Source organism: Bombina bombina, chromosome 1, assembly GCF_027579735.1.
Source record: "Bombina bombina isolate aBomBom1 chromosome 1, aBomBom1.pri, whole genome shotgun sequence".
Lineage (NCBI taxonomy): Eukaryota > Metazoa > Chordata > Amphibia > Anura > Bombinatoridae > Bombina > Bombina bombina.
The window spans coordinates 927,502,970-927,575,058 of NC_069499.1; positions in this window are offsets into that span (position 1 = coordinate 927,502,970).

The window sequence follows — 72,089 nt, forward strand, 5'->3', positions numbered from 1 at the left end:
CGCAATACCCCATTCTCTGATTACAGAGAGTAGGGCACCGAGAACCTTTGAAAAGATTCTTGGAGCTGTCGCTAGGCCAAATGGAAGAGCGACAAATTGGTAATGCTTGTCTAGAAAAGAGAATCTCAGAAACTGATAGTGGTCTGGATGAATTGGAATATGAAGGTATGCATCCTGTAAGTCTATTGTGGACATATAATGCCCTTGCTGAACAAAAGGCAGAATAGTCCTTATATCCTTATAGTCATCATTTTGAAAGTTGGCACTCTTACATAACGATTCGAAATTTTCAGATCCAGAACTGGCCTGAATGAATTTTCTTTCTTTGGGACAATGAATAGATTTGAATAAAACCCCAGACCCTGTTCCTGAAACGGAACTGGTATGATTACCCCTGAAAGCTCCAGGTCTGAAACACACTTTAGAAAAGCCTGAGCCTTTACTGGATTTGCTGGGATGCGTGAGAGAAAAAAAAATCTTCTCACAGGAGGTCTTATTCTGAATCTTATTTGGTACCCTTGAGAGACAATACTCTGAATCTATTGATTTTGGACAGAATCTGCCCAAATGTTTTGGAAGAATTTTAATCTGCCCCCTACCAGCTGAGCTGGAATGAGGGCCGCACCTTCATGCAGACTTGGGGGCTGGCTTTGGTTTCCTAAACGGTTTGGATTTACTCCAACTTGAAGAAGGTTTCCAATTGGAACCAGATTCTTTGGGGAAAGGATTAGGTTTCTGTTCCTTATTTTGATGAAAGGAACCAAAATGGTTAGAAGCTTTAGATTTACCCTTAGGTCTTTTATCCTGAGTCTTTTATCCTTCCCCCCAGTAACAGTTGAAATAATCGAATCCAACTGAGAACCAAATAACTTATTACCTTGGAAAGAAAGAGATAGTAATCTAGACTTAGATACCATGTCAGCATTCCAATATTTGAGCCACAAAGCTCTTCTAGATAAAGACATAGATTTAACATCAATTTTGATGATTAAAAAATGGCATCACAGATAAAATGATTAGCATGTTGAAGCAAGCGAACAATGCTAGACAAATCAGGATCTATTTCCTGTTGCGCTAGACTTTCCAACCAAAAAGTTGATGCAGCTGCAACATCAGCCATAGAAATGGCAGGCCTGAGAAGATAGCCAGAATATAAATAAGTTTACCTTAGATAAGATGCAAGTTTCCTATCTAAAGGGTCTTTGAAAGAAGTACTATTTTCCATAGGAATAGTAGTACGTTTTGCAAGAGTAGAAATAGCCCCATAAACTTTGGGGATCTTTTCCCAAAACTCCAATCTAACTGCTGGCAAAGGATACGATTTATTAAACCTTGAAGAAGGAATAAAATAAATACCAGGCCTATTCCATTCCTTAGAAATCATATCAGAAATAGCATCAGGAACTGGAAAAACCTCTGGAGTAACCACAGGAGGTTTATAAACAGAATTTAAACGTTTACTAGTTTTCTTTTTTTGGGTTTCCTCAATATCCAATGTAATCAACACCTCTTTTAACAAGGAACGAATATACTCCATTTTAAATAAATAAGTAGATTTATCATTGTCAATATCTAAGGAAGGATCTTCTGAATCAGATAGATCCTCATCAGAGGAGGATAATTCATTATGTTGTTGGTCATTTGAAATTTAATCAACTTTATGAGAAGACTTTTTAAGTTTATTAGAAGGCGGGATGGCAGACAAAGCCTTCTGAATCGCATCAGCAATAAAATCTTTTATATTCACAGGTATATCATGTACATTAGATGTTGAATGAACAGCAGGCATTGTACTATTACTGATGGACACATTCTCTGCATGTAAAAGCTTATCATGACAACTATTACATACCACAGCTGGAGATATAATCTCCACAAATTTACAACAGATGCACTTAGCTTTGGTAGAACTGTTATCAGGCAGCAGGGTTCCAAGGGTGGTTTCTGAGACAGGATCAGATTGAGACATCTTGCAAATGTAAGAGAAAAAACAACATATAAAGCAAAATTATCAATTTCCTTATATGGCAGTTTCAGGAATGGGAAAAAAATGCAAACAGCATAGCCCTCTGACATAGAAAAAGGCAAGAGGCATATAGGAATGGGGTTTTAAATAATGAAATTATTTGGCGCCAAGTATGACGCACAACGCAAACTGACATTTTTTTGGTGCTAACAACATCCTGAAATGACACACTCGCGTCGTAGACGCAACCTTGTGCAAGGAACTCTGCGTCAACTAAGACGCTGGAAATGACAAATTTGCGCCATCGGACGTACCTTCGCGCCAAAAAAATTCTCGCGCCAAGAATGACGCAATAAACTTTGGCATTTTGCGCCCTCGCAAGCCTAAATTTCCCAGTGAAATTTAATGAAAAAGCAGTCAATTAAAAAAAGACTATACCCCAGGTAAGAAAAATATTTTCCTAAATATGTTTTTTCCCAAATATGAAACTGATAGTCTGCAAAAGGAAATATGCATAAACCTGACTCATGGCAAATATAAGTAAAATACATATATTTAGAACTTTATATTAACGCATAAAGTGCCAAACCATAGCTGAGAGTGTCTTAAGTAATGAAAACATACTTACCGAAAGACACCCATCCACATTTAGCAGATAGCCAAACCAGTACTGAAACAGTTATCAGTATAGGTAATAGAATATGAGAGTATTTCGTCGATCTGAATAAGGGAGGTAGGAGATAAATCTCTACGACCGATAACATAGAACCTTTGAAATAGATTTCCCACGAGGAAAACCATTGCATTCAATAGGTGATACTCCCTTCACATACCTCTGACATTCACTGTACTCTGAGAGGACTTCAAAATGCTGAGAAGCGCATATCAACGTAGAAATCTTAGCACAAACTTACTTCACCACTTTTATAGGAGGCAAAGTTTGTAAAACTGAATTGTGGGTGTGGTGAGGAGTGTATTCATAGGCATTTTGAGGTTTGGGAAACTTTGCCCCTCCTGGTAGGATTGTATATCCCATACGTCACTAGCTCATGGACTCTTGCCAATTACATGAAAGAAATTTATGCTTACCCGATGATACATTTCTTTCTTTCCTGGCATGGAGAGTCCACAAATCCATTCTAATTACTAATGGGAATTCAACTTCTGGCCACCAGGAGGAGGCAAAGCAGAGCAGAGCTGTTAAGTATAACTCATACTTCCCATAAGCCCCCAGTCATTCAGCCAAAGGAATATGGAAAGAGAAGATGACAGAAATGTATAGAGGTGCCTGAGGTTTATACAAAAAAGCCATCTTAAATCAAATTAAGGGCGGGTCGTTGACTTTCCATGCCAGGAACGTAAGAAATTTATCAGGTAAGCATACATTTTATTTTCTTTCTAATGGCATGGAGAGTCCACAAATCCATTCTAATTACTAGTGGGAACCAATACCCAAGCTAGAGGACACAGAATGGAAGTGTGGGAGAACAAGACAGGCGGGCCTAAATAAAAGGCACCACCGCTTGAAGAACTTTTCTCCTAAAGGAAGCCTCAGCCGAGGCAAAAGTATCGAATTTGTAGAATTTTGAAAAAGTATGCAACGAGGACCAGGTGGCCGCCTTGCAGATTTGTTCTAGAGAAGCTTCATTTTTGAAAGCCTAGGAAGAAGAAATAGCCCTAGTGGAATGAGCCATAATTATATCAGGAGGCTTTTGTCCAGCTGTCTCATAAGCCAACCGGATAACACTTCTCAACCAAAGAGAGAGTAGAAGAAGTGGCCTTCAGGCCCTTACGCTTACCAGAGAAAACAACGAACAGATTGCCGAAAATCCTTAGTTGCCTGTAAGTAAAATTTAAGAGCACGCACAACATCCAGGTTGTGCAACAAACGCTCCTTCTGAGAAGAAGGATTAGGACAAAATGAAGGGACAACAATTTCCTGATTGATGTTACGATCCGACACTACCTTGGGAAGAAATCCCAACCTAGTACAGAGGACCACCTTGTCCGCATGAAAAATAAGGTAAGGAGAATCGCTTTGCGGAGTTGAAAGTTCCAAACCTCTATAAACAGACGAAATGGTGAGGAAAAACAAAACTTTCCAAGATAACAATTTAATATCAACCAAATGCATAGGCTCAAATCAAGCCTGCTGCAAAACTTTAAGAACAAGATTAAGGCTCCAAGAAGGAGCAACAGGTTTAAACACAGGCCTGATTCTGACCAAGGCCTGGACATAAGATTGAACATCTGGCAGATCTGCCAGACGTTTATGCAAATGAATAGACATAGCAGAGATCTGACCCTTCAGAGTACTGACTGACAAGCCTTTCTCCAGGCCAAAAAATGACATAATGCGGGGAACCCCTTGGATTTGCACCAATAAAAAGGTATTTACTCCATAACTTATGGTAAATTTTGCGAGTAACCGGCTTATGAGCATGAAGCATGGTATCAATGACCTTCTCTGAAAATCCACATCTAGACAAAACTAAGCGTTCAATCTCCAAGCAGTCAGCTTCAGAGAATCTAGATTTGGGTGGAGGAAGGGACCCTGAAGTAGAAGGTCCTTCCTCAGAGGCAACCTCCAAGGTGGAAGAGATGAATGACCAGATCCGCAAACCAGATCCTGCGAGGCCACGCAGGGGCTATAAGAATAACCAATAACTCGAGGAAGGAGAGCAAACGGAGGAAACGGTTACACTTGAAAAAGTTCCAAGGAACCAACAGAGCATCAATCAGAGTTGCTTGTGGATCTCTTGATCTTGACCTGTACCTTGGAAGTTTGGCGTTTAGACGAGATGCCATCAGATCCAACTTCGGAACCACCCACCTAAGGGTTATCATTGTGAATACTTCCGGATGGAGGGCCCACTCCCCAGGATGAAAGGTCTGCCTGCTCAGATAATCCACCTCCCAGTTGTCCACCCCTGGGATGTGGATGTCAGAGAGGTGACAATCTTGAGACTGCGCCCACTGGAGAATGCAAGTTACCTCCTTTATAGCTAAGGAAGTCCGAGTTCCTCCCTGGTGGTTGATATACACCACTGAGGTGATGTTGTCCGACTAAAACCTGATAAACCAGACCAAACACAGTTGAGGCCAAGCTGTTAGGGCATTGAAGATTGCTCTCAACTCTAGGATATTTATTGGGAGAGAACACTCCTCTCGAGTCCAAAGACCCTGAGCCTTTAAAGAACCCCAAACTGCTCCACAGCCTGACAAGCTGGCATATGTGGTCACAATCACCCAAGATGGTCTCAGGAAGCATGTTCCCTGAGACAGATGGTCGTGGGAAATCCACCAGGATAGAGATTCTCTCATCAGGGAATCCAGAACTATCCTCTGAGAGAGGTCCAAGTAATCTCCGTTCCATTGTCTGAGCATGCATACCTGTAGAGGTCTCAGATGGAAACGAGCAAAAGCAATAATGTCCATGGAAGCAACCATTAGACCAATTACTTCCATACACTGAGCCACTGATGGACGGATAGAGGACTGAAGTGAAAGACAAGTGGCAATAAGTTTGGATTTTCTGACATCCGTCAGAAAAATCTTCATGGACAGAGAGTCTATGATCGTTCCCAAAAAGCATACCCTGGTGTCTGGCACTAGGGAACTCTTTTCCAGACTTACTTTCCACCCTGTGGGAACGTAGAGTAGACAATAGAGTATGGGAATTTGCTAAAAGAAAAGATGGTGCCTGAACCAAGATGTCATCCAGGTATGGCACCACAGCTATCCCCTGAGATCTGACTACCACCAAAAGGTCCCCTAGAACCTTTGTAAAGATCTGAGGAGCCGTAGCAAGGCCGAAAGGAAGGGCAACAAATTGGAAGTAAATAAAAAGAGAGAAGCGCTCAACCTGGAAATGAACTATAGCATAATAGCTTGTTCCATGGCTAGTTACCACCCAAGAATCAGCCTCTTTTTGCTCAACATGTGCCTTTCACAGAGAAGAACTTTCCTGAAGCATATGAGTCTGATCCTGACTTCACAGTACAGTCCAGCTCCGAAATACCAGGCAATCCCTCTCTGAACAAAAGAAACAGCAAAATCCCAGACGTACATTTCGGCCTATTGTGGGCCTCGTCAGTGAGGTGCAGCCATATCCCTCTAGGCACACTGAGCAACGGGTCCACGTCTGGATTCCCGCATCACACTTAGGGAGACTTCCCTAAGTGTCATAATTTGCATAAATAAAAAGGAGAGAAGCGCTCAACCTGGAAATGAACAATAGCATAATAGCTTGTTCCATGGCTAGTTACCACCCAAGAAGCAGCCTCTTTTTGCTTAACATGTGCCTTTCACAGAGAAGAACTTTCCTGAAGCATATCAGTCTGATCCTGACTTCACAGTACAGTCCAGCCCCGAAATACCAGGCAATCCCTCTCTGAACGAAAGAAACAGCAAAACCCCAGACGTACGTTTCGGTCTATTGTTGGGCCTTGTCAGTGAGGTGCAGCCATATCCCTCTTGGCACACTGAGCAACAGGTCCACGTCTGGATTCCCACAATAGGCCGAAACGTACGTCTGCAGCGACACTCCGCTTTCCAAGCCGGTAGTGAGAAGATAAGCTGAAACGGAAGAGTGGAGAACGATAACGTGATCGCAACAGAGGAAAAACTTGCTGTGCCATAACAAAAAGCATCTGAGTTCTGCAACAAAGGTACTAGCCTAAAGATTTCATTCCTCACATGGAATAAAGATGCGGCCCCAATAAACAGTATAACACGCACAGGTAACACACATTTTTCAAACGACATAGCAGCATAAGATATGAATCCTATAAACTCTAGCCTCAAAAATTTAACCTATCCCTCTCATGGCCAGTCTCAGATAAAAAGGGAAATTAACATTAACCCCTTAAGCTTCATAAAAAGCCATCTCAGTGAACTGACATATCCCCATGTAAGAGGATAAATGTCTCCCATATGCTGTCCACAGATGGTTAACCTCTAAAATGCTGGGTCCTTCCAACTCTAGAAGGCAAAAGCACTTAACTGGATCGAGCTGCAGGGCAGGAACAGCTCCTCAGATATGACAGATTCAGCCGACCTCTGACAGGGACCTGTAGGAAAAGAAAAGCAGAGTAACCAACCCTGATTTTCTATAGAGGGCTAGCATACACTGTTAGAAGGTAAGCAAGGACTACCTCGTCGTCTTCTAACTGCTAACAGCCACCATTACTCTTACTAAAGAGGATTACATGGACACAGCTTGACCCCAATCTTTGCTTGCAGGGAAAAGTACCCATTAAAGGATTAAAATCTTCAGACACCATCTTCGCACATCCTCCAGGTGTACAAGGCAAAGAATGACTGGAGGCTTATGGGAAGTAGGAGTGATACTTAAAGGGACAGTTCACCCCCCAAAAATTCTCCCCTTTAAATTGTTCCCAATAATTCATTTTACCTGCTGCAGTGTTTTAAATTGTCTACAGGTAGCTCCTTTACCCCTATTTTGGCATTTGAAATAGCTAATTTAGCCTGTGGTATCCCAACCTATACTTAAAGTTTCTATACTGGAGTATATTCTATTGAATAGCCTAAGTAAACACAGCCAGCAGAAGAGATTACACTCTCAGTGGGGGGCATGATAGTTAAGTAATAAAATGATAATTTTCCATTGTTCTCTCTAAGTATTGAGGTTTGGTTTTCTAGACAAATATAAGATAAGGAAGCAAGTCTGTCTACATAAAAGTGATAACATAATGAGGTCTGATATTACCTGAAGCTCAACCCATTGTAATAGGCTGTGGTTTAAAAGCACAAAACCAGCTACTTCATATACACAAATAAACCCAAAAATGCAATTTCTCATAAATTTTATTCTATGCAGCTGGTATAACAAGTCATTGAAAATACAAACAATTTTACAGTGTACTTTCCCTTTAACAGCTCTGCTGGGGTGTTTGTTGTCTCCTCTTAGTGGCCAGGAGTTGAATTCCAACTAGTAATTAGAATGGATTTGTGGACTCTCCATGCAATTGGAAAGAAATAAACACTAATCTTGGATCCTTAAGTACATTCATTATGTCATTTCCTCTTTCTATTCAGGCTTTATTAACTTTCTGTTGCCCTGTGGTAACATTCTACAGACATTGTACCTTTATCATATTAAAAAATGTGATTTAAATCTATTTCTGCATTTAACCCTTTAGGGTTCAATGTTTGAAATTCAAAAATAAGTTGTGCTTCCTTATATATTTTCCTCTACATGTTTCCTCTTCTCTCATTTTTTTTAAATTTGTATATAGCCCAAAATGTTAATCCCCATGTCTAATGTTAAATAGATGTTGTCTGATTCTCTCTCTAACTGGTTGAGTCGTTTCCCCTAAATATGTTAGGAGAAATTGTTTGGATATCACTACTTTGGAACAGTCCTTCTAGCAAATACATTTAAAGATAAAGGTTTTGGTGATAAAATCATCACAACTGCAATATCAGAGGCTAAAATAACTTTTAGAAGATTAACATTGATGAGAAAGTAAAGAAAAACATAATTTATATCTTACCTGATAAATTAATTTCTTTCATGGTGGGGAGAGTCCACGACCTGTTACATATGGGATATACATTCCTACTAGGAATAGGCAAAGTTTCCCAAACCCCAAAAGTCTATAAAACCCCTCCAACCTCACACATACCTTAGTTTAACGTATAGCCAAGCGGTGAGGTGTAAGGAGTAAGAGACAAAAATTAGGAGCAGGGGAAAAAAATATGTACTTAAAACAAAGGAACCCCAAACGGGTGGGGGGTTGTGGACTCCTGCCACCATGAAAGAAATTAATTTATCAGGTAAGATATAAATACTTTTTCTTTCATACAGGTGGCGAGAGTCCACGACCTGTTACATATGGGATCTAATACCCATGCTGTGGAAGTCCACGAGTAACATTAAAGGGAGGGATAGAAAAAACAGAATTTATGCTTACCTGATAAATTACTTTCTCCAACGGTGTGTCCGGTCCACGGCGTCATCCTTACTTGTGGGATATTCTCTTCCCCAACAGGAAATGGCAAAGAGTCCCAGCAAAGCTGGTCACATGATCCCTCCTAGGCTCCGCCCACCCCAGTCATTCGACCGACGGACAGGAGGAAATATATATAGGAGAAACCATATGATACCGTGGTGACTGTAGTTAGAGAAAATAATTCATCAGACCTGATTAAAAAAAACCAGGGCGGGCCGTGGACCGGACACACCGTTGGAGAAAGTAATTTATCAGGTAAGCATAAATTCTGTTTTCTCCAACATAGGTGTGTCCGGTCCACGGCGTCATCCTTACTTGTGGGAACCAATACCAAAGCTTTAGGACACGGATGAAGGGAGGGAGCAAATCAGGTCACCTAAATGGAAGGCACCACGGCTTGCAAAACCTTTCTCCCAAAAATAGCCTCCGAAGAAGCAAAAGTATCAAATTTGTAAAATTTGGCAAAAGTGTGCAGTGAAGACCAAGTCGCTGCCTTACATATCTGGTCAACAGAAGCCTCGTTCTTGAAGGCCCATGTGGAAGCCACAGCCCTAGTGGAGTGAGCTGTGATTCTTTCAGGAGGCTGCCGTCCGGCAGTCTCATAAGCCAATCGGATAATGCTTTTAAGCCAAAAGGAAAGAGGTAGAAGTCGCTTTTTGACCTCTCCTTTTACCAGAATAAACAACAAACAAGGAAGATGTTTGTCTGAAATCTTTGGTAGCCTCTAAATAGAATTTTAGAGCACGCACTACGTCCAAATTGTGTAACAAACGTTCCTTCTTTGAAACTGGATTCGGACACAAAGAAGGTACAACTATCTCCTGGTTAATATTTTTGTTGGAAACAACTTTAGGAAGAAAACCAGGCTTAGTACGCAAAACAACCTTATCTGCATGGAACACCAGATAGGGCGGAGAACACTGCAGAGCAGATAACTCTGAAACTCTTCTAGCAGAAGAAATTGCAACCAAGAACAAAACTTTCCAAGATAATAACTTAATATCTACGGAATGTAAGGGTTCAAACGGAACCCCTTGAAGAACTGAAAGAACTAGATTTAAACTCCAGGGAGGAGTCAAAGGTCTATAAACAGGCGTGATCCTAACCAGAGCCTGAACAAATGCTTGAACATCTGGCATAGCTGCCAGTCGTTTGTGTAGTAAGACAGATAAAGCAGAAATCTGTCCCTTAAGAGAACTTGCAGATAATCCTTTCTCCAAACCTTCTTGTAGAAAGGATAGAATCTTAGGAATCTTTATCTTGTTCCATGGCAATCCTTTGGATTCACACCAACAGATATATTTTTTCCATATTTTATGGTAAATTTTTCTAGTTACAGGCTTCCTAGCCTGAATCAGAGTATCTATTACAGAATCTGAAAATCCACGCTTTGATAAAATCAAGCGTTCAATCTCCAAGCCGTCAGCTGGAGGGAAACCAGATTCGGATGTTCGAATGGACCTTGAACAAGAAGGTCCTGTCTCAAAGGTAGCTTCCATGGTGGAGCCGATGACATATTCACCAGGTCTGCATACCAAGTCCTGCGTGGCCACGCAGGAGCTATCAAGATCACCGAAGCCCTCTCCTGAATGATCCTGGCTACCAGCCTGGGAATGAGAGGAAACGGTGGGAATACATAAGCTAGGTTGAAGGTCCAAGGTGCTACTAGTGCATCCACTAGAGTCGCCTTTGGATCCCTGGATCTGGACCCGTAGCAAGGAACCTTGAAGTTCTGACGAGACGCCATCAGATCCATGTCTGGAATGCCCCATAATTGAGTTATGTGGGCAAAGATTTCCGGATGGAGTTCCCACTCCCCCGGATGGAATGTCTGACGACTCAGAAAATCCGCTTCCCAATTTTCCACTCCTGGGATGTGGATTGCAGACAAGTGGCAGGAGTGATCCTCTGCCCATTGAATTATTTTGGTCACTTCTTCCATCTCCTTGTTCCCCCCTGATGATTGATATATGCGACAGTCGTCATGTTGTCTGATTGAAACCTTATGAATTTGGCCTTTGCTAGTTGAGGCCAAGCTTTGAGAGCACTGAATATCGCTCTCAGTTCCAGAATGTTTATCGGGAGAAGAGATTCTTCCCGAGACCATAGACCCTGAGCTTTCAGGGGTTCCCAGACCGCGCCCCAGCCCACCAGGCTGGCGTCGGTCGTGACAATGACCCACTCCGGTCTGCGGAAGCTCATTCCCTGTGACAGATTGTCCAGGGTCAGCCACCAACGGAGTGAATCTCTGGTCTTTTGATCTACTTGAATCGTCGGAGACAAGTCTGTATAATCCCCATTCCACTGTCTGAGCATGCACAGTTGTAATGGTCTTAGATGAATTCGTGCAAAAGGAACTATGTCCATTGCTGCAACCATCAATCCTATTACTTCCATGCACTGCGCTATGGAAGGACGAAGAACAGAATGAAGTACTTGACAAGAGCTTAGAATTTTTGATTTTCTGACCTCTGTCAGAAAAATCCTCATTTCTAAGGAATCTATTATTGTTCCCAAGAAGGGAACTCTTGTTGACGGGGACAGAGAACTCTTTTCTTTGTTCACCTTCCATCCGTGAGATCTGAGAAAGGCTAGGACGATGTCCGTATGAGCCTTTGCTTTTGACAGAGAGGAATCAGGATGTTGTCCAAGTAAGGTACTACTGCAATGCCCCTTGGTCTTAGAACCGCTAGAAGGGACCCTAGTACCTTTGTGAAAATCCTTGGAGCAGTGGCTAATCCGAATGGAAGTGCCACAAACTGGTAATGCTTGTCCAGAAAGGCGAACCTTAGGAACTGATGATGTTCCTTGTGGATAGGAATATGTAGGTACGCATCCTTTAAATCCACGGTAGTCATAAATTGATTTTCCTGGATAGTAGGTAGGATCGTTCGAATAGTTTCCATTTTGAACGATGGAACCTTGAGAAATTTGTTTAGGATTTTGAGATCCAAAATTGGTCTGAATGTTCCCTCTTTTTTGGGAACTATGAACAGGTTGGAATAAAAACCCATCCCTTGTTCTCTTATTGGAACTGGATGAATCACTCCCATTTTTAACAGGTCTTCTACACAATGTAAGAATGCCTGTCTTTTTATTTGGTTTGAAGATAATTGAGACCTGTGGAACCTCCCCCTCGGGGGTAGTTCCTTAAATTCCAGGAGATAACCTTGAGAAACTATTTCTAGCGCCCAAGGATCCTGAACATCTCTTGCCCAAGCCTGAGCAAAGAGAGAAAGTCTGCCCCCCACCAGATCCGGTCCCGGATCGGGGGCCATCCCTTCATGCTGTTTTGGTAGCAGTGGTAGGCTTCTTGGCCTGCTTACCCTTGTTCCAGCCTTGCATTGGTCTCCAGGCTGGTTTGGGTTGTGAAGAATTACCCTCTTGCTTAGAGGATGTAGAATTAGAGGCTGGTCCGTTTCTGCGAAAGGGACGAAAATTAGGCTTATTTTTAGCCTTAAAAGACCTATCCTGTGGGAGGGCGTGGCCCTTTCCCCCAGTGATGTCTGAAATAATCTCTTTCAAATCAGGTCCAAATAATGTTTTACCCTTGAAAGGAATGTTAAGCAATTTTGTCTTGGAAGACACATCCGCTGACCAAGACTTTAGCCAAAGCGCTCTGCGCGCCACGATAGCAAACCCTGAATTTTTCGCCGCTAATCTAGCTAATTGCAAAGCGGCATCTAAAATAAAAGAGTTAGCCAATTTAAGTGCTTGAACTCTGTCCATAACCTCCTCATACGAAGATTCTTTATTGAGCGACTTTTCTAGTTCCTCGAACCAGAAACACGCTGCCGTAGTGACAGGAACAATGCATGAAATTGGTTGTAGAAGGTAACCTTGCTGAACAAAAATCTTTTTAAGCAAACCCTCTAATTTTTTATCCATAGGATCTTTGAAAGCACAACTATCTTTGATAGGAATAGTAGTGCGTTTGTTTAGAGTAGAAACCGCCCCCTCGACCTTGGGGACTGTCTGCCATAAGTCCTTTCTGGGGTCGACTATAGGAAATAATTTCTTAAATATAGGGGGGGGAACAAAAGGTATGCCGGGACTTTCCCACTCCTTATTTACTATGTCCGCCACCCGCTTGGGTATAGGAAAAGCGTCGGGGGGCACCGGAACCTCTAGGAACTTGTCCATCTTACATAACTTCTCTGGAATGACCAAATTGTCAGAGTAGATAATACCTCCTTAAGCAGTGCGCGGAGATGTTCTAATTTAAATTTAAATGTCACAACATCAGGTTCAGCTTGTTGAGAAATCTTTCCTGAATCTGAAATTTCTCCCTCAGACAAAACCTCCCTCATGGCCCCTTCAGATTGGTGTGAGGGTATGACAGAACAATTATCATCAGCGTCCTCTTGCTCTTCAGTGTTTAAAACAGAGCAATCGCGCTTTCTTTGATAAGTAGGCATTTTGAATAAAATATTTGCTATAGAGTTATCCATTACAGCCGTTAATTGTTGCATGGTAATAAGAAATGGCGCACTAGATGTACTAGGGGCCTCTTGTGTGGGCAAAACTGGTGTAGACACAGAAGGGGATGATGTAGTATCATGTTTACTCCCCTCATTTGAGGAATCATCTTGGGCAATATCATTATCTGTGGCATTACTGTCCTTACCTTGTTTGGACACTATGGCACAATTATCACGTAAATTTAAATGGGGAGACACCTTGGCTTTCATTGTCAACAAAGCACAAAAAACGTTTTAAAATAAAACCGTTACTGTCACTTTAAATTTCAAACTGAAAACACTTTATTACTGAATATGTGAAAAAGTATGAAGGAATTGTTCAAAATTCACCAAAATTTCACCACAGTGTCTTAAAGCATTAAAAGTATTGCACACCAAATTTCAGAGCTTTAACCCTTAAATTAACGGAACCGGAGCCGTTTTTACATTTAACCCCTATACAGTCCCAGCTATATGCTTTGCTGAGACCCAACCAAGCCCAGAGGGGAATACGATACCAAATGATGCCTTCTATAAGCTTTTTCAGTGATTCTTAGCTCCTCACACATGCATCTGCATGCCTTGCTCTCCAAAAACAACTGCGCATTAGTGGCGCGAAAATGAGGCTCTGTCTATAACTAGAAAAGGCCCCCATCTGAAAAAGGTGTCCAACACAGTGCCTGCCGTTTTTCTAAACAATCCCCAAGATTATAATAACCATTAATAGTTAGAATCTGCATAATATGCCTAGTAAAGCAATCGTTTTAGCCCAGAAAAATGTCTACCAGTTTTTTAAGCCCTTTTGAAGCCCTTTATTCTTTTATTTAACTAAGAAAATGGCTTACCGGTCCCCATGAGGGGAAATGACAGCCTTCCAGCATTACAAGGTCTTGTTAGAAATATGGCCAGTCATACCTTAAGCAGAAAAGTCTGCTAACTGTTTCCCCCAACTGAAGTTACTTCATCTCAACAGTCCTGTGTGGAAACAGCAATCGATTTTAGTAACTTCTGCTAAAATCATCTTCCTCTTACAAACAGAAATCTTCATCTTTTTTCTGTTTCAGAGTAAATAGTACATACCAGCACTATTTTAAAATAACAAACACTTGATAGAAGAATAAAAACTACATTTAAACACCAAAAAACTCTTAACTATCTCCGTGGAGATGTTGCCTGTGCAACGGCAAAGAGAATGACTGGGGTGGGCGGAGCCTAGGAGGGATCATGTGACCAGCTTTGCTGGGACTCTTTGCCATTTCCTGTTGGGGAAGAGAATATCCCACAAGTAAGGATGACGCCGTGGACCGGACACACCTATGTTGGAGAAAACAGCCTTTTTTGCTGAGAAATGAAATCCACAACCCAAAAGAAAATATGTATCTTACGACAAAAAACTCAAAATATAGGCACAATCATCAAACTGAGAAAACTGCCTGAAGAACCTTTCTACTAAAGACTGCTTCTGACATGGTAAAATTTAGTAAAGGTATGCAAATTAGACCAAGTGGCTGCTTTGCAAATTTGATCAACAGAAACCTCATTCTTGAAAGCCCAAGATGTGGCACCTGATCTAGTAGTATGAGCTGTGAGACGTACACAGAGTTCCAAAATATTGATTGGAAACCTCGCCTCCTGAGGATTCCAAACCCCCTGTGCTGTCAGAGACCCCCAAACAGCTCCCCAACCTGAAAGACTTGCATCTGTGGTGATCACAGACCAGGTAGGACGAGCAAAAGAAGCCCCCCGAATAATAGACTGGTGATTCAGCCACCAAGTCAGAGATAGGTGCGTGTGGGATCTAAGAATATCAATTGGGATATCTGAGTATAATCCTTGTACCATTGACACAGCATACAAAGCGGAAGAGGCCTTATATGAAATTGAGCAAATGGAATTGCATCCAAAGCTGCAATCAGAGTCACTGAAGGGAATGAGAGAGACTGAAGGTTCAGACAAGCTGACATCAATTTTATTCATCTCTGTTCTGTGAGGGAAAGAGTCATGAACACTGAATCTATTTGGAAACCCAAAAAGGTGACCTTTGTCTGAGGAATCAAATAACTCTTTCATAAATGGATTCTCCAACCATGTCTTCGAAGAGACAACAATAGTTGTTCCGTGTAAAATTCTGCTAAATGAAAAGATTGAGCTAGTACCAAGATATTGTCCAGGTATGGAAATGCTGCAATACCCTGAGCTCTCATAAACTGGTAATGTTCTGAGTGAATTGGGATGTGAAGGTAAGCATCCTTTAAATCTATTGTGGATATAAAGTGATCTTGTTGAATAAAAGTCAGAATAGTCCTGATAGCTTCCATCTTGAAAGATGGTATTCTTACATTTTTTTTTTTTTAAAGTTTTCAGATCCAAGATTGGTCTAAAATAGCCTTCCTTCTTTGGTACATGAAGAGATTTCAATAAAATCCCGTCCCCTATTCCTGCAAAGGAACTGGAATAACTACTCCCATATTTTCTAGATCTGAGACAGATTGAAGAAAAGCTTGAGCTTTTATTGGATGTTTTGGAATATGGGACAGAAAAAAACTTTCCAGTGGGAGGTCTTGTTCTGAATCCTATTCGATATCCCTGAGAAATAATGTTCTGAACCAAGGGATCTGGGACAGATTTGTAACCAAACTACCTGAAAGAGGTTTAATCTGCCCCCTACCAGGAGTACTTAATTTGGGGGCATATCTGCATGCGGTCTTGGAGGCTGGAACAGATTTAAAATTCTGTTTGGATTTGTTCCAATTTAAATTGGTTCTCCAGACCGAGCCATAGGGGCTATTTTTATCTGAGGAGGCAGTTTTCCATTCTCTATTCTGACGAAAGGAACGGAAATGATGAAGAGCTTTAAATTTCCCTTTTGACTTTATTATCTTCAGGAAGAAAAGCACCTTTAACTCCAGTAATAGTTAAAATAATATAATCCAGTTCAGACCCAAATAATTTCATTCCTTGAAAGGAAAGAGAAAGTAATCTAGATTTAGACACCATGTCAGCATTTTGGGATTTAAGCCACAGGGCCCTCGTGGTGAGAATAGCTAAAGACATGCTTTTGATATTGATTTTCATAATATCAAATACTGCATCACAAATAAAATTATTTGCTTTCTGAAACAAATTCAATAGATTAGCATTTTCAGGGTCAGTAGAAAACTGCTCTGCAAGACTGGCTAACCAAAAAGTGGAAGCAGCAGCTACGCCAGCAATAGATATGGCTGGTCCGAGTATATATCCAGAATGAAGAAATGCCCTTCTTAGGAAAGATTCCAATTTCCTGTCTAAAGGGTCTTACAATGAAGTACTGTCTTCTAAAGGAATAGTAGTATGTTTAGCTAGAGTGGGAATGGCCCCATCGATTTTGGGAACCGTTTCCCATAATTCTAAGTTAGCAGCAGGTAAAGGGTACAATTACTTAAACCTTGTAGAAGGACTAAAGGACACACCTGGCTTACACCATTACTTAGCAGTCATATCAGAGACAGCATCAGGAATAGGGAAAATCTCTGGAAGATTAACGTTTTATATACTGAATTTAAACAATTACGACACCTATCATCAGAAGGTTTAGAATTGTCAATCCCTAAAGTGACCAAGACCTTCTTTAAATGAGAATGGCTGTGTTCAATTTTAAATAAAAAGGAGGAATTATCAGGTTGTAGGTCAGATGAGGGCGCCTCACTCTCAGATGAAGCCTCATCATTGGAAGATACTTCAGTATTCTTAGGATGATGACATAGATTAATAGTAGAAGGTAAAACATGAACTGACCCTTTTCGCTTATTTGAAGGCAGTAGAGCAGCCAATGCCTTTGAGATAGCGATAGTGATGGAATTTTCATTGCTTATCTGAGTGTGTTGAGATATAAAAGTAGTCATTATGCCACCAAAAAAACATAATTTATGTAAGAACTTACCTGATAAATTAATTTCTTTCATATTGGCAAGAGTCCATGAGCTAGTGACGTATGGGATATACATTCCTACCAGGAGGGGCAAAGTTTCCCAAACCTCAAAATGCCTATAAATACACCCCTCACCACACCCACAATTCAGTTTAACGAATAGCCAAGAAGTGGGGTGAAAAGAAAGGAGTGAAAGCATCAAACAAGGAATTGGAATAATTGTGCTTTATACAAAAAATCATAACCACCACAAAAAAGGGTGGGCCTCATGGACTCTTGTCAATATGAAAGAAATGAATTTATCAGGTAAATTCTTACATAAATGATGTTTTCTTTCATGTAATTGGCAAGAGTCCATGAGCTAGTGACGTATGGGATAGCAGATACCCAAGATGTGGAACTTCCACGCAAGAGTCACTAGAGAGGGAAGGATAAAATAAAGACAGCCAATTCCGCTGAAAAAATAATCCACAACCCAAATCAAAAAGTTTTAATATTATAATGAAAAAAACTGAAATTATAAGCAGAAGAATCAAACTGAAACAGCTGCCTGAAGTACTTTTCTAACAAAAACTGCTTCAGAAGAAGAAAAAACATCAAAATGGTAGAATTTAGTAAAAGTATGCAAAGAAGACCAAGTTGCTGCTTTGCAAATCTGATCAACAGAAGCTTCATTCTTAAAAGCTCAGGAAGTAGAAACTGACCTAGTAGAATGAGCTGTAATCCTTTGAGGCGGGGATTTACCCGACTCCACATAAGCATGATGAATCAAAGACTTTAACCAAGAAGCCAAAAGAAATGGCAGAAGCCTTCTGACCTTTCCTAGAACCAGAAAAGACAATAAATAGACTAGAAGTCTTCCTGAAATCTTTAGTAGCTTTAACATAATATTTCAAAGCTCTAACTACATCCAAAGAATGTAAAGATCTCTCCAGAGTATTCTTAGAATTAGGACACAAAGAAGGGACAACAATTTCTCTACTAATGTTGTTAGAATTCACAACTTTAGGTAAAAAATTAAATGAAGTCCGCAACACTGCCTTATCCTGATGAAAAATCAGAAAAGGAGATTCACAAGAAAGAGCAGATAGCTCAGAAACTCTTCTAGCAGAAGAGATGGCCAAAAGGAATAAAACTTTCCAAGAAAGTAATTTAATATCCAGAGAATGCATAGGTTCAAACGGAGGAGCCTGTAAAGCCCTCAGAACCAAATTAAGACTCCAAGGAGGAGAAATTGACTTAATGACAGGCTTAATACGAACCAAAGCCTGTACAAAACAATGAATATCAGGATGATTAGCAATCTTTCTGTGAAAAAGTACAGAAAGAGCAGAGATTTGTCCTTTCAAGGAACTTGCGGACAAACCTTTTTCCAAACCATCCTGAAGAAACTGTAAAATTCTAGGAATTCTAAAAGAATGCCAAGAGAATTTATGTGAAGAACACCAAGAAATGTAAGTCTTCCAGACTTGGTAATAGATCTTTCTAGACACAGATTTAAGAGTCTGTAACATAGTATTAATCACTGAGTCAGAGAAACCTCTATGACTAAGTATTAAGCGTTCAATCTCCATACCTTCAAATTTAATGATTTGAGATCCTGATGGAAAAAAGGGCCTTGAGATAGAAGGTCTGGCCTTAACAGAAGTGTCCAACTGGCCATCCGAACGAGATCCCCATACCAAAACCTGTGTGGCCATGCTCGAGCCACCAGCAGTACAAACGAACGCTCCATTAGGATTTTGGAAATCACTTTTGGAAGAAGAACTAGAGGCGGAAAGATATAAGCAGGTTGATAATTCCAAGGAAGTGACAACGCGTCCACCGCTTCCGCCTGAGGATCCCTGGATCTGGACAGATACCTTGGAAGTTTCTTGTTTAGATGAGAGGCCATCAGATCTATTTCTGGAAGTCCCCAGATTTGAACAATCTGAAGAAATACCTCTGGGTGAAGAGACCATTCGCCAGGATGTAACGTCTGACGACTGAGATAATCCGCTTCCCAATTGTCTATACCCGGGATGTGAACCACAGAAATTACACAGGAGCTGGATTCCGCCCATACAATTATCCGAGATACTTCTTTCATAGCCTGAGGACTGTGAGTCCACCCTTGATAATTGACATATGCCACAGTTGTGACATTGTCTGTCTGAAAACAAATAAAACAATTCTCTATTCAGAAGAGGCCAGAACTGAAGAGCTCTGAAAATCACACGGAGTTCCAAAATGTTGATTGGTAATCTCGCCTCCTGAGATTCCCAAACCCCCTGCGCTGTCAGAGATCCCCATACAGCTCCCCAACCTGAAAGACATCTGTTGAGTTCACAGTCCAGGTTGGACAAACAAAAGAACTAAAACGAACCCCTTGAACTAAATGATGGTGATCCAACCACCAAGTCAGAGAAGATCGAACATTAGGATTTAAGGATATTAATTGTGATATCTTTGTATAATCCCTGCACCATTGGTTCAGCATACAAAGCTGGAGAGGTCTCATGTGAAAATGAGCAAAAGGGATCGCGTACGATGCAGCAGTCATGAGACCTAGAATTTCCATGCACAAAGCTACCGAAGGGAATGATTGAGACTGAAGGTTTCGACAAGCTGAAACCAATTTCAGGCATTTCTTTTCTGTTAGAGACAAAGTCATGGACACTGAATCTATTTGGAAACCCAAAAAGGTTACCCTTGTCTGAGGAATCAAGGAACTCTTTGCTAAATTGATCCTCCAACCATGTCTTTGAAGAAACAACACAAGTTGATACATGTGAAATTCTGCAGAATGTAAAGACTGAGCAAGTACCAAGATATCGTCCAAATAAGGAAATACCTCAATACCCTGCTCCCTGATTACAGAGAGAAGGGCACGAGAACCTTTGAAAAGATCCTTGGAGCTGTTGCTAGGCCAAAAGGAAGAGCATCAAACTGGTAATGCTTGTCTAGAAAAGAGAATCTCAGGAACTGATAGTGGTCCGGATGAATTGGAAGATGAAGATATGCATCCTGTAAGTCTATTGTGGACATATAATGCCCTTGCTGAACAAAAGGCAGAATAGTCCTTATAGTCACCATTTTGAATGTTGGTATCCTTACATAACGATTCAATATTTTTAGATCCAGAACTGGTCTGAAAGAATTCTCTTTCTTTGGTACAATGAATAGATTTGAATAAAACCCCAGACCCCGTTCCAGAACTGGAACTGGCACAATTACCCCAGCTGACTCCAGGTCTGAAACACATTTCAGAAACGCTTGAGCCTTTACTGGGTTTACTGGAATGCGTGAGAGAAAAAAATGTTCTCACAGGCGGTCTTTACCTTGAAACCTATTCTGTACCCTTGTGAAACAATGTTCTGAATCCAAAGACTTTGAATCGAATTGATCCAAACATCTTTGAAAAATCGTAACCTGCCCCCTACCAGCTGTGCTGGAATGAGGGCCGCACCTTCATGCGGATTTGGGAGCTGGTTTTGACTTTCTAAAAGGCTTTGATTTATTCCAGACTGGAGAAGGTTTCCAAACGGAAACTGTTCCTTTAGGGGAAGGATCAGGCTTTTGTTCCTTATTGTGACGAAAGGAACGAAAACGATTAGCAGCCCTATATTTACCTTTAGATTTTTTGTCCTGAGGCAAAAAGGCTCCCTTCCCCCCAGTAACAGTTGAAATTATTGAATCTAACTGAGAACCAAATAATTTATTACCTTGGAAAGAAAGAGAAAGCAACGTTGACTTAGAAGTCATATCTGCATTCCAAGACTTAAGCCATAAAGCTCTTCTGGCTAAAATAGCTAAAGACATATACCTGACATCAATTCTAATGATATCGAAAATGGCATCACAAACAAAGTTATTAGCATGTTGAAGAAGTTTAACAATGCTATAAGCATTATGGTCTGATACTTGTTGCGCTAAAGCCTCCAACCAGAAAGTTGAAGCTGCAGCAACATCAGCCAAAGAAATAGCAGGTCTAAGAAGATTACCTGAACATAAATAAGCCTTCCTTAGAAAGGATTCAAGTTTCCTATCTAAAGGATCTTTAAAAGAAGTACTATCTGCCGTAGGAATAGTAGTACGTTTAGCAAGAGTAGAGATAGCCCCATCAACTTTGGGGATTTTCTCCCAAAACTCTAATCTATCAGATGGCAAAGGGTACAATTTCTTAAACCTTGGAGAAGGAGTAAATGAAGTACCCAGACTATTCCATTCCCTAGAAATTACTTCTGAAATAGCATCAGGAACTGGAAAAACTTCTGGAATAACTACATGAGGTTTAAAAACTGAATTTAAACGCTTATTAGTTTTAATATCAAGAGGACTAGACTCCTCCATATCTAAAGCAATCAACACTTCTTTAAGTAAAGAACAAATAAACTCCATTTTAAACAAATATGAAGATTTATCAGTGTCAATATCTGAGGCAGAATCTTCTGAACCAGATAGATCCTCATCACAAATAGATAAGTCAGAATGATGGCGGTCATTTAAAAATTCATCTGAAATATGAGAAGTTTTAAAAGACCTCTTACGTTTACTAGAAGGAGGAATAACAGACAGAGCCTTCCGAATAGAATTAGAAACAAATTATTTTACATTAACAGGAACATCCTGAACATTAGATGTCGAAGGAACAACAACAGGTAATGGATTATTACTAATGGAAATATTATCTGCGTTTGATAGGTTATCATGACAACTAACACAAACTACAGCCGGAGGAACAGTTACCAAAAGTTTACAACAAATGCACTTAGCTTTGGTAGAACCGACATCAGGCAGCGTCTTTCCAGAAGTAGATTCTGATCCATGGTCAGGTAGTGACATCTTGCAATATGTAATAGAAAAAACAACATATAAAACAAAATTATCAAATTCCTTAAATGGCAGTTTCAGGAATGGGAAAAAATGCAAAGCAAAACAAGCCTCTAGAAACCAGAAGCAACTAAAAAGTGAGACTGAAATAATGTGAAAAAAACTGGCGCCAAGTATGATGCCCACATTTTTGGCGCCAAGAATAACGCCCATATTTTTTGGCGCCAAAAAAAACACAAAAAAAAAAAACGTCTGCAACACACATACGTCAAAAATGACGCAATCACGTGAAAACTTCCGGCGCCAACTATGACGCAGGAAATGACGAAATTTTTGCGCCAAAAAAGTCTCGCGCCAAGAATGGCGCAATAAATAGGCTTGCGGGTGCAGAAAATGCTTCTAACAGCCCGCAATTTTGAAAAAAAGTCAATTGAAATTTGAAATTTTTAAGGTAAGAAAAAATATAATTCATATGCATTTTCCCCAAAAAATGAAACTGACAGTCTAAAAGAAGGAATACTGGTTATCCTGAATCAAGGCAAATATAAGTTTTAACACATATATTTAGAACTTTACATATAAAGTGCCCAACCATAGCTTTGAGTGTCATGAATAGAAATAAGACTTACTTACCCTAAGACACTCATCTACATAAAGTAGACAGCCAAACCAGTACTGAAACGAGAATCAGTAGAGGTAATGGTATATATAAGAGTATATCGTCGATCTGAAAAGGGAGGTAGGAGAAGACCGATAACAGAGAACCTATGAAATAGATCCCCTAGAGGAAGACCATGGTATTCAAATAGGCAATACTCTCTTCACATCCTTCTGACATTCACTGCCCTCTGAGAGGAAAACCGGGCTTCAGCCTGCTGCAAAGCGCATATCAACGTAGAATCTAGCACAAACTTACTTCACCACCTCCATGGGAGGCAAAGTTTGTAAAACTGAATTGTGGGTGTGGTGAGGGATTATTTATAGGCATTTTGAGGTTTGGGAAACTGTGCCCCTCCTAGTAGGAATGTATATCCCATACGTCACTAGCTCATGGACTCTTGCCAATTACACGAAAGAAAGCAGTACATATTGGTGAATTTCTAAGAGTTAAGATAAATTGCTCATAACTCAATGATTTTAAATTTAGAGCGAAGGAATTCAAAATTAGAATAAATGAGAGAGGATTCCTGAGAAAATTGATTAAGAAGGCATATTATAGAGCTCTTCATACTCCTAGGAATACTCTTCTGGTATCGTAAATTAAAGAAAGTGTTCTCAAAAAGATGTGATACGCTTTATAAGCACATATGACTCAAACAACAAAGACATTGAGAATATTTTAAATAAACATTTGGGAGTACTACAAACGGACTTGACTTTTGCAAAAGATGTAGGTAAGAAGATTCAAAACTAGTTGGCGCAGAATAAATTGGTTGATAGCTACTTTACCCAAAATAAATGCTTATTCATTTAGAGGAAAATGTGTAATTGTGAAAAATCCTTCCATGGTATTAAAGTAATGGATTGTTTACAATAGGATCATAATAAACACATAAGATAAAATTCAACATCTATTTTGTACTATTGTGTAATAATCAGGTAGTTAGGATAAGGAGGAGTATTTGTAAAATCTGATTGTAATAACAGAACAGTGGAACTTATTCACAAATTGCTATTTCTTACCTGGATTTAAAAGAATGTTTTTCACTTTTCTTGATACAAGGCATACAGTACAAGTGCAAGGGGATAGCAACTATTGTCTTTTGCACCATTTTTTATAAAATCAACAATCACTGCTAGATATTTTCTTTATGAATACATCAATGGAGATGTTCAGATAAAATAATTATCAAACTATCACTAATAAATTGACTCTATCGGTCCCTAGCTGCCGTTTATATGCTTTGAGAGCATAACTATTGCTTTATTTCGGCAATATATATATGCCCAAATTGTTGCATTACTTTTCATGGACTAAAAGAGATGGTGTCAATACAGGGATAATATTTATGTAGAATGAATATCCCTAATATTTATGTGTATAGAATAATTCTTATTGGTTTCCGGATATGGTGACATCAGATTTAAACACTCCCATTTTTGTTTGAAAGATAGATATACGTGATACACACCTATAATTATGGAATGCATTTGGATCTAATTGTAGTTAGATCTTTAAATGCCGCATAATTGGTATTTATTCTTATAAGGCATGGGGGGCTTACAATAGGAGGATTGATAAATGTTTAAAACCCCAAGGAACTTTAGCAATTTTACTTGGATTCATAACCATGTTACTTATTCTCCTGATACAGGGCAAATAGCACGAGTGTAAGGGAAGCATGTAAGCAGAGACTATGGTTTGTTGCACTATTTCCAATGAAAGGAACAATTATTAATGGGTATATGCCGCATGAGTACATCAATGGTGATTTCTAGACATAATAACTATGATCAGTGTCAGAAAGAGAATAACTAACTACCGTTCCCTAGGTGTTTTAAAGAATGTGTAAAACATAATTTATGCTTACCTGATAAATGTATTTCTCATGTGATGTATCGAGTCCACGGATTCATCCTTACTTGTGGGATATTCTCCTCCCCTACAGGAAGTGGCAGAGAGAGCACCCACAGCAGAGCTGCCTATATAGCTCCCCCCTTAGCTCCACCCCCCAGTCATTTGACCGAAGGCTAGGAAGAAAAAGGAGAAACTATAGGGTGCAGTGGTGACTGAAAGTTTAAAAATAAAAATATATATGCCTGTCTTAATTAAAAGGGTGGGCCGTGGACTCGATACATCACAAGAGAAATAAATTTATCAGGTAAGCATAAATTATGTTTTCTCTTGTAAGATGCATCGAGTCCACGGATTCATCCTTACTTGTGGGATACCAATACCAAAGCTTTAGGACACGGATGAAGGGAGGGACAAGACAGGGACCTTAAACGGAAGGCACCACTGCTTGTAGAACCTTTCTCCCAAAAATAGCCTCCGAAGAAGCAAAAGTATCAAATTTGGAAAATTTGGAAAAAGTATGAAACAAAGACCAAGTCGCCACATTACAAATCTGTTTAACAGAAGCCTCATTTTTAAAAGCCATGTGGAAGCCACAGCTCTAGTGGAATGAGCAGTAATTCTTTCAGGAGACTGTTGGCCAGCAGTCTCATAAGCCAAACAGATGATGCTTTTCAGCCAAAAGGAAAGAGGTAGCCGTAGCCTTCTGACCTCTCCACTTACCAGAATAAACAACAAACAATGAAGATGTTTGACGGAAATCTTTAGTTGCTTGTAAGTAGAACTTTAAAGCATGAACCACATCAAGATTGTGCAACAGACGTTCCTTCTTTGAAGAAGGATTAGGACACAGTGAAGGAACAACAATCTCTTGATTGATATTCTTATAAGAAACAACCTTAGGAAGAAACCCAGGTTTGGTACGCAAAACCACCTTATCTGCATGGAAAATAAGATAAGGGGAATCACACTGTAAAGCATATAGCTCAGAAACTCTTCGAGTCGAAGAGATAGCTACTAAAAACAAAACTTTCCAAGATAGAAGCTTAATATCCATGGAATGCATAGGTTCAAACGGAACCCCTTGAAGAACTTTAAAGGGCCATTATACACTCATTTTTTCTTTGCATAAATGTTTTGTAGATGATCTATTTATAAAGCCCATAAAGTTTGTTTTTTTTAAAAATGGATAATTTTGCTTATTTTTAAATAACATTGCTCTGATTTTCAGACTCCTAACCAAGCCCCAAAGTTTTATTTGAATACCGTCAGCTACCTTCTCCAGCTTGCTCCTGTTTGTGTAAAGGGTCTTTTCATATGCAAAAGAAGGGGGAGGGGGGGAGTGTCTTATTTACCACTTGCAGTGGGCTTTCCAACTACCTTTTCAACAGAGCTAAACTGAAAGCTTCTAAGTAAGTTTTTAAAACATTGTATACTGTATTTTTATATCAGTATGTGTGCATCTTATTCTTTATAGTAGTGTCTATTACAAGCAGTTATATGAAAATGAGTGTATACTGTCCCTTTAAGAACTAAATTTAGGCTCCATTGCGGAGCAACAGGTTTAAATACAGGCTTGATTCTGACCAAAGCCTGACTAAATGCTCGAACATCTGGGACATCTGCCAGACGTTTGTGTAGAAGAATAGACAAAGCAGATATTTGTCCTTATAAGGAACTAGCCGATAATCCCTTCTCCAAACCTTCTTGGAGAAAAGACAATATTCTAGGAATCCTAATCTTACTCCACAAGTAACCTTTGGATTCACACCAATAAAGATATTTGCGCCAAATCTTATGATCTTCCTGGTGACAGGCTTTCTAGCCTGAATCAGGGTATCAATGACCGACTCAGAGAATCCACGCTTTGATAGAATCAGGCGTTAATCTCCAAGCAGTCAGACGCAGAGAAATTAGATTTGGATGCGTGAACAGACCTTGGATTAGAAGGTCCTGCCTCATTGGCAGAGTCCATGGTAGAACCGAGGACATGTCCACTAGGTCTGCATACCAAGTCTTGCGTGGCCATGCAGGTGCTATCAGAATCACCGAAGCTCTCTCCTGCTTTATTCTGGCAACCAGACGTAGAAGGAGAAGAAATACATAGGCCAGATTGAAGGACCAAGGCACTGCTAGAGCATCTATCAGTACTGCCTTGGGATCCTGGGACCTGGACCCGTAACGAGAAAGTTTGGCATTCTGACGGGACGCCATCAGATCCAATTCTGGTGTGCCCCACAGCTGAATCACCTGGGCAAATACCTTTGGATGGAGTTCCCACTCCCCCAGATGAAAAGTCTAAAGACTTAGGAAATCCGCCTCCCAGTTCTCTACTCCTGGGATGTGGATTGCTGAGAGATGGCAAGTGATCCTCTGCCCATCGGATTATTTTGGTTACCTCCATCATCGCTAGAGAACTCCTTGTTTCTCCTTGATGATTGATATAAGCTACAGTCGTGATGTTGTCCGACTGAAACCTGATGAATTTGGCCGCAGCAAGCTGAGGCCACGCCTGAAGCACATTGAATATCGCTCTCAGTTCTAGAATATTTATCGGGAGAAGAGATTCCTCCCGAGACCATAAGCCTTGTGCTTTCAGGGAGTTCCAGACTGCATCCCAGCCTAGCAGGCTGGTATCTGTCGTTACAATGAGCCACTCTGGCCTGCGGAAACACATTCCCTGAGACAGGTGGTCCTGAGACAACCACCAGAGAAGAGAATCTCTGGTCTCCTGGTCCAGATGCAGTTGAGGAGACAAATCTGCATAATCCCCATTCCACTGTTTGAGCATGCATAGATGTAGTGGTCTGAGGTGTAGGCGGGCAAAAGGAACTATGTCCATTGCCGCTACCATGAGTCCGATTACCTCCATATACTGAGCCACTGATGGCTGAGGAATGGAATGAATAGCTCGGCAAGTGGTTAAGATCTTTGATTTTCTGACCACCATCAGAAATATTTTCATTTCTACCGAGTCTATCAGAGGCCCTAGGAAGGAAACTCTTATAAGAGGGAAGAGCGAACTCTTTTTTATGTTCACCGTCCACCCGTGAGATCTCAGAAAAGCCAACACAATGTCCGTGTGAGACTTGGATAGCTGGAAAGTTGACGCCTGAAATAAGATGTTGTCTAGATAAGGCGCCACTGCTATGCCCCGTGGTCGTAGAACCGCCAGAAGGGACCCTAGCACCCTTGTGAAAATTCTGTGAATAGGGATGTGTAGATGCGCATCCTTTAAGTCCATGGTGGTCATATATTGACCCTCCTGGATCAGAGGTAGAATAGACCGAATAGTCTCCATCTTGAATGATGGAACTTTGAGGAACTTGTTTAGAATGTTGAGATCCAAGATTGATCTGAAAGTTCCCTCTTTTTTGGAAACTACAACCAGGTTTGAGTAAAAACCTAGCCCCTGTTCCTCTTTTGAGACTGGGCGGATCACCCCCATGGTATGTAGGTCTTCTACACAGTGTAAGAACGCCTCTCTCTTTGTCTGTTTACAGACAATCGAGAAATGTGAAAAGTCCCCCTTGGAAGAGAGCCTTTGAATTCCAGAAAATATCCCTGGGACACAATTTCTAAAACCCAGGGATCGTGAACATCTCTTGCCCAAGCCTGAGCGAAGAGAGAGTCTGCCCCTACTAGATCCGGTCCTGGATCTGGGGCTACCCCTTCATGCTGTCTTAGAGGCAGCTGCAGGCTTCTTGGCCTATTTACCCTTGTTCCAAGCCTGGTTAGATCTCCAGACTTGGATTGGGCAAAATTCCCCTCTTGCTTTGCAGCAGAGGAAGCTGAAGCGGGACCACTCTTGAAATTCCAAAAGGAACGAAAATTATTTTGTTTGGTCCTCATCTTATTTGATCTATCCTGGAGGGAAGGCATGACCTTTCCATCCAGTGATGTCTGAAATAATCTCTTTCAGTTCAGGCCCGAATAGGGTCTTTCCTTTGAAAGGGATGTTCAAAAGTTTAGTTTTAGATGACACATCAGCAGACCAGGATTTAAGCCATAACGCCCTGCGTGCTAAAATGGCAAGACCTGAATTCATTGCCGCTAATTTAGCCAGTTGAAAAGCGGCATCTGTAATAAAAGAATTAGCCAATTTAAGGGCCTTAATTCTGTCCAAAATTTCTTCTAATGGAGTCTCCATCTGAAGAGCCTCTTCTAGAGCCTCAAACCAGAAAGCAGCTGCAGTAGTTGCAGGAACAATGCACGCAATAGGTTGAAGAAGAAAACCTTGATGAACAAAAATTTTCTTCAGGAGACCCTCTAATTTTTTATCCACAGGATCTTTGAAAGCACAACTGACTTCAATAGGTATAGTTGTACGCTTAGACAGAGTAGAAATAGCTCCCTCCACCTTAGGAACTGTCTGCCACGAGTCCCGCATGGTGTCAGATATGGGAAACATTTTCTTAAAAACAGGAGGGGGAATGAACGGAATACCTGGCCTATCCCATTCCTTAGCAATAATATTCACAATCCTCTTAGGGACTGGAAAAAAAACATCAGTGTAAACAGGAACCTCTAAGTATTTATCCATCTTACACAATTTCTCTGGGACCACTATAGGGTCACAATCATCTAGAGCCGCTAATACCTCCCTGAGCAATAAGCGGAGGTGTTCAAGCTTAAATTTAAAGGCCATCATATCAGAATCTGTCTGAGGAAGCGTCTTTCCTGAATCAGAAATTTCTCCCTCAGATAACAAATCCCTCACCCCTACCTCAGAGCATTGTGAGGGCATATCAGATACGGCTACTAAAGCGTCAGACTGCTCAGCATTTTTCCTTAACCCAGAGCTGTCCCGTTTCCTTGAAAACCAGGCAGTCAGGATAAAACCTCTGTGAGGGTTGTATTCATAACTGTGGCCATGTCTTGTAAAATAAATGAATTCAACGCACTAGAGGTACTTGGCGTCACTTGTGCGGGCGTTACTGTTTGTGACACTTGGGGAGAGCTAGATGCTAAACCCTCATTTACTTCTGACTGAGAATCATCTATTGCTCTATTTTTAAGTGCTAATATATGTTCTTTATAGTTTATAGACATATCAGTACAATTGGGACACATTCTAAGAGGGGGTACCACAATGGCTTCCAAACATATTGAACAAGGATTTTCCTTGGTGTCAGACATGTTAAACAGGCTAGTAATGTAACAAGCAAGCTTGAAAAACACTGTAATCAAAGTAAATAACACTTAGAAATAAAACGGTACTGTGCCTTTAAGAGAAAAAAAAGCTGCACAAATTCTGCAAAACAGTTTAAAAAAGTAGTAAACATAACAACATTTTTACAGTAGTATCATATAGCCTTAGTAACTTTGCACAGCTATGCAAATAAACAATTAACCCCTTAAAGGCAAAACCGGATTGAAAAAACATCAAAACCAGTAAAAAAAGACTTTCAGCGCTTTGCTACAGTTCTGCTGTGGCTCCTACCTGCCCTTCAGAACAATTTGTGGGGAAAAAAACTTCTTTTACAGCCCTCAAACACGGCAGGAACCTCTGGAGAAGCAGATAGAAGTCTCAGAGGAAAAGAAACTGCACAACTGAGGCGCGAAAAACATAATTTATGTAAGAACTTACCTGATAAATTCATTTCTTTCATATTAGCAAGAGTCCATGAGCTAGTGACGTATGGGATATACATTCCTACCAGGAGGGGCAAAGTTTCCCAAACCTCAAAATGCCTATAAATACACCCCTCACCACACCCACAAATCAGTTTAACGTATAGCCAAGAAGTGGGGTGATAAGAAAAAAGTGCGAAAGCATAAAAAATAAGGAATTGGAATAATTGTGCTTTATACAAAAAAATCATAACCACCACAAAAAAAGGGTGGGCCTCATGGACTCTTGCTAATATGAAAGAAATGAATTTATCAGGTAAGTTCTTACATAAATTATGTTTTCTTTCATGTAATTAGCAAGAGTCCATGAGCTAGTGACGTATGGGATAATGACTACCCAAGATGTGGATCTTCCACGCAAGAGTCACTAGAGAGGGAGGGATAAAATAAAGACAGCCAATTCCGCTGAAAAAAATCCACACCCAAAACAAAGTTTAAATCTTATAATGAAAAAAACTGAAATTATAAGCAGAAGAATCAAACTGAAACAGCTGCCTGAAGTACTTTTCTACCAAAAACTGCTTCAGAAGAAGAAAACACATCAAAATGGTAGAATTTAGTAAAAGTATGCAAAGAAGACCAAGTTGCTGCTTTGCAAATCTGATCAACCGAAGCTTCATTCCTAAACGCCCAGGAAGTAGAAACTGACCTAGTAGAATGAGCTGTAATCCTTTGAGGCGGAGTTTTACCCGACTCAACATAAGCAAGATAAATCAAAGACTTTAACCAAGACGCCAAAGAAATGGCAGAGGCCTTCTGACCTTTCCTAGAACCGGAAAAGATAACAAATAGACTAGAAGTCTTTCGGAATTTTTTAGTAGCTTCAACATAATATTTCAAAGCTCTAACTACATCCAAAGAATGCAACGACCTTTCCTTAGAATTCTTAGGATTAGGACACAATGAAGGAACCACAATTTCTCTACTAATGTTGTTAGAATTCACAACCTTAGGCAAAAATTTAAAAGAAGTTCGCAACACCGCCTTATCCTGATGAAAAATCAGAAAAGGAGACTCACAAGAAAGAGCAGATAATTCAGAAACTCTTCTAGCAGAAGAGATGGCCAAAAGAAACAAAACTTTCCAAGAAAGTAATTGAATGTCTAGCGAATGCATAGGTTCAAACGGAGGAGCTTGAAGAGCCCCCAGAACCAAATTCAAACTCCAAGGAGGAGAAATGGACTTAACAGGTTTTATACGAACCAAAGCTTGTACAAAACAATGAATATCAGGAAGACTAGCAATCTTTCTGTGAAAAAGAACAGAAAGAGCAGAGATTTGTCCTTTCAAGGAACTTGCAGACAAACCTTTATCCAAACCATCCTGAAGAAACTGTAAAATTCTAGGAATTCTAAAAGAATGCCAAGAAAAATGATGAGAACAACACCAAGAAATGTAAATCTTCCAGACTCGATAATATATCTTCCTAGATACAGATTTACGAGCCTGTAACATAGTATTAATCACAGAGTCAGAGAAACCTCTATGACTGAGAATTAAGCGTTCAATCTCCATACCTTCAAATTTAAGGATTTGAGATCCTGATGGAAAAAAGGACCTTGCGATAGAAGGTCTGGTCTTAACGGAAGAGTCCACGGTTGGCAAGAGGCCATCCGGACAAGATCCGCATACCAAAACCTGTGAGGCCATGCTGGAGCCACCAGCAGAACAAGCGAGCACTCCTTTAGAATCTTGGAAATCACTCTTGGAAGAAGAACTAGAGGCGGAAAGATATAGGCAGGATGATACTTCCAAGGAAGTGACAATGCATCCACTGCCTCCGCCTGAGGATCCCTGGATCTGGACAGATACCTGGGAAGCTTCTTGTTTAGATGAGAAGCCATCAGATCTATTTCTGGAAGTCCCCACATTTGAACAATCTGAAGAAATACCTCTGGGTGAAGAGACCATTCGCCCGGATGTAACGTTTGGCGACTGAGATAATCCGCTTCCCAATTGTCTATACCTGGGATATGAATGGCAGAAATTAGACAGGAGCTGGTTTCCGCCCATACCAGTATTCGAGATACTTCTTTCATAGCCAGAGGACTGTGAGTCCCTCCTTGATGATTGACATATGCCACGGTTGTGACATTGTCCGTCTGAAAACAAATGAACGACTCTCTCTTTAGAAGAGGCCATGACTGAAGAGCTCTGAAAATTGCACGGAGTTCCAAAATGTTGATTGGTAATCTCACCTCCTGAGATTCCCAAACCCCTTGTGCTGTCAGAGACCCCCAAACAGCTCCCCAACCTGTCAGACTTGCATCTGCTGAAATCACAGTCCAGGTCGGAAGAACAAAAGAAGCCCCCTGAACTAAACGATGGTGGTCTGTCCACCACGTCAGAGAGTGTCGTACAATCGGTTTTAAAGATATTAACTGAGATATCTTTGTATAATCCCTGCACCACTGATTCAGCATACAGAGCTGAAGAGGTCGCATGTGAAAACGAGCAAAGGGGATCGCGTCCGATGCAGCAGTCATAAGACCTAGAATTTCCATGCATAAGGCTACCGAAGGGAATGATTGAGACTGAAGGTTTCGACAAGCTGAAACCAATTTTAGACGTCTCTTGTCCGTCAACGACAGAGTCATGGACACTGAATCTATCTGGAAACCTAAAAAGGTTACCCTTGTCTGAGGAATCAATGAACTTTTTGGCAAATTGATCCTCCAACCATGTTCTCAAAGAAACAATACAAGTCAATTCGTATGAGATTCTGCTAAATGTGAAGACTGAGCAAGTACCAAGATATCGTCCAAATAAGGAAATACCACAATGCCCTGTTCTCCGATTACAGACAGAAGGGCACCGAGAACCTTTGTAAAAATCCTTGGAGCTGTTGCTAGGCCAAACGGCAGAGCCACAAACTGGTAATGCTTGTCTAGGATAGAGAATCTCAGAAACTGATAGTGATCTGGATGAATCGGAATATGCAGATATGCATCCTGTAAATCTATTGTGGACATATAATGCCCTTGCTGAACAAAAGGCAGAATAGTCCTTATAGTTACCATTTTGAATGTTGGTATCCTTACATAATGATTCAATATTTTCAAATCCAGAACTGGTCTGAAGGAATTCTCCTTCTTTGGAACAATGAAGAGATTTGAGTAAAACCCCAGCCCCTGTTCCAGAACTGGAACTGGCATAATTACTCCAGCCAACTCTAGATCTGAAACACATTTCAGAAATGCTTGAGCCTTCACTGGATTTACTGGGATACGGGAAAGAAAAAATCTTCTTGCAGGAGGCCTTATCTTGAAGCTTATTTCTGTACCCTTGTGAAACAATGTTTTGAATCCAAAGATTGTGAATCGAATTGATCCAAATTTCTTTGAAAAATCATAATCTGCCCCCTACCAGCTGGGCTGGAATGAGGGCCGCACCTTCATGTTGACTTGGGAGCTGGCTTTGGCTTTCTAAAAGGCTTGGATTTATTCCAGACTGGAGATGGTTTCCAAACTGATACCGCTCTTGTAGGGGAAGGATCAGGCTTTTGTTCCTTATTGTGACGAAAGGAACGAAAACGATTAGTAGACCTAAATTTACCTTTAGATTTTTTATCCTGTGGTAAAAAAGTTCCTTTCCCCCCAGTAACAGTTGAAATAATAGAATCCAACTGTGAACCAAATAATTTATTACCCTGGAAAGAAAGGGAAAGCAAAGTTGACTTAGAAGACATATCAGCATTCCAAGTTTTAAGCCATAAAGCTCTTCTAGCTAAAATAGCTAGAGACATATACCTGACATCAACCCTGATGATGTCAAAGATGGCATCACAAATAAAATTATTAGCATGTTGAAGAAGATTAACAATGCTATGAGAATTATGATCTGTTACTTGTTGCGCTAAAGCTTCCAACCAAAAAGTTGAAGCCGCAGCAACATCCGCTAAAGATATAGCAGGCCTAAGAAGATTACCTGAACATAAGTAAGCTTTCCTTAGAAAGGATTAAATTTTCCTATCTAAAGGATCCTTAAAGGAAGTACTATCTGCCGTAGGAATAGTAGTACGTTTAGCAAGAGTAGAGATAGCCCCATTAACCTTAGGGATTTTGTCCCAAAACTCTAATCTGTCAGATGGCACAGGATATAATTGCTTAAAGCGTTTAGAAGGAGTAAATGAATTACCCAAATTATTCCATTCCCTGGAAATTACTTCAGAAATGGCATCAGGGACAGGAAAAACTTCTGGAATAACTACAGGAGATTTAAAAACCTTATTTAAACGTTTAGATTTAGTATCAAGAGGACCAGATTCCTCTATTTCTAATGCAATTAAGACTTCTTTAAGTAAAGAACGAATAAATTCCATTTTGAATAAATATGAAGATTTATCAGCATCAACCTCTGAAACAGAATCCTCTGAACCAGATGAATCATTATCAGAATGATGATGTTCATTTAAAAATTCATCTGAAAAATGAGAAGTTTTAAAAGACCTTTTACGTTTACTAGAAGGAGGAATAACAGACATAGCCTTCTTAATGGATTTAGAAACAAAATCTCTTATGTTAACAGGAACACTGAGTATTAGATGTTGATGGAACAGCAACAGGTAATGTAGAATTACTAAAGGAAATATTATCTGCATTAACAAGTTTGTCATGACATTCAATACAAACAACAGCTGGAGGAACAGATACCACAAGTTTACAGCAAATACACTTAACTTTGGTAGATCCAGCATCAGGCAGCGATTTTCCAGAAGTATCTTCTGATTCAGGGTCCATCTGAGACATCTTGCAATATGTAATAGAAAAAACAACATATAAAGCAAAATTTATCAAATTCCTTAAATGACAGTTTCAGGAATGGGAAAAAATGCCAGTGAACAAGCTTCTAGCAACCAGAAGCAAATAAACAATGAGACTTAAATAATGTGGAGACAATAATGACGCCCATATTTTTTAGCGCCAAAAAAGACGCCCACATTATTTGGCGCATAAATGCTTTTAGCACCAAAAATGACGCCACATCCGGTAACGCCGACACTTTTGGCGCAAAAACGTCAAAAAATGATGCAACTTCCGGTGACAAGTATGACGCCGGAAACAACAAAGAATTTTTTGCGCCAAAAAAGTCTGCGCCAAGAATGACGCAATAAAATGAAGCATTTTCAGCCCCCGCGAGCCTAACAGCCCACAGGGAAAAAAGTCAAATTTTAAGGTAAGAAAAAATTGATTATTCAAATGCATTATCCCAAATAATGAAACTGACTGTCTGAAATAAGGAATATTGAACATCCTGAATCAAGGCAAATAAATGTTTAAACACAAATATTTAGAACTTTATATAAAAGTGCCCAACCATAGCTTAGAGTGTCACAAAAATAAGACTTACTTACCCCAGGACACTCATCTACATGTAGTAGAAAGCCAAACCAGTACTGAAACGAGAATCAGTAGAGGTAATGGTATATATAAGAGTATATCGTCGATCTGAAAAGGGAGGTAAGAGATGAATCTCTATGACCGATAACAGAGAACCTATGAAATAGACCCCGTAGAAGGAGATCATTGAATTCAAATAGGCAATACTCTCTTCACATCCCTCTGACATTCACTGCACGCTGAGAGGAAAACCGGGCTCCAACCTGCTGCGGAGCGCATATCAACGTAGAATCTAGCACAAACTTACTTCACCACCTCCACAGGAGGCAAAGTTTGTAAAACTGATTTGTGGGTGTGGTGAGGGGTGTATTTATAGGCATTTTGAGGTTTGGGAAACTTTGCCCCTCCTGGTAGGAATGTATATCCCATACGTCACTAGCTCATGGACACTTGCTAATTACATGAAAGAAATAGGCCCCTCCCACCTCACTCAATGTTTTGAGGCCTAACAGACAAACACTAGAGTGTCTCTAAATTAACCATGTGAGTTAGAAAACTCAAAAACAAGCCACAATGACCCCTTTAGTCCCTTCAAATAAACGTTATAATTGCATCATTCACTGAATAAACAAAAACGATTTTACCAAACAGTGTCACCAGTAACTAATGAGCCCTTCATGCAAGCTGAAATTCCTATCCAAGTGTCTGAATACAGCTTACCCTTCCCTCATGGGGATATTGCCAGCCTTTTCTAGAAATAACAGTCTGTCTAGAAAAAAATAGACTGAACATACCTTAATGCAGTTTAGCCTGCAAACTGTTCCCCCAACTGAAGTTTTCCTGTACTCTTCAGCCCTTATGAGAACAGCAGTGGCTCTTAGTTACAAAATGCTAAGATCATCATCCTCCTTGCAGAAATCTTCATCCCTTTTCTGCTAGAGAGTAAATAGTACACACCGGTACCATTTAAAAATAACAAACTTTTGCTTGAGAAAATAAAAACCTAACATTTTTGTCACCACACTCCTCTTTGCCCTTCCTAGCAGTTAAGCAGGAAGAGAGAATGACTGGGGGGTGGAGCTAAGGGGGGAGCTATAAAGGCAGCTCTGCTGTGGGTGCTCTCTCTGCCACTTCCTGTAGGGGAGGAGAATATCCCACAAGTAAGGATGAATCCGTGGACTCGATACATCACAAGAGAAATATGAAATATTTATGCATAACCATCACTTTATTTAGGCCATTTATATGCACCTTTATGAATAGTAAAAATAATAATTAAATACGCTTAAATCACATTATTTCGAATCTCATGATTAAAAGAATAGGTATGAATACAGAAACACTATTTAGGTTGGACATACAGTATCTCTATATGTGAAGCATAATTCTTATTGGTTCCCGGATACAGTGTCATCAGATCCAAACACTCCAATCATTATATCATTGTATATAAATACACAACCTTTACTCATAAGATACACACTTATGAGTAAAGGTTGTGTATTTGATTTTAATATCGGACAAATCTATACATCACATAACTTGTATTTAAGTTTAAATCCAGATCATTGCTGTAAAGGAACATAATATGAATCACAGCAATGTGACCAGCTCATGATTAAATATGCTACTAATCCTTTTTTAACCACACCCACTGATGTATAGAAAATAACATATTTTGAGAACCAGAAACTCTTCCTAAGTATATGATGTCACTAAGTTAGTCACACCTATTTTGAGGGTTTTTTATTTAAATGATTATGATTGTTTGTATAGTTTATAAATAGATGTGTGATGAGCGTCACTCCGTGCATTTGACAAAGTTCAGGCGAAACACACATCAGGCGTTTGCTTGTTGGGAAACTGGATGGTAATTCTGTGCTTTAACTTATATGACTTTTCAAGGCATTAATACGATGTAAATGGATCCTTAGGGCTCTTATCCATGCCCTTGCCTTTTTGAACAATAATCAAGTAGGTCTCTTGGTGAGAGGATAGGAGAAGTCCACTGATTTTCCACTTTTGTAGAGCACACACTCCCTCTGAATATAACTGACTGAATTACTTGTACAGTAAATATGAAGGATTAGTTATATTGGGTTTAATTTATACTTTCTTTCATGTAATTAACAAGAGTCCATGAGCTAGTGACGTATGGGATATACATTCCTACCAGGAGGGGCAAAGTTTCCCAAACCTTAAAATGCCTATAAATACACCCCTCACCACACCCACAAATCAGTTTTACAAACTTTGCCTCCAAGGGAGGTGGTGAAGTAAGTTTGTGCTAGATTCTACGTTGATATGCGCTCCGCAGCAAGTTGGAGCCCGGTTTTCCTCTCAGCGTGCAGTGAATGTCAGAGGGATGTGAGGAGAGTATTGCCTATTGAATGCAGTGATCTCCTTCTACGGGGTCTATTTCATAAGGTTCTCTGTTATCGGTCGTAGAGATTCATCTCTTACCTCCCTTTTCAGATCGACGATATACTCTTATATTTACCATTTCCTCTACTGATTCTCGTTTCAGTACTGGTTTGGCTTTCTACAAACATGTAGATGAGTGTCCTGGGGTAAGTAAGTCTTATTTTCTGTGACACTCTAAGCTATGGTTGGGCACTTTATTTATAAAGTTCTAAATATATGTATTCAAACATTTATTTGCCTTGACTCAGAATGTTCAACTTTCCTTATTTCCAGACAGTCAGTTTCATATTTGGGATTATGCTTTAAATTATCATATTTTTTCTTACCTCAAAAATTTGACTTTTTCCCTGTGGGCTGTTAGGCTCGCGGGGGCTGAAAATGCTTCATTTTATTGCGTCATTCTTGGCGCGGACTTTTTTGGCGCAAAAATTCTTTTCCGTTTCCGGCGTCATACGTGTCGCCGGAAGTTGCGTCATTTTTGACGTTATTTTGCGCCAAAAATGTCGGCGTTCCGGATGTGGCGTCATTTTTGGCGCCAAAAGCATTTAGGCGCCAAATAATGTGGGCGTCTTATTTGGCGCCAAAAAATATGGGCGTCGCTTTTGTCTCCACATTATTTCAGTCTCATTTTTCATTTGCTTCTGGTTGCTAGAAGCTTGATGTTTGGCATTTTTTTTCCCATTCCTGAAACTGTCTTATAAGGAATTTGATCTATTTTGCTTTATATGTTGTTTTTTCTCTTACATATTGCAAGATGTCTCACGTTGCATCTGAGCCAGAAGATACTACAGGAAAACCACTGCCTGCTGGATCTACCAAAGCTAAGTGTATCTGCTGTAAACTTTTGGTAGCTATTCCTCCAGCTGTTGTTTGTAATAATTGTCATGACAAACTTGTTAAAGCAGATAATATTTCCTTTAGTGATGTACCATTGCCTGTTGCAGTTCCCTCAACATCTAAGGTGCAGAATGTTCCTGATAACATAAGAGATTTTGTTTCTGAATCCATAAAGAAGGCTTTGTCTGTTATTTCTCCTTCTAGTAAACGTAAAAAGTCTTTTAAATCTTCTCTCTCTACAGATGAATTTTTAAATGAACACCATCATTCTGATTCTTTGGACTCTTCTGGTTCAGAGGATTCTGTCTCAGAGATTGATGCTGATAAATCTTCATATTTATTTAAGATGGAATTTATTCGCTCTTTACTTAAAGAAGTACTAATTGCTTTAGAAATAGAGGATTCTAGTCCTCTTGATACTAATTCTATACGTTTGGATAAGGTTTTTAAAGCTCCTGCGGTTATTCCAGAAGTCTTTCCTGTTCCTAATGCTATTTCTGCAGTAATTGCTAAGGAATGGGATAAATTGGGTAATTCATTTACTCCTTCTAAACGTTTTAAGCAATTATATCCTGTTCCGCCTGACAGGTTAGAATTTTGGAAATCCCTAAAGTTGATGGGGCTATTTCTACCCTTGCTAAACGTACTACCATTCCTACGTCAGATGGTACCTCGTTTAAGGATCCTTTAGATAGAAAAATTGAATCTTTTCTAAGAAAAGCTTATCTATGTTCAGGTAATCTTCTTAGACCTGCTATATCATTGGCTGATGTTGCTGCAGCTTCAACTTTTTGGTTGGAAACTCTAGCGCAACAAGTAACAAATCGTGATTCTCATGATATTATTATTCTTCTCCAGCATGCTAATAATTTCATTTGTGATGCCATTTTTGATATTATTAGAGTTGATGTTAGATTTATGTCTCTGGCTATCTTAGCCAGAAGAGCTTTATGGCTTAAGACTTGGAATGCTGATATGGCTTCTAAATCAACTCTACTTTCCATTTCTTTCCAGGGAAACAAATTATTTGGTTCTCAGTTGGATTCTATTATTTCAACTGTTACTGGTGGGAAAGGAACTTTTTTACCACAGGATAAAAAGTCTAAAGGTAAAAACAGGGCTAACAATCGTTTTCGTTCCTTTCGTTTCAACAAAGAACAAAAGCCTGATCCTTCGTCCTCAGGAGCAGTTTCAGTTTGGAAACCATCTCCAGTCTGGAATAAATCCAAGCCTGCTAGAAAGGCAAAGCCTGCTTCTAAGTTCACATGAAGGTACGGCCCTCATTCCAGTTCAGCTGGTAGGGGGCAGGTTACGTTTTTTCAAAGAAATTTGGATCAATTCTGTTCACAATCTTTGGATTCAGAACATTGTTTCAGAAGGGTACAGAATTGGTTTCAAGATGAGACCTCCTGCAAAGAGATTTTTTCTTTCCCATGTCCCAGTAAATCCAGTGAAAGCTCAAGCATTTCTGAATTGTGTTTCAGATCTAGAGTTGGCTGGAGTAATTATGCCAGTTCCAGTTCCGGAACAGGGGATGGGGTTTTATTCAAATCTCTTCATTGTACCAAAGAAGGAGAATTCCTTCAGACCAGTTCTGGATCTAAAATTATTGAATCGTTATGTAAGGATACCAACGTTCAAGATGGTAACTGTAAGGACTATATTGCCTTTTGTTCAGCAAGGGAATTATATGTCCACAATAGATTTACAGGATGCATATCTGCATATTCCGATTCATCCAGATCATTATCAGTTCCTGAGATTCTCTTTTCTAGACAAGCATTACCAATTTGTGGCTCTACCGTTTGGCCTTGCTACAGCTCCAAGAATTTTCACAAAGATTCTCGGTGCCCTTCTGTCTGTAATCAGAGAACAGGGTATTGTGGTATTTCCTTATTTGGACGATATCTTGGTACTTGCTCCGTCTTTACATTTAGCAGAGTCTCATACGAATCGACTTGTGTTGTTTCTTCAAGATCATGGTTGGAGGATCAATTTACCAAAAAGTTCTTTGATTCCTCAAACAAGGGTAACCTTTCTGGGTTTCCAGATAGATTCAGTGTCCATGACTTTGTCTTTAACAGACAAGAGACGTCTAAAATTGATTACAGCCTGTCGAAACCTTCAGTCTCAATCATTCCCTTCGGTAGCCTTATGCATGGAAATTCTAGGTCTTATGACTGCTGCATCGGACGCGATCCCCTTTGCTCGTTTTCACATGCGACCTCTTCAGCTCTGTATGCTGAACCAATGGTGCAGGGATTACACGAAGATATATCAATTAATATCTTTAAAACCGATTGTTCGGCACTCTCTAACGTGGTGGACAGATCACCATCGTTTAATTCAGGGGGCTTCTTTTGTTCTTCCGACCTGGACTGTAATTTCAACAGATGCAAGTCTCACAGGTTGGGGAGCTGTGTGGGGATCTCTGACGGCACAAGGAGTTTGGGAATCTCAGGAGGTGAGATTACCGATCAATATCTTGGAACTCCGTGCAGTTTTCAGAGCTCTTCAGTTTTGGCCTCTTCTGAAGAGAGAATCGTTCATTTGTTTTCAGACAGACAATGTCACAACTGTGGCATACATCAATCATCAAGGAGGGACTCACAGTCCTCTGGCTATGAAAGAAGTATCTCGAATTTTGGTTTGGGCGGAATCCAGCTCCTGTCTAATCTCTGCGGTTCATATCCCAGGTGTAGACAATTGGGAAGCGGATTATCTCAGTCGCCAAACGTTGCATCCGGGCGAATGGTCTCTTCACCCAGAGGTATTTCTTCAGATTGTTCAATTGTGGGGGCTCCCAGAGATAGATCTGATGGCCTCTCATCTAAACAAGAAACTTCCCAGGTATCTGTCCAGATCCCGGGATCCTCAGGCGGAGGCAGTGGATGCATTATCACTTCCTTGGAAGTATCATCCTGCCTATATCTTTCCGCCTCTAGTTCTTCTTCCAAGAGTAATCTCCAAGATTCTGAGGGAATGCTCGTTTGTTCTGCTAATAGCTCCGGCATGGCCTCACAGGTTTTGGTATGCGGATCTTGTCCGGATGGCATCTTGCCAGCCATGGACTCTTCCGTTAAGACCAGACCTTCTGTCACAAGGTCCTTTTTTCCATCCGGATCTGAAATCCTTAAATTTAAAGGTATGGAGATTGAACGCTTGATTCTTGGTCATAGAGGTTTCTCTGACTCCGTGATTAATACTATGTTACAGGCTCGTAAATCTGTATCTCGAGAGATATATTATAGAGTCTGGAAGACTTATATTTCTTGGTGTCTTTCTCATCATTTTTCTTGGCATTCTTTTAGAATACCGAGAATTTTACAGTTTCTTCAGGATGGTTTAGATAAGGGTTTGTCCGCAAGTTCTTTGAAAGGACAAATCTCCGCTCTTTCTGTTCTTTTTCACAGAAAGATTGCTATTCTTCCTGATATTCATTGTTTTGTACAAGCTTTGGTTCGTATAAAACCTGTTATTAAGTCAATTTCTCCTCCTTGGAGTTTGAATTTGGTTCTGGGAGCTCTTCAAGCTCCTCCGTTTGAACCTATGCATTCATTGGACATTAAATTACTTTCTTGGAAAGTTTTGTTCCTTTTGGCCATCTCTTCTGCTAGAAGAGTTTCTGAATTATCTGCTCTTTCGTGTGAGTCTCCTTTTCTGATTTTTCATCAGGATAAGGCGGTGTTGCGAACTTCTTTTGAATTTTTACCTAAAGTTGTGAATTCCAACAACATTAGTAGAGAAATTGTGGTTCCTTCATTATGTCCTAATCCTAAGAATTCTAAGGAGAAATCATTGCATTCTTTGGATGTTGTTAGAGCTTTGAAATATTATGTTGAAGCTACGAAATCTTTCCGTAAGACTTCTAGTCTATTTGTTATCTTTTCCGGTTCTAGGAAAGGCCAGAAAGCTTCTGCCATTTCTTTGGCATCTTGGTTGAAATCTTTAATTCATCTTGCCTATGTTGAGTCGAGTAAAATTCCGCCTCAAAGAATTACAGCTCATTCTACTAGGTCAGTATCTACTTCCTGGGCGTTTAGGAATGAAGCTTCGGTTGACCAGATCTGCAAAGCAGCAACTTGGTCCTCTTTGCATACTTTTACTAAATTCTACCATTTTGATGTATTTTCTTCTTCTGAAGCAGTTTTTGGTAGAAAAGTTCTTCAGGCAGCGGTTTCAGTTTGAATCTTCTGCTTATGTTTTTTGTTAAACTTTATTTTGGGTGTGGATTATTTTCAGCAGGAATTGGCTGTCTTTATTTTATCCCTCCCTCTCTAGTGACTCTTGTGTGGAAAGATCCACATCTTGGGTAGTCATTATCCCATACGTCACTAGCTCATGGACTCTTGTTAATTACATGAAAGAAAACATAATTTATGTAAGAACTTACCTGATAAATTCATTTCTTTCATATTAACAAGAGTCCATGAGGCCCACCCTTTTTTGTGGTGGTTATGATTTTTTTGTATAAAGCACAATTATTCCAATTCCTTATTTTATATGCTTCGCACTTTTTTTCTTATCACCCCACTTCTTGGCTATTCGTTAAACTGATTTGTGGGTGTGGTGAGGGGTGTATTTATAGGCATTTTAAGGTTTGGGAAACTTTGCCCCTCCTGGTAGGAATGTATATCCCATACGTCACTAGCTCATGGACTCTTGTTAATATGAAAGAAATGAATTTATCAGGTAAGTTCTTACATAAATTATGTTTTTCCCCATCTTTGCAAAAATGATTTGATCCCTTTTTTAATGTTTTTATTGATTTTAGGCACCCTGTTGCCTATCTTAATATAAGTTAATTAAAAGCTAAGTTTTATTGTGGGTCTTCATCAACAGTGTTTGACTGAGTAATTTGTGTGTACATTCAATATGTAAAACTTTTTTTTGTACATTATGGTTTTGTTACATTTAGCACCCCATGCACATAAACAAGCACTTTTAGAGAAAACTCCCCTAAAATGGTGAATTTTTTTTTAAATTAAGTTTAAAGGGACAGCCTACTCCAGAATTGTTGTTGTCTAAAAAGATAGATAATTCCTTTTTTACCCATTCCCCAGTTTTGCATAACCAACGCCTATTAATATACTTTTTACCTCTGTTATTACCTTGTTTTTAAGCCTCTGTAGACTGCCCCTTAATTACAGTTCTTTTGACAGACTTGCATTTTAGCCAATCTGTGCTGACTTCTAGGTAGCTCCACAGGCACGAGCACAATGTTATCTATATGGCACATCTGAACTAACACCCTCTAACTGTTAAACACTGTCAAAATATATTCAGTTAAGAGGCGGCCTTCAAGGACTTAGAAATTAGCATATGAGCCTACCTAGGTTTAGCTGTGAACAAAGAATACAAAGAGAACTATGCAAATTTGATGATAAAAGTAAATTGGAAATTTGTTTAAAGTTAGACACCCTATCTGAATCATGAAAGTTTATTTCTGACTAGATTGTCCCTTTAGGTCTTTCTAGAAAACAAATTATGCTTACCAGATAATTTAATTTCCTTCTGTATAAGGAGAGTCCACGGCTTCATTCCTTACTGTTGGGAAATACTGAACCTGGCCACCAAGAGGAGGCAAAGACACCCCAGCCAAAGGCTTAAATACCTCTCCCACTTCCCCCAGTCATTCTGCCGAGGGAACAAGGAACAGTAGGAGAAATATCAGGATATAAAAGGTGCTAGAAGAAAACACATAATTTAGGGGGCCGCCCATTGGAGAAACATGGGCGGGAGCCTTGGACTCTCCTTATGCAGCAGGAAATGAAATCATCTGTTAATTTATGTTTTCCTTCTTAATATAAGGAGAGTCCAGGGCTTCATTCCTTACTGTTGGGAAACTTATACCCAAGCTCTAGAGGACACTCAATAATGGGAGGGACAAAAATAGAGTGGTGGACCCTAATCTGAGGGCACCACAGCCTGCAAATCCTTTCTCCCGAAGGCTGCTTCAGCTGAACCAAAAACATCAAACTTGTAGAATTTTGAAAAAGTGTGTAAAGAGGACCAGGTAGCCGCCTTACAAATCTGATCCATAGAGGCCTCGTTCTTAAAGGCCCAAGAGGAAGCAACTGCTCTAGTAGAATGAGCCGTAATTCTCTGAGGAGGTCTATGTCCCGCTGTTTCAAAGGCTAAGCGGATAAGACTCCTCAACCAAAAAGTTAAGGAAGTCGAAGAGACCTTCTGACCCTTACACTTCCCAGAATATACCACAAATAAGGAAGAAGTTTGTCTAAAATCCTTAGTTGCTTGAAGATAAAACTTCAAGGCACGAACCACGTCCAAATTATGAAGTAAACGTTCCTTCAAAGAAGAAGGATTAGGATACAAAGAAGGGACCACAATCTCCTGATTGATGTTGTGGTCTGACACAACCTTAGGGAGAAACCCTAACTTAGTACATAGGATGGCCTTATCCGAATGGAACACCAGATAAGGAGGCTCACATTGCAAGGCAGCAATCTCATATACTCTATGCACCGAAGAATTAGCCAGTAGAAAGAACTTTCCAGGATAGCAATTTAATATCAATTTCATTCATAGGCTCAAACGGAGCCCATTGCAAAACTTTAAGAACCAGATTCAGACTCCAAGGGGGAGCCGAAGATCTGAACACAGGTCTGATCCTAATCAGAGCCTTAACAAAAGACTGAACATCTGAAAGCTCAGAGAGCCTCTTGTGCAGTAAAACAGACAAAGCCGAAATCTGTTCCCTTCAGGGAACTGGCCGAAAGATCCTTCTCCAGACCATCCTGGAGAAACAACAGAATCTTGGCAACCTTAACCTTTTGCCAAGGAAAACCACGCTCTTCACATCAGAATAACTAGGTTCTCCACACCTTATGATAGATGCGAGAAGTAACCGAGCTAGTGACGTATGGGATATAATACCCAAGATGTGGAAGTTCACGAGTCACTAGAGAGGGAGAGATAAAATAAAAACAGCTATATCCACTGAGAAATTAAATCCAAACAAAATAATTGTTTTCTTAAAAATTTAAAAAAACTCAAATTAAAGGCACTAGAATCAAACTGAGACAGCTGCCTTTAGAACCTTTCTACCAAAGGCTGCTTCCAAAGACAAACACATCAAAATGGTAAAATGTAGTAAATGTATGCAAAGAAGAACAAGTTGCTGCTTGGAAGTGATAACTGATCTAATAGAATGAGCTGCAATTCTCTGAGGCAGAGACTGCCTCGCCTCCAAATAAGCTTTGTGAATCAAAAGTTTCAACCAACATGCCAGAGAAATGGCAGAGGCTTTCTGACCTTTACTGGAACCAGAAAAAAATAGACTAGAAGTCTTTCTGAAATCTTTAGTAGCCTCAACATAATATTTCAAAGCTCTTACCACATCCAAAGAATGTAAAGACCTTTCAAGAGTATTCTTAGGATTAGGACACAAGGAAGGAACAATAATTTCCCTATTAATGTTGTTAGAATTCACAACTTTAAGCAAAAATGTAAACTAAGTTTGCAAAACAGCTTTATCTTGATGGAAAATCAGGTAAGGAGATTTACAAGAGAGAGAGCAGACAATTTAGGAACTAGCAGAAGAGATAGCCAAAATAAATAACACTTTCCAAGAATGAACTTTAATATCCAGATAATGCATGGGTTCAAAAGGAGAAGCCTGTAAAATCTTCAATACCAAATAGAGACTCCAAGAGGAGAAATAGATTTAATAACAGGTTTGATACGACTCAAAGCCTGAACAAAACAGTGAATATCAGGAAGCTTAGCAATCTTTCTATGAAATAAGACAGAAAGAGCAGAAATTTGTCCTTTCAAAGTATTTGCAGACAACCCTTTATCCAAACCATCCTGAAAAAACTGTAAAATCCTAGGGATTCTAAAAGAATGCCAAGAATAATCATGAGTGGAACACCATGAAATATATGTTTTCCAAAACCGATGATAAACCTTCTTTGAAACAGACTTACGAGTCTGTATCATAGTGCTAATCGCTGAGTCAGAGAAACCTCTATGACTAAGCGTTCAATTTCCATGCCTTCAAATTTAAAGATTTGAGATCCTGATGGAAAAATGGCCCTTGAGACAGAAGGTCTGGCCTTAAAGGAAGTGGCCAAGGCTGGCAACTGGACATCTGGACAAGATCCGCATACCAAAACCTGTGACACCATGCAGGCGCTATCAGAAACACATAAGATTGTTCTATTATGATCTTGGAGATCACCCTTAGAAGAACCACCAGAGGCGGAAAAATGTAAGCAGGTTGGTAAAATCAAGGAACTGCTAAAGCATCCACTATCTCCGCCTAAGGATCCTTGGACCTGGAAAGGTATCTGGGAAGCTTCTTGTTTAGACGAGAGGCCATCAGATCTATTTCTGGAAGACACCACATCTGTACAAGATGAAAAAACACATCTGGATAGAGAGACCACTCCCCCGGATATAAAATCTGACGGCTGAGATAATCCGCTTCCCAATTGTCTACACCTGGGATATGAATCACAGAAATTTGACAAGAGTTGGATTACGCACAAGAAAGTATCCAAGATACTTCTTTCATTGCTGAAGGACTGCAAGTCCCTCCTTGATGATTGACATATGCCACTGTGATATTGTCTGAAAACAAATGTAAAGTTCTCTCTTCAATAGAGGCCAAGCCTGAAGAGCTCTGAAAATAGCACAGAGTTCTAGAATATTGATTGGTAACCTCGCCTCTTGAGGATACCAAACCCCTTGTGTTGTCACAGACCCCCAGACAGCTCCCCAACCTGTAAGACTTGCACCTGTTGAGATCACAGTCCAGGAAGGACGAACAAAGGAGGCCCCTTGAACAATAAGGTGATAGTCTAACCACCAAGTCAGAGAAAGTTGAGTGTTGGGATTTAAGTATATCAGTTGTGATATCCGAGTATAAACCCTGCACCATTGGTGCAACAATCAAAGCTGAGAGGCCTCATATGAAAACGAGCAAAGGGGATCACGTCCAATGCCGCAGTCATGAGACCTAAAACACATAGCCACTGAAGGGAACGATTGAGACTGAAGATTTAGACAAGCTAATATCAACTTCATTTATCTATTGTCTGTGAGAAAAAGAGTCATGGACACTGAATCTATCTTGAAACCTAAAAAGGTGACCCTTGTCTGAGGAATCAAGAAACTCTTTTGTAAATTGATTCTCCAACCATGTCTTTGTGAAAGCCGCACTAGTTGTTTCGTGTGAGATTCTGCTAAAATGAAAAGGATTGAGCTAGTACCAAGATATCGTCCAAATAAGCAAACACCGCAATATCCTGCTCTCTGATTACAGATAGAAGGGCACCAAGAACCTTCAAGAAGATCCTTGGAGCTGTTGCTAGGCCAAACGGAAGAGCGACAAATTGGTAATGCTCGTCTAGAAAAGAATTTCAGAAAACGATAGTGGTCTGGATGAATTGGAATGCGAAGATAAGCGTCCTGTAAGTCTTGTGGACAAAAGGCAGAATAGTCCTTTTAGTCACCATCTTAAAAGTTGGGACTCTTACAAAACAATTTAAAATCTTCAGATCCAGAATTGGTCTGAACGAATCTTCTTTCTTTGGGACAATAAACAGATTTGAATAAAAACCCAAACCCTGTTTCTGCTGAGGAACTGGAACAATCACCCCTGAAAGCTCTAGGTCTGAAACACACTTCCAAAAAGCCTGAGCCTTCTCAGGGTTTGTTGGAACATGAGAAAGAATCTTCTCATGGGAGGTCTTATTCTAAAACCTATTCGATACCCTTGAGAAACAATATTGTGAATGCTGGGGTTGTGGACTCTCCCTCCTGCAAGTGTAGCTGTGTGTGGAATGGCACCGCTGCTGGAAATCAGCATTATACAAATTGCCCCAAAATAGCCTCTGTCTCTGTGCTGTTAAAGATTAAAATGAAGAAAGGTTTCATCTCTCTTACCCCCTCTCCTGTGCTCAGTTCTGCGCTCGGTCCGGTCCTAGGGAAGAAGACGGCTGTGTCCTGAAGCTCCCTCCATGTCGGGTGCCGCTGCTTCAGTTTGGTTTCACTTCCTTGCGTCCATGCAGGCTTCCAGGTACAATCATCAGCCAATCCGATTTGATCTCTCTTCAGACATCTGTGGAGGGGGGCGTTTGCATCTTTAATTTCTTGGCTTGCTATTGGGTGCAGTCCGTGTTGCAGTAAGCAAGAAGGGGTCCAGGGAATCAACCGTGCTTGCTCGCTTTTAGGTTAAAAAAAGTGTAATCAGCTGAAAGGAGTAGCGGAGCACCGGTAAAAATAAAAGCAAAAATCTTTATTGTTCCATACAATGGTAATAAAATAAAGTAGTGCAAACAGAAAAACAGTGGTGATATCGTCCAGATAGGAGTCAGCTCATACAGCAGACATGTTTCGGCGTATTGCCGTTATCAAATCTGCAGAGAGATCTTTTGTTCTCTATTCTGATGAAAGTAACGAAACCGATTGGGAGCTTTAAACTTACCCTTAGATTTCTTATCTTAGGGCAGAAAAACTCCCTTTCCCCCAGTGACAGTGGAGATAAAAATACAGTTCAAGAAAAAAATACCTAAAATCTCCCAAAGATAATTTCCCTGCTGAAACGTTTAGACTGCAAAGGGAAATACACAGACCTGACTCATGGCAAATACATGCAATATGCATTAAAAACTTTAAAATATAAAGTGCATTCATGAAAACATGGTGTCATCAGACAATATTCCCTTCACATCCCTCAAACAAACAGCAGGAATTGGGCTTTAAAATGCTTAAAAGCGCCTTTCACAGAAGAAAGTCAAGCATATCTTGCTTCACCACCTCCACAGGAAGGCAATATTTGTAAAACTGAGGTATGAGTGAGGTGGGTATTTATAGGCATTTTGAGGTTTGGGAGACTTTGCCCCCTCCTGGAAGGAATGTATATCCCATACGTCACTAGCTCATGGACTCTTGCCACTTACATGAAAGAAATAAAATTAAGAAGCCGTGAAATTAAACAAGGGCGGGTCATGGACTCTCCATGCCACGAAAGAAAATAATTTATCAGGTAAGCATACATTTTGTTTTCTTTCCAATGGCATGGAGAGTCCACAATTCCATTCAATTACTAGTGGGAACCAATACCCAAGTCAAAGAAAACACAGAATGGAAAGGAAGGGAGAAAACAAGGCAGGCGGACATAAATTGAGGGCACCACCGGTTGAAGCACCTTTCTCCCAAAAGAAGCCTCAGCTAAGGCAAAAACATCAAATTTGTAAACTTTTAAAAAGGTATGTAACGAGGACTAAGTGGCCACCTTGCAAATTTGCTCCATGGAAGCCTAGTTTTTAAAGGCCCAGGAAAAAGAAACACCACAAGTTGAATGACCCGTAATCCTCTCAGGAGATTGTTTTCCAGCTGTCTCATAGGCCAACTGAATGACACTCCTCAACCAAAATTAAAGTAGTTGACGTGGCCTTTTGGCCCATCCATTTGCCAGCACACACACCACAAAAAGTCCTTAGTAGTCTGGAGATAGAATTTTAGAGCACGAACCACATCCAGGTTGTATAACAGACATTCCTTCTGAGAAGAAGGATTAGGACAAAAAGAAGGAACAACAATTTCCTGATTGATATTGCGGTCTGAAACCACCTTAGGAAGAAATCCCAATTTAGTATGTAGGACTGCCTCATGGAAAAACATAATTTATACTACCAGATAAATTCCTTTCCTTCCTGGCAGGGAGAGTCCACGACTTAATTCCTTACTGTTGGGAAATACAACACCTGGCCACCAGGAGGAGGCAAAGACACCCCAACCAAAGGCTTAAATATCCCTCCCACTTCCCCTATCCCCCAGTCATTCTGCCGAGGGAACAAGGAAAAGTAGGAGAAACATCAGGGTATAAAGGTGCCAGAAGAAATAATATAAAAAAGGAGCCACCCAACAAAAATAAATTACGGGCGGGGTCGTGGACGCTCCCTGCCAGCAAGGAAAGGAATTTATCTGATAATCATAAATTATGTTTTCCTTCCATAAGGCAGGGAGAGGTCACAACTTCATTCCTTACTGTTGGGAAAACTCTACCCAAGCTCCAGAGGACACTGATGGAATAACAGGAGGGAACAAAAAAGAGGCAGATCCTATTCTGAGGGCACCACAGCCTGCAAAACTTTTCTCCCGAAAGCTGTTTCAGCTGAAGCAAACACATCAAACTTGTAAAATTTAGAAAGAGTGTGTAATGAGGATCAGGTAGCTGTTTTACAAACCTGATCCATAGAGGCTTCAGTCTTAAAAGCCCAGGAGGAAGCCACTGCTCTAGTGGAATTAGCCGTTATCCTCTCAGGAGGTTGTCACCCCACTGTCTCATAAGCTAAGTGTACAACACTCCTCAACCAGAAAGATAGGGAAGTCGTAGTAGCCTTCTGCCCCTTGCGCTTCCCCATATAGATGACAAACAAAGAGGAAGATTGTCTGAATTCCTTAGTAGCCTGAAGATAGAACTTCAAGGCACGAACCACATTTAAATTGTGAAGCAAGTGTTCCTTTGCTGAAGGATTAGGACACAAAGGAGGAACAACAATTTCTTGATTAATGTTATGATCCGACACCACTTTAGGAAGGAACCCTAATTTAGTACATAAAAACGCCAGCATGGAAAACAAGATAAGGGGGGTCACAGAGACAATAGCCAACAAAAAAAAGAACCTTCCAAGATAACAATTTAATGTCAACAGTATGCATAGGCTCAAATGGAGCCTGCTGCAAAACACTAAGAACAAGATTGAGGCTCCAAGGTGGAGCCCCAGATCTAAACACAGGTCTGATCCTAGTCAGGGACACTGACATTTTTTCTTTCATGATTCAGATAGAGCATGAAATTTTAAGCAACTTTCTAATTTACTGCTATTATCAATTTTTATTTATTCTCTTGCTATCTTTATTTTAAAAGCAGGAATGTTAATCTTAGCAGCCAGCCCATTTTAGGTTCAGCACCATGGATAGCGCTTGCTTATTGGAGGCCGGCTCCTGTGCATCACATTCCTGCTTTTTAAATAAAGATAGCAAAATAACAAAGAAAAATTGATAATAGGAGTAAATTAGAAAGTTGCTTAAAATTACATGCTCTATCTGAATCATGAAAGGAAAAAATTTGGGTTTAGTGTCCCTTTAACAAAGGACTGCACATCCGGAAGCTCAGCCAATCTCTTGTGCAGTAACACCGACAGGGACGATATCTGTCCCTTCAGGGAACTAGCAGATAGACCCTTATCCAGTCCATCCTGGAGAAAATATAAAATTCTGGCAACCTTAACCTCCTTAAGACAAAAACAAAGAGAGAGTACTGGTACTACGAAAGTAGAAAAATAGGACACAAAAGACCCCCTCTGAGGATCCGGTGCTGCCCCTTAAGGATTATATAAGGGGCAGACGCTTCCAGTTATCGGACAGGAATACAGGGGGAGTGACCAACGGTGTTAAGTGTGTGGGTATTGGTAACAGGTGCATGGGATTCCCCTGTTAATATATTTTGAATAAAAGTTTGTTTTAACTTTATTAAGTTATATAATAGGAATGAGTGCTGTTTAAGCCCCTAACTTTCTTCTCTCTAAGTTAATATATAACCTTAACCTCATACCAGGAAAAGCCACGCTCTTCACACCAGTACAAGTAAGTCCTCCAAACTTTATGGTAGATACGACGAGTAACTGGCTTACGAGCTTGAACTAGAGTGTTAATAACACTCTCAGAAAATCCTCTCTTGGCTAAGACTAAGCGCTCAATCTCCACGCAGTCAGCCTCAGAGAATCTAGATTTTGATGAACGAAGGGACCCTGTATCAGCAGATATTTGTGACAAGGTAAACTCCACTAAGGAGATGAGGACATCCCCACCAGATCTGCAAATGACGTCCTTCGCGGCCACTATGGAGCAATCAGAATCACTGATGCTCACTCCTGCTTGATGCGAGCCACCACACACAGGAGAAGCAGTAATGGAGGAAAAAGATATGAGTCTGAACCTCCATGGTACTAATAGGGCATCTATCAGTTCCACCTGAGGATCCCTCGACCTGTACCTGGGTAGCTTGGTATTGAGGCGGGATGCCATGAGATCTATCTCCGGCGTCCCCCACTCTACATATCTCTGCAAACATAAATAAAAGAGAGAAGCGCTCAACCTGGGAACGAACAATAGCATAATAGCTTGTTCTATGGCTAGTTACCACCCTAGAAGCAGCCTCTTTTTGCTCAATATGTGCCTTTCACAGAGAAGAACTTTCCTGTAGCATATCAGTCTGATCCTGACTTCACAGTACAGTCCAGCCCCGAAATACCAGGCAATCCCTCTCTGAACAAGAGAAACAGCAAAACCCCAGACGTACGTTTCGGCCTATTGTGGGCCTCGTCAGTGAGGTGCAGCCATATCCCTCTAGGCACACTGAGCAACGGGTCCACGTCTGGATTCCCGCATCACACTTAGGGAGACTTCCCTAAGTGTCATAATTTGCATAAATAAAAGAGAGAAGCGCTCAACCTGGGAACGAACAATAGCATAATAGCTTGTTCTATGGCTAGTTACCACCCTAGAAGCAGCCTCTTTTTGCTCAATATGTGCCTTTCACAGAGAAGAACTTTCCTGTAGCATATCAGTCTGATCCTGACTTCACAGTACAGTCCAGCCCCGAAATACCAGGCAATCCCTCTCTGAACAAGAGAAACAGCAAAACCCCAGACGTACGTTTCGGCCTATTGTGGGCCTCGTCAGTGAGGTGCAGCCATATCCCTCTAGGCACACTGAGCAACGGGTCCACGTCTGGATTCCCGCATCACACTTAGGGAGACTTCCCTAAGTGTCATAATTTGCATAAATAAAAGAGAGAAGCGCTCAACCTGGGAACGAACAATAGCATAATAGCTTGTTCTATGGCTAGTTACCACCCTAGAAGCAGCCTCTTTTTGCTCAATATGTGCCTTTCACAGAGAAGAACTTTCCTGTAGCATATCAGTCTGATCCTGACTTCACAGTACAGTCCAGCCCCGAAATACCAGGCAATCCCTCTCTGAACAAGAGAAACAGCAAAACCCCAGACGTACGTTTCGGCCTATTGTGGGCCTCGTCAGTGAGGTGCAGCCATATCCCTCTAGGCACACTGAGCAACGGGTCCACATCTGGATTCCCGCATCACACTTAGGGAGACTTCCCTAAGTGTCATAATTTGCATAAATAAAAGAGAGAAGCGCTCAACCTGGGAACGAACAATAGCATAATAGCTTGTTCTATGGCTAGTTACCACCCTAGAAGCAGCCTCTTTTTGCTCAATATGTGCCTTTCACAGAGAAGAACTTTCCTGTAGCATATCAGTCTGATCCTGACTTCACAGTACAGTCCAGCCCCTGCAAACACCTCGGGGTGGAGAGACCATTCCCGTGGGTGAAAGGATTGCCTGCTGAGGAAGTCTGCTTCCCAGTTGTCCACATCCAGAATGTGGCTCACTGACTGCGTACATCTGTGAGTCTCTGCCCACTCTAGTATCTGAGAAACTTCTCTCATCACCAAGGGACTTATTGTTCCACCCTTATGGTTGATGTAGGCAACTGAGTTTATATTGTCTGATTGGAATCTGATAAACTGGAGTGAACCCACAAGGGGCCAAGCCTTCAAAGACATTGAAGATTGCCCAGAGTTCCAATATATTGATTGGAAGGGAGGACTCCTGAGTCTACAGCCCTTGTGCCTTCTTGGCACCCCAAACTGCTCCCCAGCTGGAAAGGCTTGCGTCCATAGTCACAATCTCCCAGGACTGTCTCAAGAAGCATGTGCCTTGGGTCAGATGATCTGGACAGAGCCACCAAGAGATAGAGAGGCTGGTTGTCCAGCACAATCTGTTGAGACAGATCTGAATGTTTGCCGTTCCATTGTCTCAGCATGCATAGGTGTAAGGGTCTGAGATGGAATCTGGCAAAGGGAATGATGTCCATACAGGACACCATGAGTCTGATCACCTCCATACACTGGGCCACTGAGGGTCTCAAGGAGGCCTGGAGGGCAAGACATGCAGTAGTTAGCTTGCAAACTCTCTGATCTCTGAGAATTATTCTCATGGATATGGAGTCTATTATTGTCCCCAGGAAATTCACCCTTTGAGTAAGAGAACTTTTTTCCAAGTTTATCTTCCATCCACGTGATCGAAGAAGACCGAGACGGGACACAGAGTGTTCTTCCACTAGACAAAAAGATGGTGCCTGTACCAAGATATCATCCAGGAAAGGAGCTACTGCAATACTTTGTGTTCTAGCAATGGCTAGAAGAGCACCCAGAACCTTCGAAAATATCCTTGGAGCAGTAGCTAGGCCAAACGGAAGAGCTATGAACTGGATGTGCTGGTCCAGAAAGGCAAACCCCAGGAATTGAAAATGTTACCTTTGTATCGAAACGTGAAGGTATGCATCCTTCAGGTCTATAGTGGTCATAAACTGTCCTTCCTGAACCAGAGGAAGGATTGACCGAATTGTCTCCATCTTGAAAGAGGGAACACTCAAACTTGTTTAGACACCTTAAGTCCAGAATTGGCCGAAAAGTTCCCTCCTTTTTTGGAACCACGAAAAAGGTTTCAATAAAACCCAATACTTCTTTCTGCTGTAGGTACCGGGACAATTACTCCTAGAGAGGAGAGATCCCATATGCAACCTAAAAAGGCAGTCCTCTTTTCTGGTTTTGTAGACATTCTGGAGAGTAGCAATTTGCCCCTATGTTGAGGAGATTTGAATCCTATCCGGTATCCCTGAGATACAACCTCCAGGATCCAAGGATCCTGTACATCCTGGAACCAAGCATCTGAAAAAAGAGACAGTCTGCCCACTACTCAATCCCATCCCGGATCGGGGGCCGTCCCTTCATGCCGATCTGTTCTTGGAGGGCTTCTTAGTCTGTTTGGACTTATTCCAGGACTGAGCCGGCTTCCAAGTACTCTTGGGCTGCTTGGGCTTGGATGAGGATTGCTGTCGTCGTGATTTGTCAGAACGAAAGGAATTAAAATGAGACAATTGCCATCCCTTAGGCCTGCGGTAGGAAGGCACCTTTCCCTCCAGTAACCGTAGAAATAATGGAGTACAGTCCTGGACCGAGTACAGTCCTGGAATCTCATATCACAGACCAAGACTTCAACCAGAGAGCCCGGTGGGCTGGGACCGCAAAGCCAGAAACCTTTGCATTAGGCGAAAAATCTGCATATTCGCGTCACAGATGGAGTTAGCAATTCTCAGAGCTTTAATTCTCTCCTGAATATCCTCAAGGGAGTCTCCACCTCAATGAGCTGTGACAGAGTGTCGCACCAGTAGGTAGCTGCTCCAGCAACCGCGGCTACAGCTGCCGCTGGTTGAAATATAAACCCCATATGCTGAAACATCTTCCTCAAAAAACGTTTCCATTTTCTTATCCATAGGCTCTCTAAAAGAAGAACTATCCTCCAGAGGGATAGTAGTAGGCTTAGCCAGCGTAGAAATAGCGCCATCCACCTTAGGGATGGAGCCCCACAAATCTAATTGAGTCAGGGACCGGTAATCATTTTTTAAAAGTAGATGAGGGGGAAAAGGAAGTCCCTATTCTTTCCCATTCATTACTAATAATGTTCGCCATCTTAACTTGCACAGGAAAAGTCAGAGGGACCTTCCTGTCTTCATAAACCCTGTGTAATTTAGGGATCTTAGGTTCCTCAGGGAGTTTAGCCTCTAGAACCTCTATTGTAGACAGAACCTCCTTTAATAAAAAATGCAGATGCTCAATTTTAAATCTAAAGGAGGGTAAGAAACTGAAGTTTCCGACTCAGAAAGTTCACCCTCTGAAGCTACAGAGGTTAACTCATTCTTTGATAGCTGGGACATAGCTAAATTCGACAAATATTTATATGACTCTAGGTCAGGAGAACTATGTTTAACCCTTCTCTTACATTTGCTAGAGGGAGGTAAGGCACTCAGGGCCCCAGACACCGCCGATTGTAACTATGCAGTAAAGTCCACAGGAAAAAAGCCCCCTCCAGATGGATTAGTTGAGCTGCGGGGAACTGCATGTGGAGCGGGAAGTGTAGAAATGGTAGTAATCTCTCGGGACACAGATTCCTGAGAAGTAGACAGCTCAGAGGGGCTAATAGCGCTAGGAGTATTAGCAGGCTTGTCTCCCTTCCCTAGACTTTAAAACAGTGCTTAGGCAAATGGAACAAAATTGAGCAGGCGGGCAAACCACGGCCTCCTCACAATATAAATAGGAATTATTAATCAGTACAGAAGCAGAACCTTCTAATGTAGTATCAGAGTCCTCCATAGCCAATATATATCCACAGAAGGACAGACAAAAATAACACTTATTAAAAAACGGCACCTTTATAATCCCAATGGCTGGGGCACTCACCACCTCCTAGACCCAGACAGCTAACAGTGAAAACGCTCTCCTTAGGAGTGATATCCGCAGAAGGAGTGTAGGAAAATTAAAAGACCGCACCCGGTCACGTGGTGTAGGACAGGACTTTCCCTGCTATGAAAAAGGCGCTAAGGTATGAGCTGCGCAACACTTAAAAAAGAAAGTGAAACCCATTTGTTCCAAGCCAAAAGCACACAGTCTATGAGCCCCAAAACTCTCACATTAAAGCAGTTATAAATAACCCCTAGCTGTTCAAATCTCTCTGAAGGAGATATTAACCCTTGATCCTATCAAGGTATAAAGGAGCCATACTGTGACCCTGTATAGCAAAAGTGTATATATAAAAATGGTCTTACCCTCCAGGATCCATGCTGTGCAACAGACACAGCCTCTCAAGTGCGACAGTCTTGCAGCAACGCTCTGACATGGACCTCAGTGTGTAACAGCAAGCAGTGAAACTCGTCAACACTGATTGCTCAGGAGCGGTTAGGCAACAGTCTGGATGGGTTCACAGAAAAACTTTCCCTGCAACTCCAGACTCTAACTTTCATCAATACTCTCACTGAGAGGTTGACATGATTACTTAAAACTCCAGTCCTTTCTTGAAGGGAACATACCCATTACCCACCTCCTATAGTGACAAAAGGCAAAGAATGACTGGGGGATAGGGGAAGTGGGAGGGATATTTAAGCCTTTGGCTGGGTGTCTTTGCCTCCTCCTGGTGACCAGGTGTTGTATTTCCCAACAGTAAAGAATGAAGTTGTGAACTTTCCCTGCCTTATAGAAGGAAAATAAGATAAGGGGGATCACACTGTAGAGTTCTGAGACTCTATGAGCAGAAGAAATAGCCAACAAGAACAAAACTTTCCAAGACAACAGTTTAATGTCAACAGAATGCATAAGCTCAAACGGAGCCTGCTGCAAAACCCGAAGAACAAGATTAACGCTCCAAGGCGGAGAAACAGGTTTAAACACAGGCCTGATTCTGAGCAAAGCCTGAACAAAGGACTGAACGTCCGGTAAGTCGGCCAAACATTTATGATCTGACCCTTCAGAGAACTGATTGATAAACCCTTCTCCAGACCCTCCTGGAGAAAAGACAGAATATGGGGAACTCTCACCTTGCGCCAAAGAAAACCCTGAGACTCGCACCAGGATAAGTAGGTGTGCCAAACCTTATGATATATCTTACAAGTTACTGGTTTAAGAGCCTCGATCAAAAGTGTCAATGACCCTTTCTGAAAACCCACGTCTAGACAAGACTATGCGTTCAAGCTCCATGCAGTCAGTTTCAGAGAAACTAGATTTGGATGAAGAAACGGACTCTGAAGTAGAGGGTCCTTACCCACGGTAATCTCCACGGAGGGGAGGACGACATTTTCACCAGGTCCGCAAACCAGATTCTGCTGGGCCAAAGAGGAGGAAATAGAATCACAGCAGCCTGCTCCTGTTTTATGTGGGCTATAACCAGAGGAAGGAGGGCAAATGGAGTAAATCGATATATCAGCCGGAAATCCCATGGAACCGATAGGGCATCCACCAGAACCACTTGCAGATCCCTTGATCTGGACCTGTATCTGGGAAGTTTGGTATTGAGGCGAGATGCCATTAGACTCCCCCCACCTGAGGGTTAGCACTGAGAATACCTCTGGCTGGGAGATTGTGACTACAGATGATGAGCCCTCTCCTGGGTGGAAAATCTGTCTGCTCAGGTAATCTTGTACTTCCCAGTTGTCCACACCTCGGATGTGAATTGTCGAAATGTGGCAGTTGTGGGACTCCGCCCACTAAAGGATGCGAGAAACCTCCCCCTTTAAGGAACTCTTTGTTCCTCCCTGATGGTTGATATAAGCCACTGATGTAATGTTGTCCGATAGGAATCTGATAAACCAGACCGAATTTAGTTGAGGCCATGCTTTCAAAGCATTGTAGATTGCTCTCAATTCTAGAATATTTATTGAAAGGACAGGTTCCTTCGGTAACCTGGATCCCCCTTAGCTCTTAGGGGACGCCGTAGTGGTTATGTGAATAGGAGGTTAAAAAAAGGCTAAAGTATGTGATCAGGCTAATAACTGACAAATAATGTCAGTATGAACAATAGATATTGGATACAATGCGTTTTTAATTCGTTTACAGTAGTTAGCATAAGAAAGACACAAATGAGCATAAAAAAGCAGCGTTAAAAAAGACAATTACATCAACATACATAGGGGAGTGTATCCCATAAATAAAAATCAACAAGTGAAATGATCAGTATAGACCAAAGATTAATTAATCCACTAACAGAAAAAAAATAGGGGATCATTTGATTGGACACATATCCCTTTATAAGTTGTCAGTTCTTAGAGCCTCAATATGTCTTTCCAACTTTAATGTCTTAATCTTGTCCTGAATCTCCTCCAAGGTAGTCTCCTCCAAAATCAGTTCAGATAAGGAGTCACACCAATACAAGGTGGTGCCAGCGACCGCCGCCATACCTGCCACAGGTTCCCATAGCAGACCTTTTAAGTACCCCTCCAATTTTCTATCCATGAGGTCCTTAAAGGAGGTACTATCCTCCAGAGGTATCGAAGTTCTCTTAGCCAAGGTGGATATAACGCCTTCCACCTTAGAAACAGAACGCTAGAACAGAGTCTGCGACTGGAAAGATTTTCTTAATAACAAGAGATGGGGGTAAAAGGAACACCCGGTTTCTCCCATTCTTGAGAAATAATATCCGACATATGATCCGGAACAGGAAACACTTCCACAGATCTAGGTTTGACATCAAAAACCTTGTTCAGTTCAGAGTAGCCAAAACCTTCTTAAGTAGTAAACGGAGGTGCTCGAGCTTAAACCTAAAACTAACCTCCTCTGAATCTACTGGACTAACCAAAGTAGAATCTGATTCAGAGATCTCGTCCTCAGAGGCTGCTGAAGAATGGTCATTCTCAGATAATTGGGATAAACTGACCAAAGTAGCCTTGGCGTTAGAAGATATTCCTGATTTAGAGGACATATTCTTAGATTTTATAGGTACAGGTAAGCTGTGTTGCAAAATCACCTGGTAAAAACAAAATGTATTACCTGATAAATGTATTTCTTTTTGGACATGGAGAGTCCACAACGTCATTCCAATTACTAGTGGGATATTCAACTACTGGCCAGCAGGAGGCGGCAAAGAGCACCCCAGCAAAGCTGTTAAGTGTAACTGCCTTACCCATAATCCCCAGTCACTCAGCCGAAGGAAATGGAAAAGGAAGAAACACAAGGGTGAAAGTGTGCCTGAGTTTTACAGAAAAAAAATCCAAATTATAATGAGAAGAGAGGGCGGGGTCGTGGACTCTCCATGTCCAGAAATAAATAAATTTATCAGGTAAGCATACATTTTGTTTTCTTTCCTTCGACATGGAGAGTCCACGAAATCATTCCAATTACTAGTGGGAACTAATACCCAAGCTAGAGGATACGGAATGAACAGGGAGGGAGAAAAAAGGCAGGAGGACCTAAACAGAAGGCACCACCGCTTTCTCATAAAAGAAGCCTCGGCCGAGGCAAAAGTATCAAAATTTGTAGAATTTTGAAAAAGTATGCAGAGAGGACCATGTTGCCGCCTTGCAAATCTGTTCCACAGAAGCTTCATTTTTGAAAGCCCAAGAAGAGGACACAGCCCTAGTGGAATGAGCCTTAATTCTCTCAGGAGGCTGCTGTCCAGCAGTCTCATAAGCCAAACGAATCAAACTTCTCAACCAGAGAGACAGAGAAGTAGAAGTGGCCTTCTGACCCTTACGCTTTCCAGAGAAAACAACAAACAGGGCAGAAGATTGCCGAAAATCTTTAGTAGCTTGTAAGTAAAATTTTAGAGCCCGCACAACATCCAAGTTATGCAAAAGACGTTCCAATTTAGTACGAAGGACCACCTTATCAGTATGAAAAATAAGGTAGGGGGAATCACACTGCAGAGCTGAGAGCACAGATACTCTGCGAGCCGAAGAAATGGGAACAAGAAACAAAACTTTCCAGGATAACAGTTTAATATCAACAACATGCATTGGCTCAAAAGGAGCCTGCTGCAAAACTTTAAGAACTAAATTAAGGCTCCATGGGGGAGCAACAGGTTTAAACACAGGCCTGATTCTGACTAGGGTCTGTACAAAAGCTTGAATATCTGGTAGGTCTGCCAGACGTTTGTGCAAAAGGATAGACTACGCAGAAATCTGACCCTTTAAAGTACTAACCGATAAACCCTTATCCAGGCCTTCCTTTCGAGCCTGAATGATTGTTTCAATGACCGTTAAAGAAAAACCACGTTTAGACAGAACTAGGCGTTCAACCCCCAAGCAGTTAGCTTCCGAGAATCTAGGTTTGGATAGAGTAGAGGACCCTGAAGTAGAAGGTCTTTCCTCTGAGGTAACCTCCAAGGAGGTAGAGATGACATCCTCATTAGATCCGCAAACCAGATCCTGCGAGGTCATGCAGGAGCTATTAGGATCACCGAAGCTCTCTCCTGTTTGATATGAGCAATGACTCATGGAAGGAGAGCAAACGGAGGAAACAGATAAGCTAGAGAAAAACTCCACGGAACCGCTAGAGCATCTATCAGAACGGCCTGAGGATCTCTTGACCTTGAACCATACTTTGGAACCTTGGCGTTGTGGCAGGACGCCAGCAGATCCAACTCTGGAACCCCCCACTTGCGGGATATCGGAGAGAACACTTACGGATGGAGAGCCCACTCTGCAGGATGAAAGGTCTGTCTCCTCAGAAAATCTGCTTCCCAGTTGTCCACTCCTGGAATGTGGATGGTAGATAGACAATCGTGGGCTTCCGCCCATTGCAGAATGCGAGTCACCTTCTTCATGGCCAAGGAACTCTGAGTTCCTCCCTGGTGGTTGATGTAAGCCATTGAGGTGATTTTTTCCTATTGGAATCTGATAAACCAGACCAACGACAGTTGAGGCCACGCTGATAGGGCATTGAAGATAGCTCTCAATTCCAAGATGTTTATGGGAAGAGAGAACTCTTCCCGAGACCACAGGCCCTGAGCCTTTAGAGGGCCCAAACAGCTCCCCAGCCTGACAGGCTGGTTTCCGTAGTCACAATTTCACCAGGAAGGTCTCAGAAAGCAAATGCCCGAGACAGATGTTCCTGTGACACCCACCATGAGAGAGTCTCTTGTTAGAAGGTCCAGATTTATCCTCTGAGATAAATCCGAATGATCTCCGTTGTATTGACGGAGCATACAAAGCTGAAGCAGATGGACAAAAAGCAGACTGTTGAGAAAGGCAAGAATCTGACCTCCGTCAGAAAAATCTTTATGGACAGGGAATCTATTATAGTCCCTAGGAAACACACTTTGGTAGCTGGAGCAAGAGAACATTTCTCCAAATTTACCTTCCACCCATGAGAACGTAGAAAAGACAACAGCAACTCTGTATGAGATTGGGCTAGTTGGAAAGATGACGCCTTAACCAGGATGTCGTCTAGGGATAATGTGCTACAGCAATTCCCTGAGATCTAATCACAGCCAAAAGCGCCCTCAGAACCTTTGTGAATATTCTGGGAGCAGTGGCCAGACCAAATGGAAGTGCAACAAATTAGAGGTGCTTGTCCAGAAATGCAAACCTCAGATACTGATTGTGTTCCCTTTGAATGGGAACATGAAGGTATGCGTCCTTCAGGTCTATGTTATTTATAAACTGACCTTCCTGTACCAAAGGAAGAATGGAACAAATAGTTTCCATCTTGAAGGAAGGAATCCTGAGGAATTTGTTAAGACAATTGAGGTCTAGAATGGGCTGAAAAGTTCCCTCCTTTTTGGGAACCACAAAAAGATTTGAATAGAATCCTAGACCATGTTCTGCTAGAGGGACAGGAACAATAGCTCCCAGAGAGTATAGGTCTTTAACACAGTTTAAGAAGGCCTCCTTTTTTTTGTTTGAGGACAGTCTTGACAGGAGAAATCTGCCCTTTGGAGGGCAAGACTTGAATATCATTCTGTAACCCTGGGATACTATGTCCACCGCCCAGGGGTCTGGGACATCGCGTATTCAGGCTTAACGGAAAAAAAAGAAAGCCTGCCCCCCACCAGATCCTCACTGGAATCGGGGGCGGAACCTTCATGCTGATTTAGTCAGCAGAAGGCTTCTTGTTTTGTTTTCCCTTGTTCCAGGGCTGGTTGGATTTCCAAAAAGATCTGGGTTGATCTGGTTTAGAAGAGGAAGAGGAGGACTTTTGTCCCTTAAAGTTACGAAAGGAACGAAAATTAGAGGTCTGACGACCTCTAGGTCTATTTTTCTTGTCCTGTGGTAGGAAAGATCCCTTTACACCTGTAATCTCTGAAATGATCTAGCAGACCAGTTCCAAACAGAGTTTTTTCCTTGTAAGGTAAAGCCAAAAGCTTGGCCTTAGAAGAGACATCGACAGACCAGGATTTTTTTTATTTTTTTTTAAACATTTTTATTGAGGAATTGCATATTACAGTGGTTTGAGACACCAAAATAGGGAGAAAATACATATATAAGAAAATAAGTAAATAAAAACAAAAATTATTCATTCAGTGGTATGGAAAACATTCTGGTGGTTCTTGGTTGATTTCCCTAATTTTAGTCCCTTTAAGACATATTATGGACCAATTTTGGATCCTTATTTACAATATATAGGAGACAGACCAGGATTTTAACCAGAGAGCCCTGCGGGCTAGATCTGTGAAGCTAGACATTATCTGCATATTGACATCACAGATAAAGGTATTGGCCAATTATTCGAGCTTTGATCCTATCTTAGATCTCTTCTACTGTAGTTTCCTGTGTAATAAGATCAGACAATGCATCGCACCAATAAGATGCAGCTCTCGCAATCGTAGCAATACTCGCTGCTGGTTGCCACTGTAACCCTTGATGGATATACATCTTTTTTCAGTAAGCCTTTAGCTTCTTGTTCATTGGGTCCTTAAAAGAGAAACTATCCTCTATAGGAATGGTGGTTCTCTTGGCAAGAGTAGAAATAGCCCCTTCTACTTTAGGAACAGTGCACCATGAGTCACGAATAGAGTCAGCAACAGGAAACCTCTTCTTAAAAATAGGGGAAGGGAAAAAAGGAACCCCTGGCTTATCCCATTCCTGAGCAATAATTTCAGACATCTTCCTTGGGACAGGAAAACCCTCTCAGAAGATGGGGAATCATAGACTTTATCCAATTTAGAAGACTTTGTGGAGTTGACAGCAACTGAAGGTTCAGAGTCGTCTAAAGTAGCTAGAAACTCCTTCAATAGTAACTGGAGGTGTTCAAGCTTAAATCTAAAATTAACCTCTTAAGATTCTGAAGATTTGTCTGCTAAAGTGTCAGAGTCAGAGATCTCGCCTTCAGAAGCTACTGAAGTATTCTCCTCAGACATCGGAGCAAGAGTGGCTAATGCAGTCCTAGAATCAGAAACCTTAGTATCAGGCAAATGTTACGCTTACCCAATGCAGGAAAAGCTGACAAAGCTGCAGTTACTGCAGAAGAAATCTGAGCTGCAAAATCTCCAGGTAAATAAACACCCCCAGGTGGATGAGGGGACACAGAAGGCACACTATGAAAAACAATTAAGGCTTGGGACGTTTGAGGAGAAAGCTGAGGCATGTCACGCACAGCAGAATCCTGAGAGACACTTGGCTCAGAAGGGAGAATTTTTTCTTTGCATTTTAAAGTTTTTGCTAAACAGGATGAACTAAACTGCATAGGTAGGGCAATCTGGTTGTATAAACAAAGTAAACATCAATCCATAGAGATAGATTGATCCTGATCTGTATCCATAGTCTAGAATAACGGTCCCACAAGCAATGTGCAAATATAGAATTTTAATGCAAAAATAAAAACTTTAATCCTTCAGAAAAGTATTAAATTTTAATTAGTAAATATGAAATACTTCAATCGATTTTAAGTTTAACTTTGAAAAACTGCCTCAGATGCCGGAGGCTTCTACCGGCCAGAACAAAAATGTACCACTAGTAAGAGAAAACTCTCTAGAAGTGATTTCCTCCTCTGGGGATCCGGTGAGCTGATTAATAGAAGCCGATTCAGAAAATGTCCAAGCAGAGTCAAAGACGGCTGCACTAACTGTCTCAGAACTGTGCGGTCTCAGAAAATAAACTGTGAAACATAAATTTACACCACTCTAAAAAGAGCACGAAAAATTGCAGTTTAAAAAAAAACGGCTAAAGTATTAAGACCGTTATACTGAATATATGTTAATCCCGTAGCCCAATAATGTCAAATAAAAATGTAAGCCTCTAACCTAGAAGTGTAATTAAATGGGAGGTAACCAAAGAAGAACTCCTTTACAGTTAACCCCTAAACTCCCCTGGTCAAGTGAAACTCCTCATATGAACTGACCTTAATAATACTAATAAAAATACCCAAGTGCCATGTCCTTAATATGACTGCTTAACTAATAAGGACTATTAAAGGGACAGTGAATCCAAATTTTTTCTTTTGTGATTCAAATTTTAAGCTTTCTAATTTATTCCTATTATCAAATTTTCTTCATTCTCTTGCTCTATCACTGCCCAAGTATAGATGTTACTTTGTGTACTCCTGGGAGTGATAAATTGTTTTTCTTCTTATTTGCCTTGCTGTGTTTTGAACCCTGCCTGTCTGACTACTCTGCCTGCCATACCCCTAAATTGCTGGATCTATACGCTGCTGGTGAACTCTGTCTTCTCTACCTGTTTAACCCCCAAATTGCTGGACTGATATATTGCTGCTGAACCCTACCTGTCGGACTACTCTGCTTATTAACCCTTTTATTCTGGATTGCCTCTTTGTTGCCGAACCCTGACTGCCTGACCATTCACATGGTGTGCCCTTGGACTGCTTTACCGTTGCCAAACCCTGCCTGCCCATTTAAGTGGTGTGCCCTTGGACTGCTTTACCTTTGCCAAACCCTGCCTGCCCATTCTAGGGGTTTGTCCTTGGACTGCTTTACTGTTGCCGAATCCTGCATGTCTGACCATTCCAGTGATTTGCCTTGCCCTGTTCTGCCGTTGCCACTGGGGACTGTCCTGCCTGTGGTGAGTGCCACTCTCCTCATCTTGCTAACTTTCTCTGCTCTGGGATATTCCCATCATTCCGTCTCGACGCCGGGATAACAAGACTACTGGCCCAGTTCCGTCTGATAGAGGGGTATCCCACAAGCATTACACTTGTAGCCAGGAGTTGAATTCCCACTAGCAATTGAACAAATTTGTGGACTCTCCATGCCATTGGAAAGAAAGAGGAAATATTAGGTTCAACATCAGTGGAAGATTCCTCATCACCAGAGGAAACTTCACCATCTGAAGACATAACAGTATCCCTGCACATAGAACTTGTAAAAGGTAAAATCTATTATTTCCATCAAAAGATTTTCACCGCCTGGCTGAAACTCCTGTTTTCCACTCTGTCCTTCATATGCACTCTGAGAAGATTGTTTAGAGAATCCACATCAACAATATATTTTCAGATTTGGCTCCCTTTTTTCCCAATGGCCTTAATGAAGTAATAGACTCTGCCGCCTTTTAGTTAGAGATTTGCCTCCGTGTACACAACCAGTTTAGTAGAAATTCTTCTCCAATGGGAGTTTCACCCACCCATACAACACCACACATGCCTCCACCTGCATTATATAACATGTCTGTAGATAGACACTAGGAAATCACTTATTTATTCTATCATACATTATCACCTAATTAAAATCACTATAATTCACATTATTATTAATGTTTCCGAATATGACCAATTCTATTTGACCACATCACTCACCCATCACTGATATGGGGTAATCTGCACTAGCAACACGCACTCACTTCTTTCCAGACCACAGAAGGAATAGTGATCCTTCAAGCACACACCCCTAGCATAGTATGCACCATTATTATTGAACACATGATAAATGTGATTTATGCACGCATGTCCTTATACCTTCACTTGATAGTCACTAATAGGCACATTTGAGTCAACCAAGTCCCTTTGATAATCATTTTACATGAATTAACATTCATTTTACTTGCACCTATAACTTCACATGAAGGTTAGTAATAGCTTCACATGATAGCCAGTAATGGGCACATTTGGGTGCCCTATATATATCCCCCAATAATTATTTTGCATTTACTGTATATGCACTTATATTCTCGCATGACGGCTAGTAATAGGCGGATTGGGGGCCAATAATCATTATATACTAGGGTCAGTATAACTAATAGTGCGAAACAATTCATGCACGATCATAAGAAATATATAGTCATATTATACCTCCTCATAGCCGAGTAAATAAAGTGACAACATGATATTCTAATATCTTATAATAGCCCACCTATAGTCCTATAGACACTAAACAAATCTTTATTGATTTTTTATTATTATGTGCTCTGGTATTGATCCACTATTAACTCTAATGATCTGGCAATCCAATTTATCAGTTTGGGATTTGCGTCTCACTACAAAAATCAGTCGATAACATAAAGGGTTAATGTAACTTCTATACCTTTAAACCATGTTAAGACGCAAAACTCACATCATGATGATTAACTGGATAGACTGAATGGCGATTGCATTGCTCCGATACAAAAACAACAGATAGGGGTGTGTTAACTTTCACCGAGTATAGAACCTTGTGATTGGTCCCTTGTTCCACCTATCAAAGGGACGAGTTTTTGTTTCTAAATTGCCGATTTTCGATACAAAGGAATGTATCAACATCAAATTACTACTGTTATAGAATGCACACTGTTGCAATTCGCTATTAAAGATCACTGTGTCTGTTAGAAAGCAATATGTATTCCAATATTTTTATACTCCATCGAGTTAGCACTTGTTTCTAAAGGTATCACAATGATAGGCTCGTTTGTATACACTTAATGAGAAAGGGGAGGGCCCCAGAAACTGTTTGGTAGTGGCGGCAATAAAAAGCCGAGTTTTTAATGTTGTTAATATGCCTGATGAAACGGCCAGGAGGGCCGAGAAACGCGTAGCAATATTTTAATCTGTATCTTTTTAAATTTGTGCTTGTGAACTTTGTATAATAAAAGGTTTTAAAACATTTGAACCTGGAGTTTCAATACAAGCACACCACTACCAGACAGCCCAACACACAGGAAAGCCGCCGTATCCAGCAAGGAGCCGGAGAGAGCCAGCTGGTCAGCTCTAAGTACCAGCCCGCTTCCACAAGCACACTGGTGTGCTATGTCAAAGTGTGAGTACCCTGTGCATACAATACTTGGAGCTCATGCAGAATTGTAACGATTGATACACACATTGGTGCGCCTCTCTTCTTTTGTCTCACTACATGTAGATCAGCACTTCAGAATTCACCTCACTGTATCTTGGAGGCAAGAATTTGACTGGGGGATTCTGAGAAAGTGGGAGGGATTAAAGCTTTTGGTATGTAGGGGTGTTTTTCCCTCCTAATGGGGTAGAGAGAAATCCCATGTGATATCTCGTGGACACTTACCATCTTATGAAAGAAAAAGAATACCTGCATTACAAATACATTATAGGACTGCATGTCTTACTAAGATTCTGCTCCATTTAAATACTCATTTTTATCTACATAGAGAAAATGTGAACCTTGAGACAGGTGGGACATAAGAAGAAATTACTGAACAATAAGTTTCATTCTCTATAATTGGTGAGTGCCAACTACCAATTAGCAACAAATGTTGACTTCTTATGCTGTCATTGCAGTGTAAGGTAATTGTACTTTTATATTTTTCAATGACTATCTCCCAGTATGGTCAGATAAATACTTCCTCATGCAAAGCAAAAAAAAGCTAGTAAAAACAACAGCACGACTTGCTTCCAGCAAATATAAACAGATAAACATCACATTTCTACAAATATATTGTGAATCATCATTACAAAACAAATTTTCAGAAATAAGATTATTAATTAATAAGATTATTCAATTAATGAGGTCAGACAATATCTTGCTCTGATATCTTTATAGTATGTATAATTGGTGAACAGCTAGCTTTTTATCTTAGGTAAATATGATGCAGATATCCCAGGGAGTCTTTTAAACATAAGCTAAATCATAAAAAAAAAAAAAAAAAAAAAAAAAAAAAAAAACTTTTATGGAAATAGAACGGGGCGCAAAAAAACAGAATTTATGCTTACCTGATAAATTACTTTCTCCAACGGTGTGTCCGGTCCACGGCGTCATCCTTACTTGTGGGATATTCTCTTCCCCAACAGGAAATGGTCACATGATCCCTCCTAGGCTCCGCCCACCCCAGTCATTCGACCGACGGACAGGAGGAAATATATATAGGAGAAACCATATGATACCGTGGTGACTGTAGTTAGAGAAAATAATTCATCAGACCTGATTAAAAAACCAGGGCGGGCCGTGGACCGGACACACCGTTGGAGAAAGTAATTTATCAGGTAAGCATAAATTCTGTTTTCTCCAACATTGGTGTGTCCGGTCCACGGCGTCATCCTTACTTGTGGGAACCAATACCAAAGCTTTAGGACACGGATGAAGGGAGGGAGCAAATCAGGTCACCTAAACGGAAGGCACCACAGCTTGCAAAACCTTTCTCCCAAAAATAGCCTCCGAAGAAGCAAAAGTATCAAATTTGTAAAATTTGGCAAAAGTGTGCAGTGAAGACCAAGTCGCTGCCTTACATATCTGGTCAACAGAAGCCTCGTTCTTGAAGGCCCATGTGGAAGCCACAGCCCTAGTGGAGTGAGCTGTGATTCTTTCAGGAGGCTGCCGTCCGGCAGTCTCATAAGCCAAACGGATAATGCTTTTAAGCCAAAAGAAAAGAGAGGTAGAGGTCACTTTTTGACCTCTCCTTTTACCAGAATAAACAACAAACAAGGAAGATGTTTGTCTGAAATCTTTAGTAGCCTCTAAATAGAACTTTAGAGCACGGACAACGTTCAAATTGTGTAACAAACGTTCCTTCTTTGAAACTAGATTCGGACACAAAGAAGGTATAACTATCTCCTGGTTAATATTTTTGTTAGAAACAACTTTAGGAAGAAAACCAGGCTTAGTACGCAAAACAACCTTATCTGCATGGAACACCAGATAAGGAGGAGAACACTGCAGAGCAGATAACTCTGAAACTCTTCTAGCAGAAGAAATTGCAACCAAAAACAAAACTTTCCAAGATAGTAACTTAATATCTATGGAATGTAAGGGTTCAAACGGAACCCCTTGAAGAACTGAAAGAACTAGATTTAGACTCCAGGGAGGAGTCAAAGGTCTGTAAACAGGCTTGATCCTAACCAGAGCCTGAACAAATGCTTGAACATCTGGCACAGCTGCCAGTCTTTTGTGTAGTAAGACAGATAAAGCAGAGATCTGTCCCTTTAGAGAACTTGCAGATAATCCTTTCTCCAAACCTTCTTGTAGAAAGGAGAGAATCTTAGGAATTTTTTATCTTATTCCATGGGAATCCTTTGGATTCACACCAACAGATATATCTTTTCCATATTTTATGGTAAATCTTTCTAGTTACCGGTTTTCTGGCCTGAACCAGAGTATCTATCACAGAATCTGAAAACCCACGCTTTGATAGAATCAAGCGTTCAATCTCCAAGCCGTCAGCTGGAGGGAGACCAGATTTGGATGATCGAATGGACCCTGAACAAGAAGGTCCTGTCTCAAAGGTAGCTTCCATGGTGGAACCGATGACATATTCACCAGGTCTGCATACCAAGTCCTGCGTGGCCACGCAGGAGCTATCAAGATCACCGAGGCCCTCTCCTGTTTGATCCTGGCTACCAGCCTGGGAATGAGAGGAAACGGTGGAAATACATAAGCTAGGTTGAAGGTCCAAGGTGCTACTAGTGCATCTACTAGAGTCGCCTTGGGATCCCTGGATCTGGACCCGTAGCAAGGAACCTTGAAGTTCTGATGAGACGCCATCAGATCCATGTCTGGAATGCCCCATAATTGAGTTAGTTGGGCAAAGATCTCCGGGTGGAGTTCCCACTCCCCCGGATGGAATGTCTGACGACTCAGATAATCCGCTTCCCAGTTTTCCACACCTGGGATGTGGATCGCAGACAAGTGGCAGGAGTGATCCTCCGCCCATTGAATTATTTTGGTCACTTCTTTCATCGCCAGGGAACTCTTTGTTCCCCCTTGATGATTGATATAAGCAACAGTCGTCATGTTGTCTGATTGGAACCTTATGAATTTGGCCTTTGCTAGTTGAGGCCAAGCTCTGAGAGCATTGAATATTGCTCTCAGTTCCAGAATGTTTATCGGGAGAAGAGACTCTTCCCGAGACCATAGACCCTGAGCTTTCAGGGATTCCCAGACCGCACCCCAGCCCACTAGACTGGCGTTGGTCGTGACAATGACCCACTCTGGCCTGCGGAAGCTCATTCCCTGGGACAGATGGTCCAGGGTCAGCCACCAACAGAGTGAATCTCTGGTCTTTTGATCTACTTGAATCATTGGAGACAAGTCTGTATAATCCCCATTCCACTGTTTGAGCATGCACAGTTGTAATGGTCTTAGATGAATTCGTGCAAAAGGAACTATGTCCATTGTTGCAACCATCAATCCTATTACTTCCATGCACTGCGCTATGGAAGGACGAGGAACAGAATGAAGCACTTGACAAGAGCTTAGAAGTTTTGATTTTCTGACCTCTGTCAGAAAAATCCTCATTTCTAAGGAATCTATTATTGTTCCCAAGAAGGGAACTCTTGTAGACGGGGACAGAGAACTCTTTTCTTTGTTCACCTTCCATCCGTGAGATGTGAGAAAGGCTAGAACGATGTCCGTATGAGCCTTTGCCTTTGACAGGGACGACGCTTGTATTAGAATGTCGTCCAAGTAAGGTACTACTGCAATGCCCCTTGGTCTTAGAACCGCTAGAAGGGAC